Source organism: Serinus canaria, chromosome 26 (genome assembly GCF_022539315.1).
Source record: "Serinus canaria isolate serCan28SL12 chromosome 26, serCan2020, whole genome shotgun sequence".
NCBI classification, from domain to species: Eukaryota; Metazoa; Chordata; class Aves; order Passeriformes; family Fringillidae; genus Serinus; species Serinus canaria.
Window position 1 is genome coordinate 1,492,182 of NC_066339.1, and position 56,157 is coordinate 1,548,338.

A 56,157-nucleotide genomic window follows, 5' to 3' on the forward strand; every position below is an offset into this window, starting at 1 on the left:
TAATGATCTTAGAGGGATTTTTCAACCTTAATGTTTCTGTCATTTCCTGATTCTATACACCTGGCTTAGGAGCAGTCCTCCACTGCAAAATGAACAGGGGAAGCTTCTTCCCACATGAGGAGAGGAGCAAACCAACCTGATATAAAGCACTTTCACTCTGAAGATCACCTTTCCCAGGGGAACTGTTCCTGTGCCTAGGCACCTTCTTTAGTCCACAGCAGCACCAGCTCTGCATCAGAGTTAGCCCAGCCCAGTGGTGCTGGTGCTAGTGCAGCCCAGCTCTGCTGCTCTGTTGGCAAATTTGGAGGAAAGCTCAGCTTGTTTGCAGGAGATATGGCAAAGTGCCTAATTCCAGAAACCAAGCATGGTTCTATTCAGCAGGCCTAGAACCATAGAATATGCTGAGTTGGAAGGAATCCATCAGGGTTATCAAGTCCAACCCCTGGTCCTGCACAGACACCCCACAATCCCACTCTGTGTCTGACATCTTTGTGCAAATGCTCCTGGAGCTCAGACAGGTTTGGAGCTGTGACTGCTTCCCCAAGAATCCCACTCCAGTGCTCAACCATCCTTTAGGTGAAAACATTTTTCCTTTAATCATTTGAACCTCCTGTGACACAGATCCAGCTGTTTCCTCTAGTCTTTGTCACAGAGAGCAGAGACTGGAGCTGCCCCTCATGAGGATGTTGAAGAGCTCAGCAAGGTCTCCCCTGAGTCTCCTCTTCTGTGGCCTGAACAAACCGAGTGATTCAAAGAAAACAATCCAGAGTTAAGCAGGAAATCCAGGTCCTAAATTCTTCCTCTTGTTCTCCTTGAGGAGAGGGCAGAAGCCCAGCGGCAGTGCCTTGGCAAAACTAACCAGCAATTGCTTAATTGCTCCCGGCTCCAGGCAGGCACAGCAGGAGCAAACTCTGCCCAGAGCGGCACCGGCCGCGGGGGAAAGATCGCGCATCGGCCGGGATCAGCTCGGTCCCGGCGGGATGCCGGGACTCCGGGCTCGCAGGCAGCGCTGCGCTGAGCGCTGAGCTCCGCAGCCCGCCCGGAGGATGCTCCTGCCGGGGCTGTCCTTGGGAACGCGCTCCCCTGGAGGACGCTGGAACGGCGAGAAGCTGCTCTCGGGAGAAGCCATCGGCGGGGCTGCTGCCCTCGGCCGCCGGGCAGTGCCTGGCCCCAGGCCGGCGGGCGGGAGACACGGACACAGGTGAGGTGCCGAGGGCTCGCTGCCCCCCGGGCGGCGCTGCGGGATGCTCGGCATGGCTGCAGCGTCCTCTTCCTCCTCCTGTGCCCTGCCGGCAGCTGGCACAGAGCCTGCTCAGTCCCCAGGCAGCTGCTTCACCTTCAAGCCTGCGAGCGATGTTCAGGCGGAGGAGATGGGCTAATTTCCAACAGCCTGCAGGACATCCTGACTGCCAGCCGTGCCGACGGAAGCAGAACCATCCCTTCCTGAGTGCCGGACCCAGAGGTGACGGGGCCTGGTGGGACAAAGCCGTGGCAGCCCTGGGGAGTGAAAGTGTTGGGCAGTGTCTGTGTTTTGGGTGCCAGCTCTGTGCCTGCGCGGGCTGAGGTGACTTTGGGGCTGCAGTGATGTGGGGAGAGGGTGGAAAGGTGCTGGGGTGTGGATCAGGGCAGGGAGGCTGGGTGAGGGAGCCCATCCCCAGGAGGATGGGGGGCAGAAATGGGCATAAGGATTGTCTGGTCATTAGTGAGAAAACGGGTCCCAGTCTGGAGTTGGAAGGTGCTCTTGGCACAGAGGGAACTGGCTATGAAATCATGGCCAGAGGTGCAAGAAGACCCCATAGAAGAGGAGTTTTAAAATGCAAGTGAACAAACAGCAAGCACCAGTCAGGGATAAATCCAGATCTTCCTTTCCAGAGCACCAACTCCATAGCGACCCCATATCTTGCTGAGAATAAAGCCACACCTATAAGGACTCTTCAAGGCCTCTGAGACTGTGTCACAGACCTCTCTAGTCCTTACATCCCAACAGATAATCCTCATGCACAGATGTCCACGGACAGAGGACACAGGGGATTCCATGTCTGGCACATCCCTGGTTGGGCCAGGGTGAATGGCTGGTGTGGTAACAGCTGGGACTCTTCCCTCCATGTGCATCCCTCCATCAGCAACCCCCCAGCACCACTCTGGGACCCACCATCACCCCTGACACCCCACTGCCACCAAGGTCAGAGCAGAAAGGAATGCTGGGGGACAAGGGATGTTCCTGTTCTGGGGCCTCACCAGTCCCTCCCCACCAGGAGAGGGAGGCAGGAAGGCGAGGGGCACAGCAGTGACCTGCCTGGAGCCATTTCCTTCAGTGCTGCTTCCTCCCATCCCCTCCTGGGTTTTGCCCCTGGACACCGTCATATTCCTCTTCACTCACACCAGGCTGCAGTGGCTGTCCTGGTGTCCTGGTGTCCTGGTCCTGTCCTTAAAACAAACTGACCCTGGGCTGGGATCTGCCCCCAGACACTGTCTCCCCTCAAAGCCAGGTCCACCCTGGCCCCAGCAGTCTCTCCTTGTAGGATCCAGCAGCTCTGCTCCCCAGGCCAGCCTGATGCAGCTGCTGCAGAGCTGGTGATGTGACATGGGACAAGTAGGGCTGCACACGAAAGGCACAGTCCTGGCCAGAGCACCTCCCAGCTCTCTGCTCCCCACTGCTCACACCCCTCTGTGAGCCCAGCCAGGAGGTCTCTCAGGAGGAAGTCCCTCAGGAGGAGCTGGCACCATCCTGCTCCAGGCAGGGCCTCAGAGGTGGCCAGAAGTGATGTGCCCAAAGGTCCATTCCAGGGGAGGGATGGAAGGAGGGAGGGCATGTCTGGACTTCCCTGCTTGAGGTCTCTGCCCACCAGCAGGGATGGGCACTGATGAGTGCCCAGGGACACATGTGGGTGTGCACCTGCTGTGTGCCCAGCGGGCAGGAGGGGCAGAGCTCGGTACCAGGAGGGCAGCAGACATAGGTTGGTGCAGCAAGGTACAGGGGACAGCTTGCTGCCCAGTGGCACTGAGAACTGAAAAATGCCCTGGGTCAGGCAGTGTGTTCTGATTCCCTCTGCTCCTGGTCTCCCTCACATCCAGTCTCTCTCTACCAGCTCATGCCTCATTTTCCACCAGCACCTTCATTTTCCTGCTGTGGTCTCCACAGGTCTGTGTCCCCTCCCGTGCTCTCCCTTCACATGCAGCTCCTCAACATGCTGGTGCTTTCGCAGAGGGGAGGAAGAGCAGCCATGCTGGCAGGTGGGAGCACACTGGGCTCCAGTTGTGCACCATCAGAGGTGTGTAAGGGTCAGGACATCTCAGCAGTGCAAACTTCTCTGCTCCTTGGAGCCTGGGCCATGGCACATCCCCACACAACATCTCTATTGCATTCCTCCTACCCTGGGTGATTTGCCAAGGCCAGGACAGTCCCTTCAGTCTCCACTGAAGTTTTCCGCATAAAGAGCAGCCCCAGGGGCCAGGTGTAGTTTCCTGAGGCTACATCCTGGGTGTCCTGCTTAGCTGCAGCTGGCACAGGCAGGTGTGTGACTGGCAGGGCCAAGCCAGCAGCACGGGGAGCTCTGTGAGAAGCAGAGAGAAAGTGCTGCAAGGCTTTTCTGAGGACATCCCTGAGTATGAGGACCTTGGTGTTGTGATGCTTCAGAGATAGAGGATACACTGCATCCCAGCATCTCAGCTTCCCTTTTTTACCCTAAGGGGTCCTTTGTCATGACCAAATTCAAGTGGAAACAAATAAGCCATTTTGCAAAGGATGTGCATTAGCATCTTTTTGCAGCATCCAGGGGCATTTCATAACCAAGGTAGCACCTGGCAAGAGGAATGTCTTGGTCTGAAAAGCCAGGTGTCTGCTAAGGAGGGCAGGAGCCTTCCTTGAAATTGAAAATGTAAATCCCCTCCCTCTGAATTATTATAATTTTGAAATTAAGGGGCTCTCAGGCAAAGATATGGGAATAGGAATAACAGTTCTTTATTATGAAAACTAAAAATACAAATGCAATAAAACAAAGAAAAACCACTGCCAGAGTCAGAATACAACCTGACATGGTGTGGGTCAGGGTGGTGGCACAGTCCCATCCCAGGGTGGCACAGTCCCATCCCAGGGTGGCACAGTCCCATCCCAGGGTGGCACAGTCCCATCCCAGGGTGGCACAGTCCCATCCCAGGGGGGCTCAGCCCTCCTGCAGTGCCGGCTGTGGTTCTGCTGGAGCAGGGATCCTGCACAAGGGGGGAGTTTTCCTCTGCAGCTCCAGGGCTGCTGGAGATGGGCCTGCTCTCCCTCTGGGAATGCAGGGCAGCAGAAAGCTGCTCCTCTGGGAATGCAGTGGGCAAAGGCTGCTGGGCTGTTCCAGGGCAGATTGGATCCAGGTAGGAATGCTTGGCTCCTCCCCTGGGCGGAGCATCTCCCCATGGGATGGTGGAATTTGATCAGCCCTGCAGGGACACTCAGTGGCCATGGACAGCAGAGATCTCCTGGAGGGAGGATGGGCTGTGGGAGAGATGAAGAAAACTGCCCAGTGAGCAGAGAGAACTGCCCCAGCTCTGACAGATGGGGATGGAATTCACACCCCCATTTCCAACCTGAGACACTATATCCTCAGGAACCCCTTAAGCTCAAAGACACCCAGATGGGACATGTGGCCTCTACACTTAGAGGACAGACACAGTCCAAGCCTCAGGAAATGTCTGCATGTCTGGCAGCCTGTTACTCCAGCACAGATCCTTGTTTGCTTGCTCTGGTTCCTACTGGGAGCAAGTTTCTGCAGACACCTTGTTTAGTGCCACAGTGCTGGTCATCCCAGCAACTCCTGAGCTCTGTCAGGGACAGTGGGAAGGAAGGGCAGTGTGTGGTGGGGCTGCCTCCAGGCCTAACAGATGTGTTCTTTCATCCTACACAGGCCACAGAGAATTCCTCAATCTGTCCTCTGGCCACTCTAGGATCTATCTGCATGTAAGACAGGGGTGCTGCTGGTGGCTTTTTCTTCAGGATAAGGCTGTTCTGCTGCTGGCCAAGCCCAGCCCTTTGCTGTGGAGCTTGGGCCCTCTGATGTCCTAGCCCTTGGGTGGCACTGGCAGGGTCTGGCAGGGCTGCCCAGGGAAGCTGTTCTGGCACACCTGCAAACACACAGGTGTGCACAGACATGCAGCTCTCTGGTGAGGTGACAGCACTGTCACCTCAGTGAGCTGGGCTGGGGTGGCTGTGGCCAGAGCAGTCCTTGGAGCAGACACACGGAAGGGTTTGGGGTCCGTGGGTCTGTTGGGGTGCAGCAGGAGCTGCTGCAGCACAGCGGGGTGAGGGCTGAGGAGGAAGGAAGCGTGCAGAGCCCAGCATGAGCAAACAGGAAGAACAGAGGGGATGTGTCAGGAAGGATGTGCAGTGTCCCAGGGGCAGACCTGGCCTACCTGAGCCAGGCCCCAGGGACATGCGACCCCAAATCCACCCCTGCCCTTCACTGCTGGGGAGGGGGAGCGCACCTGTCCTACCCTGAGGGACCCAAAGGTGGTGGTGGGTGCAGAGGGTGTCCCCACCTGGGCAGGGGCTGGGACAGTGGGGTGGCACAAGGAGCACACGGGCAGGCACCGAGGGTGGGAGGCACTGAGTGAGCCCTGGCACATGTCAGGGGGATGGGGAACAGCCAGGGCACAGCCTGGGCAAGAGGACAGCGGGCTGGAGGATTCATTGCAGCGTGGGAGGATTGATTGCAGTGTGGGAGGATTCATCCTGGCTTCCTGAGGGGCTGTGCAATGTAGTGCCCCCAGAGCAGCCCCACTGCACCATGCCAAGCAACCCTCCTCACGCCTCCTACCCCCATGGCTGGCTCCTGCCCATCCCTCCGTGCCCCGTGGGTGGCACCAGGGCTGGCCATGGCATGTCACAGAGGCCATCGAGCTCACCCCAGCACCGTCGGAGCTGCCTGTGGAGCCCGCCGGGGCTCCGGGGAGGCCGGGCCGTGCCCGGGGCAGGCGGGCCGGGGGGAGCAGGGCCGGGCGGGCAGGGCCGAGCTGCGGAGCTGTGGCCGGTATGTGTGTGGGCGGCTGCCGGGGTGGGGGAGAAGGAGGGAGAGGAAGCAGCACAGGCAGCAGCTCCTTTGATAAGCGGCTTCCTGAACACTTTCAAACCCTGCTGTCAGGCCGAGCGCACGGTGCCGCGGGCCTGGGCCGGGACCGAGGAGCCCTCGCCACAGGGCAGCAGGTAGGCAGCCCCCAGGGCACCAGGAGGGACAGGAGAGCCCCCAGGGCAGCTCCCAGGGCACCAGGCTGGGCAGGAGAGCCCCCAGGCAGTGCCAGGCCTGTGCCAGGGGTGGTGGGCATGTGTGTGTGCATGGCAGTGCCAGGAAGGCCAGGATGATTGGCAGGCCATGGGAGCTGAGGTGCTTCCCTGGCATCTCCCAGGTGTTTCCTGGCCAGACTAGGATGGGAGCCTGGGCTGTGTCTGGTCAGCAGCTGCTCTTGTCCTGCTTGGACTGAGAACACCCTGCATGGGGCATGGGAATGTTGTGAGTGGCAGCGGTGACGTTGCCACTCCCAGAAATGCCACTGGGCAGCAGCTCCTGCCCTAGCTGTGTTCCCAACCACCATGTGGACAGCAGCTCTCCACAAGACCTCCCCAAGCAGATGAGCTGACTGGGATCCCACTCTTTGCCCACCTAGAGCTCTGACTCTGCATCATTCCCTGGCTCTGGGTCTGTCTCCTGCTCATGGAGGAAGCAGGGGATGAGGAGGAGCTCAGATCCCAGGGTGCTGCCTGCACCATGAGGAGCTGTGCCCAGGGCTGAGTCAGTATCTCCTGCATCTCCCCACCCCTGGTGATGGAGGATGTCTGGCACCTTCCCCAGCTGGGCTGCCCCACGGCCTTTTGCTCAACCACCCAGATAAAGCAGTTTCCTCTCGACAGTTGCTGTGACCTGCAGGATGGAGGAGGCTGTCCTAGGGCCGTGAGGCTGTTGAGGGTGCCTGGTCTGTGTGTCCCTGCAGCAGGAGATGGCCAGGCTCCGTGCAGTGGCTACAGCCACCTCATGTCACCTGCTGAGCATTGCTGTGCTCAGACATTCCAGCTCCCATTCCCCCACCATGGCCCCAGGATGAAGCAGGGGGATGTGATGCGGAAGGGCTGGGAACACATGGCATGTGCTTCCATGGAGGTGGAGAGCATCTGGGGCTTCCCCAAACCAGAATGTGCCTGTCACCACAGGGTGGGTGTCTTCCCCTCAGGGGAGGCAGGTGGCCCTTGGTGCCATTCCCAGGGTCACCAGTGTGGGCTGCAGTGCTGCAGGCATCCCCTGCATACAGAGGCTGGGGATCCTGCTTCCAGGACAACTGAGCACTTAAAATCCGTCCTTTGCTTGCAGACCAACTGTGGGGGCTCCATCCAGCCTTGTGGTGTCTCTCAGATCTGACTTTTCTTTTCCAGCTGCTTCTCCTCTGATGGCTCCATGCTCTCCCAGGAGCTGAGAGCCCCCTGTGTGGCCCTGCTGTTCTTCAGGACGAGGGCTCTGTGGTTGCTGCAGCATGGTCCAGGCCTGCTTGGTGTGCTCCAGAGTTCATAGGGGCAGCCTGGCAGCCCAGGCAGCTGCAGAGGACATGGACAAGGCAGACAAGCCCAGTCCCCCTGCCAAGAAGCATGTGCGACTCCAGGAGAGGTGAGTGTGCCTCAGGGTACCCATGGCACTGCTCATCCCAGGCTCCCCTGACATTCCATCCTGCCAGCAGCTGCCAGCTCTGAGTGTGGAGGCAGCTCTGGCCCCCACCCAGCCCAGGACCAAAAACACCTTCTGTCCTTCAGGGGACTTTTCTTTCCCAGCAGAAAGGCCAAATGATCAGCTAGTTCCTTGTTCCTCAATCTCCCCATCTGCTGGCATCTCCATCTGGCCTTTGCTCAGTGTGGGGTGGTTTTAACTGATGGTGCAGTGGGGTAGGCTGTCCTTCTGTCCCAGGGTGGCAGTAGGTCAGCCAGGGACCACTGTGCCTTGCAGGAGGGGCTCCAATGTGTCACTAGTGCTGGATATGAGCTCTCTAGGGAACGTGGAGCCCATCCAGCCTGTCTGCACGCCACGGGACATCACACTGAAGTTTCTGAGGACATCCAGCCACGTGCTGAGGAAACAGGAGCTCCAGCAGCACGCCCAGAGCCTGGCACAGCTCCAGGAGGAGTTTTCGGTGCGATGATGACAATTTTCCCTCTCCCTCCTCACAGGAGGGGTGCCAGGGGCTGGCAGGGGTGGGGCTGACGGGGTGAACATCAGGCTCTGAGCCCAGGTGTGCCCCACAGACCCAGTGGGAGGGCAGAGGGTGTGGGCAGACAGAGGGGAGGGGTGCCCAGGTCCCACCTGCTCCTTGGTGCACACGTGTCCTGTTGGGGTCCCTGGAAAACCCTGCCCTGCCCTGCCCTGCCCTGCCCTGCCATGCCATGCTCTTCTCCCAGCACTGCCTCTCTGGAAGGAGTCCCACCACAACTAGAGTAAAGCCAGGACTCATCCCAAAAGCTAGCATCTCTGCTGATGCCCCTGGGTCAGGGTCAGCTCTGCCCTGCTGGGCAGCCAGGTCTGCCATCACCAGGGGATACACATGGCAGCAATGCGCTTTTCCTCACCGCTGTGTTCTCCCCCTGCAGAAAATCCCACCCAACTTTGTGAGTCCAGAGGAGCTGGAAATCCCTGGGCGTGCTTTCAAGGACAGATACAAAACCATTCTCCCCAGTAGGTGCCACTGTGTCCCTTTGCCTCCCGTTTGCCTGTGTTTGCCTGTGGAGTGAGGGGTGGCTCAGAGCAGCCCTGGCACTGGGGTGGGCACCCCTGGGTGCTGTTGCTGCTCCTCCTTGCAGGGGTATGCACAGTGCTGGGGGTACATGGGGAGCTGCTCCTACCCAGGTGTGCCTCACTCGTGGGGCCTTCCTTGTCCCGAGGGCTTGGTCCTGAGAGGGTAAAGGCTGAGGGTGTTGTGGAGGAGCTCAGCTGGGCTCTAGTCACCCAGGAATGCTGGGTTTTTCTTTACAAGACCTTTTAAGCTTCTGTGGATATCCTGGGGATCACTGCAGGTGAGTTACCCCACCTGCTCACTCTGGCACTGCAGGTTTGGGCTGTGCCCTGCTGGGGGAGCCAGGCTGAAGGGGGACAAGAACAGGCCTGAGGGAGGGTGCAGACAGCTCTGGGCATGGCATGGAGCAGGAGGGCTCAGCCTCCAGCCCCTGAGGCTGAGGAGGGAGGATGGGCAGGATCAGTCCCTTGGGTGAGACCTGTGACATCTTTCAGATCCTGAGAGCCGGGTCTGCCTCAGGAGGGCTGGGAGCCAGGAGGAAGACAGCTACATAAATGCCAACTACATCACAGTGAGTGTCCTCCCAGGGCTGCAGCCCAGGGCTCCCAGGGCATCAGGCTGCAGGTGCCACACTGGGTCACTGCAGGTGCCACACATGCTGGGGCACTGTCACCTGCTCTCCTGTGGCTGCCCTGGGGCTGCAGACTTAACTTGCCACCTCTGTTGGAGCTGGAGATGTGGCTCCATCTGCAGAGGGCAGATACACTGTTCCTGTGGTGGGAGAGTCTCACAAGGGAGCTGCTCTCAGCTCCTGGGTACACTGAGCACCCCAAAAGGCTACCTTGCAGTGGCTTCTCCATCTGCTCCTCACACACTGGCCCATTGTCTGGCAAAGGCATGGGAGGCAAGCTGTGTCAGCAGGTTATGGCAGCTCAGAGATCCTCAAACCTCACTCATCCTGGGATTTCCTCTCTGCTCAGGGAGCTTGCTGCAATTTCCCAGGAAGGGAAGTAATGAAGATGGGGTGTGGCTCATGTTTGGCAGGTGGTAGGGTTCCTTTCCAGAGACTGAGAAATCCCCAGAGCCTAGGGGATTACTTAGGCAATGTGGTTTTTATTCCATCCCTGTGCAAACCCTTCTAGGCTGCAGTCTCTGCCAGAATAGGATCTCTGTGAGCCAGGTGCCAGCTTTGCCTGGTGGGCAGGGTTCTGGCTGAGCAACTGATCTCACTGCAGCATCCTGCCCTTGGGGCTGCCCAGGGCCTGGGAAGCAGAGGGGGGCTGTGGGTGCTGAGAGTGAGGCAGTGAGGGAAAGCAGGACTTGGAAAAGCAGCCCACAAAAGGTGCTGGCTGGGGTGACACACAAACCCCTGGGAGGTGGAGCTGGAGGGCAGTCAGGAGCTTTTCTTTTCTGGTGCTGCTTGTGGCTCAGACCCACAGCAGCACCCAGCAGGGAGGGTGAGAGCTCCTTGAGATGGAGCACTGTGCCCAGAGCTGCTGGGAGCTCCAGGGGCAGTTTGCCCATGAGCAGCAGAGGAGCTGTGTCTTCCTGAGGCAGTCTGGCAGCTGCACATCAGGTGACACTGCCACCCTGTCCCTACACCCCGGGGTGTGGGACACCCAGGAATGCTGGACTTTACAAGGTCTTTTAAGGCTAAACTATTTAATTAAGAAATGACACCTAAATTATTTTCACTTTTAGCTCAATAACTCAAATAATAACTCAAAGTCCACAATGTGGGTTTTTTTGTCTAATTACAAAACACTACTTAAACTTATGAAGAATAAGGACTAGTAACTGCTTTAAAACTTCTATTTTAGTTCTATATATATTATTGTATTCTAAAACTCTAAACTCTTAAATTTCTACTCAGTGATATTACACTCTTCTAACTAAACTACACTATTAATCCTAGTGCTATCCATCAATTTTGGGAGCCCTCTCTACAGCTCCAGGTCAAACACAGTGTTCCCCTGTGGGTCAGTGCCTGCCAGCACAGAAAGTGTAAAACTCTCAGCATCCAGAACTCCAACATCTCCCCCTCTTGTTGCATCCCCTCTGCCTCACCTGGCTGATGGCAATGCACAAGCACTGCCTGTCCCTGTGGCACACACACCTGCACACACCTGTGCCCATTCCCCCCTGTGTGCAGCTGCTATTTCCTGACCCCTTCCTTCCCCTTGCCTCCTCAGAGGTCTAGCAGTGCAGGAATTTGTGGGCACATCAGAAAATTGGCAACCCATCCTGCCTGGGCATGCCTGGGAGGCACAGGAATCTGGGAGGGTTCTGCAGGTGCTTGATCACATCTGCCCCACCTGGAATTGATGCTCTTCCTGCTGAGGTGCTCCATGAAATGTTTTTGAGCATGGCTGTGGGGGGAAGGTGGAATTCCCACAGTTGACACCCCCAGGTCTCCTGAATGGAAAATCACATTTCCTAGGAAAAATAAATCATTTCAAGGCATGAAAATAGGGCTCTGCAAAATGTTCCTGAAAACATTCCTGTCCCTTAGCTGGGCCTGTGCAACTTCTTGTGAGACCAAACCATTTACAGATTGCTGGCAAGGACTGGATTTTCTATACCTCTGGCAATTTTATACCAGGAGAAGTGTCTGGGGACAGAGGATGCCTGGAGCTGTGAAGCAGGGATTCCTGCTTGTCCTTGTGGAAATTGCCACAGTGAGTGCAGCTCCTTGTGTGAGCTTTGCCTTACCAAGGCATCCATCAGCTGTTTGCACACTGATAGTGACCTTGGGTGTGCAAGGCCATCTGCATGATGGGACCAGTGGGGTGGGGAGGATGCCTGGTGGCTCCTCAGCAGGTCTGTAAAAGCATTTTAAGGACAGGTTTAGTAGGAAGCAGGACGTGTAGCTCAGTCTCTAAAGCGTGGAGGTGAAAAGCGTGGTGAGGGCTGGAGTGAGCTGGGCACAGCCCCGGTGCCCTCAGGGTGCCCCGGGTCCCTGACAGGCTGTGCTCGGCAGGGCTACGCGGGGCGGCCCCGGGAGTACATCGCTACACAGGGCCCCCTGCTGAACACCGTGAGCGACTTCTGGCAGATGGTGTGGCAGGAGGAGGCTCCCATCATCGTCATGATCACCGAGCTTCAGGAGTGCAAGGAGGTACCACGGAGCCTGCCCAGCCCTGGGCACAGCGGGAGGGGGTTGCTGATGGCACTGGAGGGCTGTGTGAGGCCAAATGTGGGGCTGTGCACCCACTCACTCTGCTATTGTCTCAGAGGGTTCCCTGATGAATCACAAGTGGAGGAAGAGATCCCCAGGGCTGCAGCCTTGGCCTTGTCTGGTTTTCCTCCTCACACAGCTGTGTGCTCTGGGCATGCTTTACCAGCTGGATAATAGGATAAAGTGTTTAGGGCAGCCCCCAGGAATGGGGCAGAAGCAGTGGGCAGCAGTGCCCCTCCAGCCCCCCAGAGCTCTGAGAGCTCTCAGCCAGGGGATCCAGCCCAGGGGAGAGCTCTGGGGTGCCAGAGGGGCACTGCTGCCCACTGCTTCTGGGATGGGAGCCAACAGCACCTGCCTGGGGGAGAAGTGAGAACTGGAAACTCTTTCCTGGCCATGTCCTTGCTCCCTTCTCTCTCTCTGCCCTGGGTCCTGGTGCATCTGGAAGCTTCCTGGGCTGAGCAGGGATACACATCCCTTGGGCCTGAAAGCCAGGGCAGAGCATGGGAGAGGTTGCAGGGGTAGGGATCTATCCCTTCTTTGCTTTCTCTCTCTATCACTCTACCTCCACCTTCCCCACTCCCCTACCACCCCCAATGTAAGGAACTCTCCCAAAAGCAATGACTCAAGCACAGTTCAAACATCCTTGAGGAGGGTCCTTGGGTGCCTTGAGCATCTCTACAGCCACAAACCTGCCTTCTTCTCCAGAAATGTGTTCACTACTGGCCCGAGAAGGAGGGCACCTATGGCCCCTTCACCATCCACGTGCAGGGGGTGAGCGAGTCTGTGGAGTACGTGGTGCGGGATCTCTCCATCCAGGTGGGTCTGAGCCTCATCCTGGGGGCACAGAGGGAGCACTTGGGGCCTAGCAGTGCCCCTGACACTCCTGGCATCTCTGATGAGATGGCAATGCTCCGTGACAGGAAAGAGGAGGGTTCATGATTCTCAGGAGGGCCCTGCCAGAGGAGGGGTGTGCAGAGCCTGGGGAGGCTGGGAGGGAGCAGGAGCCAGCCCTGGGGTGCAGAGGAGATGGGGTCATCTGGGCAGAGCAGCACCAGCCTGGTGTTTTTGCACTGTGTCACTGGGCTCTGCCCCATGGGCTCTGTGTCATCCTGGGCTGACCCCAGCCTAAAGGATCTGGCTTGCTTTGCCTGGACTCTGGTGGCAGTATTGGAACACTCTGCATCTGTTCCCATCCTCTGGGATGGAGACACATCCGTCTCTTCCTCATGTGTGGCTGAGGCTCAAAGAGGGATTCAGGAGGAGAGTAGCTGAAATGGGTATGGGCTGCTTGGGCTCTACTGAGCTGAACTCCCTGTTTCATCTGGCCTGTGCCCTCACATCCCCATTTCTCTTTGTCCTCTGCTGGAAAAGCTTGGGAAGGAATGCCGCAAGGTCAAGCACATCCTCTTCCCCTCCTGGCCGGACCAGCAGACACCTGAGTCAGCCAAGCCCCTGCTGCACCTGGTGGCCAAGGTGGAGGAGGCTCTGCAGACTGCAGCCAGCCCAGGGCCCATTGTGGTGCACTGCAGGTAAGAGCTTGCACCTCACCTGAGCCCTGTCTGTGCTCCTCGTCGGGGTCAATCCCCCGTGAGTCCTCACGCACAGGTCCCACTGTGGTACAGAAATCCCAGGGCACAGCCACCCCCCAGCAGAGCTGTCAATCAGCAGCTCCTGTCCTGGCAGCATGATGGTGGCATTAGAGTGGCATATCCTGCCACACTGGGCTCCGGCAGGGTGGGAGCAGGAGGGGTCTGCATTTGAGACCCAGCTACCAGCCCCACCCTACACCCACAGCTCCAGCTCTGGAAGATCCTGCTTGAGCCGGGAGATGGAACCAGGTGACCCCATGGTTGGTCCCTTTGAACCTGACCCATTCCTGCTTCCTGTGCCACCCAGCATGGCCTATGGCTTGGATGTAGAGCCATGTTTCAGGACAGCCCTCCTGCAGGAGGTGGCCTCTGCCTATTCTCTCCTTGCTGAGTGAATGTGGGAACAGTGGAGCAGAGCACCTGTTTGTCCCTAGGGAACATGCAGCATGCACTGCTGCAGGCTGAGTGCAAACCTGGTGCTGGGGTTAGAGCCCAGCTGGGAGGGGAGGGGCTGCAGAGCCCCCTGCACTGCACAAGGATGGGCCAAGACTGGTTTTGTGCTTGCAGAGCAGCCTCAGCCAGGCTGTACCACACAGCAAGAACTCCCTGCCATGGCAGAGTGACCCCAGCCCACAGCTTTTGGTGCCTGGCTCAGAACCTTGGCCTGGCAGCTGGGGCCAGGACCCCAGCATCCCTCTAGGCAGAAATCACAATCCAGGAGTACACCAGCTCAGCAACGCACGTGCAGGCAGTGGGTGCTGTGGGTGCTCACAGCTGTGTCTGCCCTGCAGCGCGGGCATCGGCCGCACCGGCTGCTTCATTGCCACCAGGATCGGGTGCCAGCAGCTGCAGGACACGGGGGAGGTGGATATCCTTGGCATCGTGTGCCATCTGCGCATAGACAGGTGGGTACACAGGGCAGGGGGCTCCCTGCAGGGTCCTGTTGGGTGCCAGCCTGAGAGCAGGGCTGTGGGAGGGATGTGGCAGAGACATGGGGATGGGCATCCTAAGGGGCACGGGCATTATTTCTGCTGGAAACCAGAAGGGTGTCTGGGGGATGCAGGTGTGTGAATAGCAAACAATTCCCAGTGCCAGGCTGGTTCTGCAGTCAGAGCTCTTGTAGCTCTGACATGAGGGCATGAGGGAGAGGAGAGGGACTGTGAACCTGGCAGCCATCTGCTCCTCCCGTCCTGCTCAGCCACTAAATCCAGAAACACTCCACCTGGCCACTTTTCAAGAAATACAGGTGAAAATTAGCACCAAATCAGCTGCTAATCTCATTTTGAACAGCCCAGCAATGCTTCTGAACCACTCTATTCTTTGGGCTGCTCTCGTGCCTGTTTCAGAGGCATCTTGACATGGCTGGTAAAGCAGGAATGTTTGCGCCCTGGGAGCAGAGAGCTGGAGCAGGGTTCTGTGTCTGGTGAAGTGTCATTGGGCCCTGCCTTTCCCTGGCAGGGGTGGGATGATCCAGACGAGTGAGCAGTACCAGTTCCTCCATCACACGCTGGCTCTCTACGCCTCCCAGCTGCCAGAGGGGGCAGCCTACTAGTGCAGGGCTCCCACCGGGCCTGTGGCTCCCTGCTCTGACCTCTCCTGCACCATCTTGGGGACACCTTCACCAAAACCCCTCCTGATGCTGCCAGGCCACAGAGCAGCAGCATGAGTATCCCTTGGGATGAGCACAGCCCAGCCAACCCCGACTGTGGCTTTGGACCCTGGGGATGAGCAAGGTGAGGTGCTGCACTGCCTGCTCGAGGTGGCCACTGCTGCTGGCTCCAGGTAGATTTCACCCATAGAAAACAGCTTTGGCTTTTGAGAGGTGCAAGATCCTGACCAAGAAGAGCAAGCTGTGTGGAGGAACTGCAGCTGGCAGATGCTGGGAGCGTGGTTTGCCTTTCAGCTGCACACAAATGTCCACCCTGTCAGACACAGCGCTGGTGGAACAACCCTGAAATAAACAGAGCCTCTGTCCTGGCTGTGCATCCTTTGTGGGCAGGGCTGGGCTTGCTCCAAACATGCACCAGTAAATTCTTCTTGCTAAAGACACACCTTGATGGCTTGGTGCACAGTCACTAGCAGCGTTCTACAGATTGCTTTCCTTTCCACCTTCAGCCAACACCTTCTCAACAGCCTTAAAGTACAATCATAGAATTGCTAAGGTTGGAAAAGACCTCCAAGATCATCGAGTGCCACCTCTGATCAAACCCCACTGAGCCCACTAAACTGCATCATGAATTGCCATGTACATTTGTTTCTTGAACACCTCCAGGGATGGTGAGTCCACCACCTCCCTGGGCAGCCTGTGCCAGTGCCTGAGCACCCTTTCAGGGAAGAAATTTCCCCAATATTCAACCCAGACCTCCCCTCTCTCTAGCAGGGGAGATTCCCAAGTGCAGTTTGCAAGTGATGTGTTCCCAATTGCCTTTTGTTACATGAGGGTGGGGATTTTTAATTTTTTTTTTTTCTGAAATCAGAACAAAATAATATTTGGTTTTATTAGGTTGTCCTTTTAACTGATAAATCCGGGGGAAAAAATAGAAGATGGAAAAACATTTTGTCAAAAAGCATGGAGATGGAAATACTCTGGGAAGTATTTTGAAGTACTGTGAAGGTATACAAAGCTGCCCTTGCCAATGGGCATCAAACACCCACTTGGGCAGTGAGGGCTGTGAAGGAGATGGGAAATGTCCAGTCTGTGCCTACCCATGTCCTAAGCCCTGACATGACCCAGTGTGAGATCCAGGGAGAAAAGGCTCAGTCTTCCTGCTGAATGAGTCTGAGCTTGCCTGGGCTCCCTGAGCTTCCCCAGCTCAGGGCTGTGTGCATGACTACCCCTTCCCCACTCCATGGCTCCCCAAAATGCAGCTGAATTGCTGCCCAATGGTCTTCCCTGCCCACTTCCCTCCCTTGGCACCAGGAACAAATCTGCTTCCTGGCCCAGGAGCAGGAAAAGGAGATCTCAAGTGACATCCTTTCACCTGCTGCATTTCCATCCCCCTGGCAGAGAAATCCCCCTGCTCCTACTGCCAGGTCAGCCCTTTCTCATGCCCCAGCCTGCCCAGCCAGGTGATTTGGGGGAGAATTGTGTTCTCTGTGGGACTCCTGTGTGATGCTCAGGCACTTGGAGAGGCTGTGGAGCTTCTGCAAGCTCCCTGTGGGTGAATGCATGGCTCAGGCCTTTGTCCTTTCAGGTAATTTGGTGTAACACTGTTGCCTTTGTATCTCTGAGACACCCATAGAGATTTGAGTTGTGAGACAGGCTTTATTCAGCATCCCCCTCCTCAAGTCTTTCCTCATCCATGGCCATCAGGCAGGAGAAGTTGAAGACTTGCAGACTGCACCTGGACAGTTTTCCTGCACTCCTGGACAGCAGGACACACACCATTTTCCTCATGCTTTCAGTTTGCTGTCCAGAGGAGAGCTCTTAGGACAGGCTCAGGCCAAGGGCTGCCTGAGGGTCTCCCAAGTCATGCAGGAGCAGCACCAGGATCACAGCTGGGCCAGGGGTGTTGTCACCTCCTCCCAGATTCCCCATCAGGCGCTGGGAGTTTTTCCAGCTCAGCTGTCTGATGCAGATTATGATCAGTTAAGCAGGTTTCCTGCCTTTTGATCTCAGTTTCTACCAGCTCCATCTGCTCCACACTTACCTGGCCCCTGTGGGAGTTCTCTCCATGCTCTGCGCACTGACCCCCTGAACCATCCCCTGTGTTAATGCCAAACCCTCCCTGGGCTCACCCCACATCAGGGGTGCTGCAGGGTTTGTGTAGCACAGTTTGTGGTGATGGGGAGTGGGGCCGGCCCAGCCTCATCCCCAGTGGGTGCAGCTGTGAGAAGCAGGTGAGCAGCACCCACAGCAATGAGCCATGGAGTGCCCAGGTGTGATGAGCAGCCACAGAGGGAACAGAGGGCACACAGGGGCAGTGCATGAGCATGAGGGTGTAAAAGGCTGGGCTAAAGAACAAGAGCACATGCTTGAAGCCTTCTGAAGTGGTGTGGTGCTACTCTGTGTGGGTTGAAGCCTTCTGATGTTACATGGTGACACTCTGTGTATTGTGCCCATCTCAACTGTAGCATGTGCTGTGACAGGTTTGAGCTGCTCTGGCATGTCCTGAGAAACTGCCTCAGGTCCATTAAGAGCACAGGGTGCCAGCAGACAGAGGAAAGGAATCTCTCCAAAATCTTGTGCTTTCCCAAGCCCTGGGCTAGCATTAAGCCCCTGAACCTGAAAAGAGATTTCAGCACAGCTAAGATTGCTGCTGTGCAATATTCCATGGTTTTCCTGGGCCTTATATGAGTCCAAATCCAGCTAGCTCAGACTCTAGCCCACACAGACTTGCATAGATGAAAGTAAAACATGAGAAGTGCTCTTCTCCACGTGGGTACAAGTACCTTGTTTATTGGCTTGGTGCAAGACATTCTAACGGCAACAACCCAGGTAGAATAAGAGAACATGGAACCCTCACAAGGAAGTTTTATACCCTAGGGGATGGGGGCGGGGGAGAGAGGATTGCAGCCAATGGGATGTCCTTGGGGAGGGGTATGAGGGATAAAACCCATCCAAGTGACCTAACATACTTAGTAAAGAATTCCCATCACCCAGTGCAAACAACAACTAAATAAACTATTTAGTGCAATACAACACTGCTGTTCCTCAGTTCCCTACTTAAACCCCAGGTATGGGCCCAGCTGTCCTTATCCTGCTCACAGTGTTCCTGTGCTCCAGGGGAGGTACAGCCCAGCCAGGCAGGCAGAGCTGGGAGTCCTGGGTTGCAGCATCCTGAGAACCATGTCCCCAGGGCTCAGGAGAAGTCCTTCCTCCACACAAACATAAAACAGTTTGGGTTTCAAGTCCATCTAGTCCCAACCCCTTCCACTATCCCAGGTTGCTCCAAGTCCAACCTGGCCCTGGGCACTTCCAGGGATTGGGCAGCCACAGCTTCTCTGTGCCAGGGCCTTGCCTCCCTCTTTGTGAAACAGTTCTTTCTTACATCTAAGAAAATATATTAGGTATAAAGATACAAGATATAAGATCCTGTCCTATGCACATGACTGTAATTTTGGCCTGGGGTTTTCCAGGCTGGTAGTCCATTCCCCCTCCTTGGAACAACTCACTGGGATAGGAAGAACAAAACATGGTGACCACGTGGCACACATCACTGTTGTGGCACACACCAGCTTTGGTGGTGGCAAGTAGACCCAGAATGCTCCAAATTCACTTGCAGCTGGTGGAAAGCTTCAATGCCATCAAACACAGCACTGCTTCAGCAGGTCCTTGGAAAGGCAGAGCATGTGCCAAAATCCAGCACTTTGAGTAATGAGTAACAGCTTTGCTCTCAGGTGAGTGATGGTAACTACAGGCTCCAACAGCACCTGTGGACTCCAAATAATCAGTGACCAAGCCATCACCAGGAAAGGAGACATTTCAGGGCATACTTTGACATTTCCAAGCAGCACTGGGGTGCCAGGATCTCAAGAAGGCCCCATAGGAGCACCTGCAGCAGGTGGGAGCCCACAGAGGATGAGGCCCACAGCAGCACCCACTCAGAGCCAGAGGGGGGCTGGGAGCACCTGGACCACTGTGGGACATGGCAGTGACAGCTCTTGGTGCTGCTCCTTGGTAAGCCAGGGTTAAACTCAGCCAGGGGAGCACCAGGAAAAGCCTCCCCTCACCCACGTGGGCTGGCACAGCCCTGACCTCTGCTTCCTTAAGGAATTTGGTTGAGCATCCATATCAAACCCTCCTGGGAATGTCAAACATGTTATGGAGAAGTCTGGGGCTCTCAGGTCTGGAGAGGCCCTGGGGTGGTGCCAGCTCTTGCACAGGACTCTGCCCAGTCCCCAGCTCTGGCAGGGACACCACGGGGTGACACCATGGGGACAGATCTGCTGTGTGACCCCTGCAGGTGCCACCACGGACCCTCTGCAGGGAGTAGAGCTTGGGACCCTGGTTCAAACCAGTGGGAAACAGCCAAATGTCCCCAAATCTGTCAGGGCTGACTCCCCTTGATGGAAATAAGGGAAATAGGGTGGGTGGGGTGGGGATAGTGCATGAAAATGATCTTTTTTACTCATTTGTTCATGTCTCCTAGTGTGGGGGTGAGCTGTAGTGCCTGCTGTGAGGAGTGAGTTTGGTTTGGGCACTGGATGGGCAGTGTCTGTGGCAAGGACTGCAGAAACATCCAGGGGCAAACTTGAACAGCTTCAGTGCTACAGGAATGCTGAGGGGAAGCCCCAAACTGGTGTAGGGACATTCTTTGGGCTGGAATGTTTATTAAAAATCTGTTTTCCCCCTGTATTCGTGGGGCCCCACCTTGAATGGTGGGTACAGTTTTGGGCCCCTCATGAAAAGAAAGGCACCCCAAGTGCTGGAGCATGTCCAGAGAAGGGAATGGAGCTGGGGATGGGGCTGGAGCACCAGGGCTAGCTGGAAAGGGGCTCAGCCTGGAGAAAGAGAAGGCTCAGGGGGGACCTTCTGGCTCTGCACAACTCCCTGACAGGAGGGGGGAGCTGGGGGGAGTTGGGCTCTGCTCCCAGGAAACAGAGACACAGGACAAGAAGAAATGGCCTCAAGTTGCACTGGGGGCAGTTTAGATTGGATATTAGGAAAGATTTCTTCACCAAAAGGGTGGCCAGGCCCTGGCACAAGCTGCCCAGGGCAGTGGTGGAGTCACCATGGGACATGGTTCAGTGGTGACCATGGCAGTGCTGGGATCTCAGTTGGACTCAAAGGTAATAGAGGACTTTTCCTATCTGAACAATCCTCTGATTCTATTAAAAAGAAAATCTTCAAGAGAAATTACATGCACGATTTGGGGGATGATGAATTTTTCACTGGTATGAGGAATTCTGAAGGGGTGATTACAGAAAACAATGATATTTCTGCTTCCTCAGGCCTCCCTTCAGGGGCACAGGGATCCTGAGCAGGCTGCAGCAGCTTGGAGAGCAAAATGCTTTCTGTCTCCAAAACTAAAGTCAGTTTCCCCCTGTCTTATAGCACATGAGGGAAACTTCCCCACCATTAATTGTCAGGGACTGTGAGGTGAATTGAGCCCCAACCCACTTTCCCTATTTCCTGTCCCATTTGTCTCAGGCAGCCCCAGCAGTGGATTCACCACTTTGTCTCTCACAGAGCACCAGCAACCTCTACACGTGGGCTCTGCCCAGCAGCTGCTGCAATAAAGGACCTGCTGTGAGGGAACTGCACACAGCCTGGTGTGTCAGTCCTTGCTTTGGCCTGGCTCAAATCCCACGTGGATGGAACTGAGCCCTGTTGGAGTGGCACAGCCAGGCAGCCCCTGCCCTGAGTGCTCAGCACAGTGTGGGAGAGCACAGCAGAGCCAAGGCACAGCCAGCACACCCCTGGGGCAGCTCTGCACCCCCAGCCCAGCAGAGCTGAGCAGGGCCAAAGCAAGAGGGTTTTGAGGCTGCTCAACCTGATGGCTGAAGGCTACTGTGGCGGCAGGCTGGGTACAGGTCTCACAGGAACATCCTTTGAGGGAGCTGCGCCTTTGGGTTGTGTCTCATTCTCCAGGTGGGAATTGTCAGCTTCTGTGACATTGCTCGGGGCTCCTGGCACCCCCTATGGCCCCCAGCTCTCCTGCACACCCCTGCTCAGCCCACACCTGCACCCCTAGTTCTCCTGCACTGATCACACCCTGCACCCTCAAGTACCCCAGGACCTCTGCAACCCCTGCACCCTGCATCTCCCCCACCCAGCACTGCCCTCACTGTCTGCACCCCTCAAACACCTGCAGCCCCAGCACCCTCAGCATCCCTGCAGCCTGCACCTGAACTATCCCTGCAGCCTGCACCTGAACCATCACATACACATTACCTGGGGAAACTGAGGCCTGAGGCCAAGCACAGCCCCCAAAGGCCCCAAACCACTGAAGAAAACAGCAGGTGGATGAGGTCCTCTCTGTGCCCGTGGAAGTCCCATCTCAGCAGGGTGCACCTCCCGCAGGGCTGGAGCTCCAGGTTCCCCCTCACCCACTGGTGCTCCCCAAGCCTTGGGAGCCAGGGGCCCTGCTGGGGCCTCACCACCCCGGTGTTCCCTTGGCACACCCTCCTTTGGGTGCCACCAGCCCTGGGCAAGGGGCAGCCATGGCCAGGGGCAGCTCCTGCTTTGGCTGCTGGCCAGGTGCTGCCGTGGCTGTACCTATGGCAGGTGACAGCAGGGGGACAGGTGACACCGGGGGGCAGTGGAACGGGCTGCAGTGGGGCAGGAGGGCTCAGTCCTGCTGTGTGTGCCAGGGGCCCCAGCGGCACTCCCAGGTGTGTGGGGGGCTGGGGTGCAGGATTGGGGTGTGCCCCGTGGCATGGCTGGAGGTGCTGGTGCCAGCTGTGGCAGGGCACTGCCAGGGGTGCAGGGAATGGACCTGCCGGGTGCAGGGGAACAGCACGGGGGGCACTGGGGCACAGGGGGGATGGAGGTGGGGGTGCTGGGTGCAGCAGGCACCAGGTGAAGAGGTGCTGGGAGCACAGGAATGCGGGCTGGGGGCATACTGGGGCGCAGGCTGCAGGGGAGCTGGGGCACAGCTGTGTCGGGGCGCAGGGCTGGGCTCGGGGCGATGTGCCGGGCTGTGCGGTGCAGCGGTACGAGGGTGCACCGCCCTCCCTCAGGCCATACTGTGACCTGAGGAGCCCTGGGTTACCGAGGGCCGGGGATGCCGGCAGTGACCAGGGCAGGGCTCTGGGATATTCCGGTCTGTCCGAGCTGTCCGGGCTGTCCCGGGGACCCGGCCGTTCGGTACGCGGTGCAGCGGTTCCTCCGGGCCGGCAGGGGGCGCGGCAGCGGGGCGGGGGAGGCGGTGCGCGGGCCCCACCCGGTGCGGCAGCAGGGCCCGCGGCGCGCGGACAATACCGGCGGCGGCTCGGCCTCCATCGGCTCCGCTCGGCCCTGCCCGGCTCCACCCCGACTGGCCCCGCCCCGACTCGGCCTCGCTCGGCTCCACTCGGCCTCGCTCGGCCCTACCCTGCCCGGCCCCGCTCGGCCCGGCCCGGCCCGGCCCGGCTCCGCTTTGCTCGGCCCGGCCCGGCTCGGCTCCGCTCGGCTCAAATCGGCCCCGCTCAGCGCGGCCCAGGCCGGCCGGCACCATGCTGGCGCTCTTCAACAAGCTGCTGGACTGGTTCCGGGCGCTGTTCTGGAAGGAGGAGATGGAACTGACCCTGGTGGGGCTGCAGTACTCGGGCAAGACCACCTTCGTCAACGTTATCGCGGTGAGCCCGGGGACGCCCGCATCGCCCCATCCCCGAGGGGTCACGTGCCCACCCAGGGCTTCACCCTTGGACCCCCCATTGTACCCCCACTGTACCCTCATTGTACCCCCATTGCATTCCAATTGCATCTCCATTGCACCCCCGCTGCATCCCTACTGCACCTCCATTGTACCCCCATTGCATCCCATTGCACCCTCATTGCATGTCCCCATTGCTCCCCTGGGTATTTCTCTGAACGTCTCCGCCCTATCGCACCCCAGCCTGAAAATGCCTTTGGGAGAGGGTGCAGTGTGGGGTGCGGGATGGAGCAGTGGGGTGCAGTGTGGGGTACAGGGTGGGGTGCAGGCTGCAGTGTGGGGCACAGTGTGGGGTACAGGGTAGGGTGCAGGCTGCAGTGTGGGGTACAGGGTGGGGTGCAGGCTGCAGTGTGGAGCGCAGTGTTGCAGACCCGGGGCGGCCCAGGCAAACCGCAGCGTTCGCTCCCCGCATCCCCGGAGCTGAGGGGGTGCTCGGGGCGCAGCCGGAGCAGACCCCGGGGCAGGGTCCGGCTCGGCCCTGCCCTGTGGGCCGGAGCTCCGGCCGTGGTCAGCGGTCGGTGCCGGTGCCCGGGCCGGGCAGTGCCTCCGGGGCACTGCGGGAGCTCCGCTCTCGGACCCGTAGCACCGGGCGCTTTGTCATCGTCGCTGCCGCCGCCGGGACGCGCAGGTGGGGCCTCAGTACGGCTCCGCCGCGTTCGGTACCACCGGGGTTCCTTGCCCGGGGGCCGGTGTGGAGCTGTTTGCCCGCCGACCTTCCTCGGGAAGCACGAGGTGCTTCACCGCGGCAGCGTGCTGTGGGTGCCGCCGCTCCTGCAGCAGCACCCGAGCGGGGCAGGGCAGGGCAGCGACCCCGCCCCGGGCCCCTCAGCCCCGGCCTCTCCCCGGCCGCGCTGCTCATCCGCGGGGTCCCTGCATCCAGCAGAGGATCAGGAGCTGCGTGTCCTGGATCCCGGCGCCCAGGGCGTGGCTTCACCCGTGGGGATGCTCGGCAGTCTCCCCTCCAGCTTTTTGGGTTGTTCGGGCCCTCTCAGTAGTGATGGTGCAAGGCGGGAGGATCCTGGAGGGTGGATTTGGACTGTTGCCCCCCGAGGTGGATGGACATGATCATGGAGGGAGGTGGATGCAGATCTGCCGTGGTTCACCCACTGTCCCCGGTCCCTCCGAAGTCTGTCCCTGCCATGGCTACAAAGCAGAGTGAGTTATTGGTGCTTGCTCAGGGTGCTGGAAGCTGCTGGGCTGTCAGAAGGGACTTTCAGTTCATATAGAGGCTCTGTTGCATTGCTCTTTGGGAAGTGCTGAGGGACAAAAATGTCCTTCCTGAAAAGTCTAGGGGCAGAGAGAGGACACCCCAAAATGCTTTTCATCCTGGAGATGATGGCACTCCTGCTCTCTTGCTGGAAGTCACTTTTCAGTGCTCCAGCCTCCTGCTGGTTCCTCCCATAAACCAACATCAGCATCTGGGGACAGGGAACAGTCTGGCTCTGGGCAGTGACCCTGAGCACCATTCCTCTTTTTGGGGGACCTCTCCCTGCCATTTGCATGTGTAATAGTCAATTTTTGCAATCCCATGCCATGGTGGTGCTGTGTGTGAGCTGCTCCTGCTCTTGGTGTGCTGGGTGATGCTGCCTGTTAAGAGCACCCAGGCTACCTTAAAAATGGCCAAGTAATTTAGTGTTGGTTTTAATCACCCAGTTAAGCTGTGAAGGGTGATGGAGCTTTATCCCAGACCTACTGCACTGGACTTTGCCTGCAAAGGGCAACCCCAAGGGTTGGTGGTTTTTTGCTCCCTGTTCCCCATTCTCCTCTCCCAGCAACATCTGGAGCAGACAGGGCTCAGTGTGAGCTTTGTGGGGTTTGCTTCTGTGAGTAAATACTTTCTACCTGGCACTTTAACTGTGGGCAAGACCCCATTGGCAGGACCCATGTGCTGGGACTCTCTCTGCTTAGCCAGGATTGCTAGTGCAGGGAAAGGGAATTTTGAGGAATTACAGCAGCTCTTGAGGCAGCTGAAATTGGCACCATGGCCTGCTGGTGTGTCAGGTCTGTTGTGGAGCGTTTGAGACCCTCACACGGCAGCCAGGCTCAGAGTGCTGAGTTTGGCCTCTCAAGCTATTTGGAAAGTTCAAGTTTTGTGGCAGATGCACACAGAAAGAGGCACCCACGTTTGAGAAGACATCCTGGAAAGAAGGATTTGTTGGGCACAGCAAAATAGAAGCATGGCACAGGAAATGCCAGCTCGACAGGAACTGTCTGAGAAGGTCTGGAGGTGCCTGGCTTTAGGGTGTTGCAATGGGGTTATTGGAAGGGGAAATAGCTGTGATCTGGGCTTTGTGGGGGGATAAAACCTGAACTGGAGAAGTGTGGGATTTTGTAGTGTTGGAGAGATGTCACAAGAAGGGGCGAAGGTCCTTTCTGGGACTGGAGCTGCTCTGGGGGTTTGGCACCATCCTTTTCTTGCAGGATTTGTAGCTGCACCTGAGTGAGAAGTGGACTCTGGTTCCCTGGAAGGTGGGTGGCTCCCACCAACAGCCAGGCTGTGCTTGTGGCAGGCAAGGGCTTTGCTGAAGGCAGCTGTGATCAGGGTCACTCCTCCTGAGTCACCCGCCTGGGGTGGGAACTTTGATTTTCAGAACTTATTTTGTCTTTTCCTAGCTGTTGATAGGTGAGGCTTGAAGTCTTTCCTGCAAGGAGAAGTGAAAACTGTAGATACACCCCTGGTCTTGATTTAACTTGAAGCTAGTGGGCTTTTAGCTGCCTTTTCTCCAGTGTGGTGGTGCCATGGATGACTCAAGGGTGTTGAGAGCTCCTCAGCAGGTGCTGGGGCCCAAAACCTGTCAGTGCAGGCTGTGGTTAGAACAAGAGAGCATTGCTGCTTTTTAACATCTCGTGCTTTCTGCCTGTGCTAAAGCCTTCCAAGAGAGTGGAGGCACAAGTGCCAGGGTCTTGGACTTGTGGTGGAGGCTTTGGGGCACCATCCTGTGCTTCAGCCCTGCCTGGAAAGTGATTCAGACAAGTGCTTTAAGAGGAAAGATGGAGCTTCTGGAGTGAGTTCAGTGGAGGCTGTGAAGATGCTGACAGGACTGGAGCATGTCTCTTTTGAGGACAGGCTGAAGGAGCTGAGGCTGTTGAGCCAAAAGGCCAAAAAGAGGTGGCTGAGAGGGGCCTTCATCAGTGTCTGATGGGAGGGGTCAGAGGATGCACCAGGCTTTGCTCCCTTGGGCCCAGCACTGGAGCAAGAGCAATGGACAGGGACTGATGCCCACAAAGTTCCACCTGGACATTTGGAAGAACTTTCCTGTGCAGTGACTGTGCACTAAACAGGCTGCCCAGAGAGGGGGTGGAGTCCCCCTCCCTGGAGACATTCCAGAGCTGTCTGGGAATAATGCTGTGCCATGTGCTCTGGGATGATCTTGGTTGAGCAGGGAGGTTGGCTCAGGTGACCCACTGTGGTCCTTCCAGCCTTGCCCATCCTGTGAAACCACATCAGCCTTGTGTTTGGCTCCAGGTAGGATGGTGGATGGTGGGGCAGGTGCCAGCTTTCCAGCAGGGATCTCAGGGGAGGCATGGCCTGGGAGTGGCTCAGAGGACTGCAGAGCTCAGCACCTTTTGCCACCCCTCCTCAGAGGGATGCTGACCCCTTGGCCAGCCAGATGGCCCACCTGGGCAGGATGTGCCCTGGATGAGCCTGGGAGGGAATGTGCAGCTCCAGGTGTGCTCTGTGTCCAGGGTTTGCTAGGGAAGTAGAGCAGAGAGGTGCTGAGGAAGTAGCAGGGTGATGTTGTTCTGATGCATTTACAGTCTGTCCTGACACCCACCTCTCCCAGGAGCTCTGGGTGTGCCCCAAGTGGGGTCTGGCAGGGCCAGCGTGGGTGGGAGGTGGCTGTGGCTTCTCATTGTGCCTCCAGCTGCACACCTGGGCCCTCCACAGGTGTGTCTTTGCTCCTTACCTTCATAATGCAAAAGGCAGCAGGTTTTCTGGGGGGGTTTCTCCATATTCCTGGAAGAGGAGGAGAATCTGGCTGAGGCATGTTCGTGTCTTGCTGCTTCAAGCTCTGTCAACATGAGCCGAGAAAAATGGACAGTGTGGCTTTCCTGAGATAGGATCCCAGAGTTATTTGGGTCTGAAGGGACCTTTAAAGATCACCTTGTCCAAGACCCTTACCCATCCAGCCTGATCTTGAACATTCCCGGGGATGGGGCAGCCACAGCTTCTCTGGCTAACCTGTGCCAGAGCCTCACCTCTCACATCATAAAACATTTCTTTTATATATTTTTTATATATAATTTTCCCTCCTTGTTAGAGCTTGGATAGGGTTTGGCAGGGCCTCAAGTGCCACATGTCAGGAGTGCCAGGCTGGGCAGTTTTGGGCATGGTCCAGGCAGTGGTGGGAGACACCCAACCCAAGGTGCTTTGGGCTCCTGCCTGTATCCCACAGAGGCCATACTCTGGTGCAGACACAACCGCAGAGACCCAGGGCTGGGCTTCCAGCACTGCCATCTCTGCCCTCTGGGGAGCAGGGCTGCAGAACAGCCAGTGGTGTATCTAGAGCAGGTCACATCACTTCAGTGCCATCCTGTGCTAGGACAGGGTGACAGCCACCTGGCCACGGTTTGGAGCAGGGCCTGGCCACCTCAGCCCTGTGTGCTGCTCACCAGAGCAGGAGGAGGCTGAGGTGACTTCTCTGCATGTGCCAGTGAGCTGAGGTCCCAGACCCTGTCTGGGCCAGGGGTGATGGCTGAAGTGGCCATCAGGTGATGTGGTGTTCATGTGCATGTGTCAGGATGGGCTCAGCATTAGCTGACGGCACCATTTGCCCTGGCCAAAGCTGAATTCTGGCCACCTCTCCCAGTGACCCAACTGGAAAGTGCTGGGGCTGGGCAGAAAAGTCTCTTGCCTTCCAGGCAGGGCACCAACGCAGAGTGGTTTGGGCAGAGCAGTGGGTGACCCTGGCAAAGCCAGCAATGAACAGGAGTCTGTAAAGACCTGATCTGCCGTTTGTGGCCACAAAATCCATCTTGCCTCCAACAATTTTTGTGCTTCCCAGTGGAATTGGGTTGGACTAGATCTTGAAGGTCTCTTCCAACCTAGTCATTCTGTGAATTCTCTGAATTCTGTTCTTAAGCAATTGGTGTGGCTTGGCATCATCTTCAGGGTGAGTGTGGATGCTATGTCCATTACATAACCAAAATTTGGAGGAAGAATGTGTCCAGTGAAGCTTTTGTTTGTCTCCATCTGGGTGCTTCCTGCTTTCCTGGCAATGGAGCTGTGGATGGCTGGACCCTGCAGGGAGTTGAAAATATGTGTAAGGCACCAGCATCAGAGGTAGTTGGAGAGGGAAGAGGAAACTCTGTGTTTCCACCACTGAGAGCTGCTTTCAGAGAGCAGCTGATGCAGGATGAGCTGATGGAGGAGGAGCACGTGCAAGATGCTTGTGTGGATGCTGGGACAGCAGGGAGCACGGGGGAGCCATCCTGGAGCACAGTGCCTTGCATTCCCTGCTCAGCCTGTTCTGGACAGCCCAGGTAGTTTTGTTTTGGCCCTTTGGCCGTGGACAGCCTGGAGGCAGGTGCTGCAGTGGGAGAGGGGTTTGGGGCAGGGAGCAGGGCTGTGGTCACTCACACAGACATGCTCTGTCCCACCCGTGGAGGAAAGAAGAGGTGACTCCTGGCTCCTGCAGCTCACCCCTTCCTGGAAGAAGCTTCTGTCACATGGGAACATGTGACACACATGTCTAGTGTGGCTTTTGCACAGCCAGCAGATCCTATGATGTGGTCTGGAATCCCTGAGGGAAGTGCCTGCAGCTTCCAAGAGCTCTTCAGCAATTGCTCTCCATGCCACCAATCAAAGCCTGAGAATTCCTTTGTTTCACAGAGCTCAGCTGTGTGTTGAACCTCAGTCCATAGGAAATGTCCCCTGTGGATCCCTGCCTGCTTCCCCTCCTCTCCCCATGCCCTTCCTCACAGTTCTTTCTGGGTGCAGCATGGCCTGAGCACCCCTTGGCTGCTGGCTTTTGCTGCTGAATGCAAAAGGGATGTGAAAAAGGGAAGCAGGGTGTTTTGCAGAGCCTTTGGAAGAGGTCAGGAAAACCCTGGGGACTTGCTGATGTGGTGCATCTGGAGGAGCCACAGGCTCAACGGGGCACAAAAATCTGTTTATGACAAAATAGCATAAACTGACTTCCTGTTTTGAGGTTTGTGTTAACTAAGAGAAAAGCCCTCAAGAAACTGAGGATTTTAAGGCAGTAAAGACCTGCTAGGATGAGTTTGGCCATGATTGGTGGTTCCTGCAGGTTTCTGGCACTGATTGCTGAAATCCCCAAGGCTGCACTGTCCTGGTTGTCAAACATTCTGCCCTACTGGCTCCTCACCATTCCCCTGCATCTCCCAGGATGCATGTACAGGCCATAAGCATGGTTTGAGTGCCAAGGAAGCTGCTGGAGGTGAAGGGCTGTGCCAGCTCCTGTCTTCTCCTGCCCTAGAGCTGCCACATCCCTGCTGGGACTGCCTGTAATGTCCTGGGCTGCTCCACCTGGGCCCATCCTGCAGCCTTGGGATTTGAGCAGCACACTGGAACATGGGGTGGGCTTTGCCAGACTGTTAGAGATGAGTGATGAGATGGTGGCTCTCACAATGGAGGGTGAACATTGTGTGTGTGTTAGGAGAAGTCTTGTAGATGTAGAGTTGTGTTACTGTGATGTGTCCTCCCCTCATTGTTATCATGGGATGGCCTTGGTACTTGGGGCACTTGGGAGGGTTGGCTTGTTACTATGGCAACACCTGAGCACCACCCAAGGTGTAGGAAAGTGACCTGCACCCCTGGAGAGCCAGGAAGGGGTTAACTGACAGGACTTTAAGGGGGTCTACAGATATAAAAGGGGGAGCATCCATTTTGAAGATGAGCACGTGGCTGATAGTCACAGGGGCTCCCAGTGCTGTAATTTTTCCTTATTTAGTCCTTTTGTTGGATTTTTGTAAATGTTTAATAAACCTTTAAAATTTTAAAAGTGAGAGTTGTTTCTCACAAGACCCCTTGGTGTGTGCTGGGCACGGGGCTGGTGAGCCAGCATCAGCAGAGGGAAGGCTCCTGCTCACTGCTCCCACAAGCCTGACCTGTTCCACAGCAGAGCTGGGATCTCAGGCATCTGATGCATAAACTCAACAGACATTGGAGCTGCACTGGGAGCACCTCTGGGGGCAGGAGAGGGGCCCTTTGTGATCCCCGAGTCACCCAGCACAGGCAGGATGCAGAACTGGGGGAGCAGTGCAGACAGTCTCACTTGAAAGCAGAAGTCAGTCTGGTTTGAGCTGGACCATGAATGATACCAAGCACAAAACATGCTGGTGCCCCCAGGACCTGCAGCTGGGAAGGAGCTGGAGCAGGAGGTCGCTCCCTGAGTGGGGATCCCAGCCTGAAACCCCGGGGGTCCTTCCAGGGCTGCCTCACCAGAGGTCACTGCAGAGGAGCAAGGTCTCAGCCTCCTCCAGAAAGGGTTTGAGAGAGCTGGGATGGGCAATGCCCCAGCCCATGGGGACAGCAGTGAGTCCAGGGCTGAGGGTGGCAGCTGGCTGCAGGGTTGGGGTCTGCTCTGGGGCACCCAGGGCACCTGTGCCCATTGCAGCAGCCACAGCCTCATGTTTTAGGAATGGTATTCCCCAGTTTGGTGTTCCCACTCGTGTGAGGTGTTGGCTGCCTCTTGCTTCCCCTTCCCCCTCCAACTGGAAGCACAAAAGGCAGAGATGGTGGGTTGAGATAAGAACAATTTACTGGAAACAACAACAAGATAAGAAGACAGTAAGCAAAACCACTAATAACAAAAGTGTACCAAGAGAGGGTGATTTACATGCAAAATGCTCAGCCAGCCTGGGACAATGACACAATGGCTTCCCTCTGCCCGCCAGGCTTTCTCCCAGCTGGAAAAGAACAACATTCCCATGGTCCTGGTGGCACTGTGTCTCCTGGGCTCTGTTCTCCTGGCACGGACCTGCAGGAGGGTTGCACCGTGCCCAGGGCAGGGCTGGCAGAGCCCTCGGGGTTGTTCCAGGCTTTCAGCCTTGCTGCCCTGCCAGGCCAGACTGGCCCCATTCCTTCACCTCCTAATGCTGTCCCACCTTGTTCTTGCAGTCAGGACAGTTCAATGAGGACATGATCCCGACGGTGGGTTTCAACATGAGGAAGATCACCAAAGGGAATGTTACCATAAAGGTAAGATGCAGTCGTTACTGCTGGTGAGGGCTCTTGGGATGAAGGGTGAAGGTGAGGGAGGTTGGTGGCTCTTCTGCTGGAGGTGGAAGAATTCCAGGGATCCCAGCTGCAGCTCACAGAATAGAAGCATGGCAGCATTAAGGGTGGAAAGTCCTTTTAAGATCGAGTCCAACCAGTAGTGCCATGTTGACCACTAAACTGTCTGCAAGTGCCACATCCAGGTGTTTTGTTAACATTTCCAAGGATTCCACCACCTGGGAAGTGAAAGATTTGCCCTGTTAGAGTCCTGCAGGTACCCACCAGAGGAGGTGGTGGGAAGGGCTGTAGGAGATCCAGACTTGTGCAATGAGGGCCAGTCTGGGCTGCAAAGCTAGAGCTTTTCTTGTATCTCTGGCTTGCTGGTAGGAACTTATGGATGTGGTCACTTTGCTGAGGGTGGTAGTGCTGGGAAAAACAGGTCATGGCTTGCAGTGGTGGTCTCTGCCTTGGGAGCAGAGGAAGAGGAGGGTTCTACCTGGATTTTTCAAGGGCCTGGGATTGTACTGGGAAATAGGTCTTGGACAGGCTGGAAGAGCTGGCTGGGGGATCTCTGGCTGCTGCAGGACCACTTTTGAGAGTGTGCTGAATGTTCTTAAATAGGAAATGCCTCAGGGAAAAGGCAGCAGGTGTGATGGGCATGGGGAGGAGCACCCAGCTTGGGCCAGGGGTCCCTGCATGCCAGCACACACATGGGGGTTCAGCATCCTCCAGCTCCCCTTCCTGAGGTTTCTCCCTTCTTTATCAAGTCAGGAGCCTCCTCCTGAGGTTTGAGCTAGAGAAGAGAGGATGGGAGTGGGTTTGGTGCACAGCCAGAATGCCCCAGGTGGGGGAGAAAGGGTGTAGGGCAGGAGTGTGGTGTGCTGGGCATGGTGCCAGGGTAACGATGCCATCTCCTCACAGCTCTGGGATATCGGGGGACAGCCGCGGTTCCGCAGCATGTGGGAGCGATACTGCCGTGGAGTGAGTGCCATTGTGTGAGTATCCTGAGCTCTGCTGTCACCCCCTGCCATCCTATGAGTGTCCCAGAGCCCTGCTGTCACCCCCTGCCATGGTGTGAGTTTCCCAGAGCCCTGCTGTCACCCCCTGCCATGGTGTGAGTTTCCCAGAGCCCTGCTGTCACCCCCCTGCCATGGTGTGAGTGTCCCAGAGCCCTGCTGTCACCCCCTGCCATGGTGTGAGTTTCCCAGAGCCCTGCTGTCACCCCCTGCCATCCTATGAGTGTCCCAGAGCCCTGCTGTCACCCCCTGCCATGGTGTGAGTTTCCCAGAGCCCTGCTGTCACCCCCTGCCATGGTGTGAGTGTCCCAGAGCCCTGCTGTCACCCCCTGCCATGGTGTGAGTGTCCCAGAGCCCTGCTGTCACCCCCTGCCATGGTGTGAGTGTCCCAGAGCCCTGCTGTCACCCCCTGCCATGGTGTGAGTTTCCCAGAGCCCTGCTGTCACCCCCTGCCATGGTGTGAGTGTCCCAGAGCCCTGCTGTCACCCCCTGCCATGGTGTGAGTGTCCCAGAGCCCTGCTGTCACCCCCTGCCATGGTGTGAGTTTCCCAGAGCCCTGCTGTCACCCCCTGCTGCTGCTGAGCCTTTCCAGGGGCTGGGGCCCCACCCCACCCCGGGCTGCTGGGGTGCCTTTGCTGCCTGAGCTGGACACCTGTGTCAGGAGCTGGAATCACTGAATCATCATGGAGTCATGAAGGTTGGAAAAGGCCTCTAAGATCATTAAGTCCAACCATTAACCCAACACCACCATATTTATTCTCAGATGGTTTTTAAACAATGCCAGGGGCAGTGACTCTACCACTGCCCTGAGCAGCCTATGCCAGGGCCTCACCACCCTTCTAGGGAAGAAATTTTCCCTAATATCCAACCTAAACCTCTCCTGGTCCAACTTGAGGCTATTTCTTCTGGTCCTGTTGCTTGTTTCCTGGGAGGAGAGCCCAACCCCCTCCTGGCTCCACCCTCCTGTCAGGGAAATGGAGAGACAAGAAGGTCCCCCCAGAGCCTCCTTATTTCCAGATAGTTCCCCTGGGGACTGATGTCTACATGGGCTTTGAGCAAAGGACAGCCAGGTCCCTCCAGCTGTGCTAGACCCTCCTCTTCCCTTCTAGCATCCCTCAGTCCAGCTCTGTTCCTCAGAGCTCACCCTTCCAGGCTCCCATGCATCCTCTGTGCTGCTGCTCACCACAGGGGCTGAGCCCTTCCCACAGGAGAGGCTGGTTTCCAGCTCAGGATGTTTATGTGCTGCCAGATAAATCTTGTGCTGAGAGCAGGAGTCTCACCTGCTACTGAGTCAGCAAATTTGAGTGTCCCTGGGTGTCCCTTGCTTGCAAACAGTGCAGGAAAAGCAATCCCAGGGAGTCCACGCTGGGGGTGAACATGGCACTCATGAGAAGAAGTTTGCCTGTTCCAAAGGACAAATACTGATCTTGGGACACCATACTGGGGTTACCTAAACCCAGTCAGAAAATGAGATTTATGGGATCTTTCTCAAGTGACCATCCTCTGAGATTTGGAGGGCTGCTTTCTATGCTGCCCTTCCCAACTCTAAGCCTTGGCAGGTGAGGAGTGGCAGGTGGTACTGCTTGTTCTGCATGTTGGGACATGGCCTTGGACCTGCAGGAGTGTTTTTATTACACTTTTTATTACAATGAGCTTTACTGGAAATGACAAAATCTCTGTCCTTTCACTCCTTTTGCTGACTGCTTCCATAATGTCATAATTTTGGCCCATGTGGTTGTCAGGAAACAAACGACCTATCAGCATCCAGGTCACACTCCAGTCTGCCCTCATCACATCGAGCTGTGTCAGGTCCCTTTCCCTTTGCTCTCAGCTCTCCCCTGTGCCCAACATGCCAAGGGCTGGGGCAGTCCCTGGGGGTGTTTTTCCCTCTTGGCACAGCGTTCCCATTTTCCTGTGTTAAGCACTTTAGCAGTTAGTAGCTCTTTTCCTATTTTTTAATAACTCCCCAAAGCCTGATGAGCTGGTGTTTCTCACTCCTTCTCTCTCAGCTTCTTGATCTTTGAAATCAAGGCTGCTTTGATCAGTTCCTCACCTAAGTTTTGTCTTCACTGACAACATTTGCAGGATAAAAGTTGGCCTTTAAGAACAAAATCCTTTCCCAAATTTCCACTTCTGCTCAGGGAAGCATTGGTGGCCACCAGCTTCACATCCACATGCTCCGTGGCCCCTCCCAAGATACCCCATTGATGGGATGAGGAGATCCTTCCCCTTCTTAAGTCACCTCTGCATCCTCAGCTTCTCCTGCCTTCTCTGCTTGTCCTGGGTGTTTACATGGCAGCTCCAGTGCATGTTGTTGGAGACAATGTGTGTCCTGCAGCTCCTGCTTGGCCTTCCCTTGCCCAGCCAGTCACTGCTGTCAGCTGTGACAGCTGCAGAGACAAGGATGAGGTGTTCCCCCACTCCCCTGGGAGACATGAGCGGCTCTCAGCTCCACAGCCATCCTTGGGAAGAGGTGAAGAGATGGAAGGATCCTGTTATCAACCCCCTGCACGTGCTGACCCAGTTCCCAGTGAGCTGCCATGGGAGGAGGTTTGAGGGTGGCACAGACACAGCACGAGGCTGTGGAGAACTGGGCACCAGTGCTCAGGGCTGTCCCTTTCCTTGCAGGTACATGGTGGATGCTGCTGACCAGGAGAAGATAGAGGCCTCTAAGAATGAACTGCACAACCTGCTTGACAAGCCCCAGCTCCAGGGCATCCCGGTGAGCCTCAGTCATGCTGCCCAGGCTGGGCACTGCCAGGCCTTGCAGAGCAGAGTCAGGGAGGGGCTCCCCTTCTTTTGAGGCATCACTTCCCTGCTGCACTCCTGAGGGACCAGCTGGGACAGTGACACTTTCTAGGTCGGAACTGGGGCAAGCAGCACAGAGGGAACTTTGGGGCAGAGAGCACAGATCAGGCCCCCTGGGTGAAATCTCCTCTCACATGGATTTGCACCTCATCTGTGGTGTGACAGGAAGGTGCTGTCTCCTGTGAGAGGGGCTGCTCTGCTGTGACATGTGCAGGAGGTGGGACATGTCACAGGTGTGCTGTACCTGTGTGTTGCAGCCTGAATTGCTGCTAGTAAAGTCCAGGGTAAAGAAGCAAAGAGGGCCTTTGCATAATATTCACAGGTGTTAATTCAGCTGTCTAGTGGGATGTCCAGGTCCCAGCCCACACACCTGCAGAGTCCTGCTTTCTCCAGAGGCCTGGGGACTGACCCTGGTCTTGGGGCAGTACAGAGATGAAGGCCAGTCAGGGAATAGGGAAGGTGTGGCTCAGGAACATAGGAACAGACATAGGAACAGGGGAAGGAGCCAGTGGTGTCTGACAGCTTTTTGAGGGACGTTTCTTGTGTCTCCCTAGACCAGGGAATGCCCCCCAGGGTCTCCACACCTGTGGGGTGGGCTGTGCACCAGCCATCCCAAACCAGCATCCTTGGAAAGGAGCTAACTGAAGATCTTGCCATGGATCCCAAATGTCCCTGCCAGCTAAATTCAGCTCCTGACATACCAGGCTGCAGTCACAGGCCTCTGAAGGCTCTCTTCTGAGAGAGGCTCCTCACTGGAACCGGGCTGGGGGAGATGCTCATCCTGAGCTGCTGCAGAGCCCGGCCCAGCGGGCAGCTGCAGGCTCGGCACCGCCCCTGTCAGGTGACAGTCACATGGCTGCTCCGGAGGGACAAACCGGTCCTGCCGGGACACATCAGTGATGGCACAAACAGCCGATCCTGCTTTGGGCTGGCTGTCTGCACAGTGGGGTCTGCCCAGCATCCAGGACTTGCTCCTGCTGGGTGGAGTCAGTGTTAGCCATTTCACTCCACTTTTTGCTCAGAGACAGTGAGAGGCTCCTGGGAGGATGTCCTGGGTGGCACAGCAGATGCTGGTGCCCTCCAGAGAGGATGAGCTGTGGGGCCATGTCTGCACTGGGAGCATGCTGTGCATGGCTAATTAAGGCAGTTCATTGAAGTGCTCCCCCTCCTGAGTTCTGCTGAAGAGGTTTCTCTGTCTGGGACATCTTAGTGGAGCAGCCAGGGCTGTCTGGTGTCACTGCTTCTGAGTGGCAGGAGCAGGTTCCTGCCTGCTGGGTGGCAGGGTGGTGGCTGGGTGCTTCAGGTGTCCCCTGTCCTGCCCTGCAGGTCCTGGTCCTGGGGAACAAGAGGGACCTGCCCGGTGCCTTGGATGAGAAGGAGCTCATTGAGAAGATGTAAGTGTGCCAGTGTCCCCTGGGGCACAGGGGTGTGACACAGTGTGACCCCCCCTGGGCACAGGGGTGTGACACAGTGTGATCCCCCGGGCACAGGGGTGTGACACAGTGTGACCCCTCCCTGTTCTGCCATGTCCCCCCCAGCACAGTTGCCCACCTGGGGTGGCACTGTGGGCCTGGGGTGGCTGTCAGAGTCGAGTGGCTGAGGATATCTGAGGTGACACCTTGTGGAGACACAGAGGAGCTGGAGCCACCAGTGCCAGGGCTGGGTCCCACGTGCCACACGGTGGCGTGGGGGCCTGGCACAGCATGGCACTGCCTGCTGGAGCTGGTCTCCCCCAGATACCATCCTGGGCAGTGGGACTGGCCTTCTCCACAGGGGCAATCTGGGATGCTGCACTGACTCCCAGCATTTCCTCCCCTTCAGCCACCTGTCAGAGCACCTCTGGACTGTGGGCACCTGTGCAGCCCTCCTAAAGCCTCCCTTGCCCCATCTGCAGGGCTGCAGGGCTGGGGGGACATGTGGAATTTGGTGGCCAGGGTCTCTGTGGGATTAGGTCCCCCCTGCCCTGTCACATAGTCCCCCCCGAGCCACCCTGCCCCTCAGGCATGGAGCCGTGGTGCCCTCACCTGACCCCACACACAGCTCCTGGAGAGCCTGGGGAGCTGCTGCCCCTCCACTGTGCCCTGTCTCAGAGACAGAGCCCAGAGAGGCCCTTCAGGGGCTGCCCAAGATGTCTGCCATGGCCACCCCACCCAGCTCAGAGTGTGCAGCCAGACTTGCTCCCTTCCCCCAGGAACCTCTCTGCCATCCAGGACCGAGAGATCTGTTGCTATTCCATCTCCTGCAAAGAAAAGGACAACATTGGTGAGTGCTGTGGGCTGGGGGCAAGGGGGCGGCCCTGGGGATGGTGACAGCCAGAGACAGAGGCTCTAAGTGTCCCCTTGCCTCTGCAGACATCACCCTACAGTGGCTTATCCAGCACTCGAAGTCCAGGCGAAGCTGAGGTCCCGTGGGCCTGGCTCGGATGGGAAGCTGCCATTCTCCAAGCCCATGCCCCTCTCTCCTGCTCTGTCCCTCCAGCTCTCTCTCTAGATGGGTATTTTTAGGGGACCCCAGACTCTGCTGACATTGGGGCAGAGTCCTTGTTTTTATTGTAAAGAAGATATCTGACTGCCCTCCTCTCCCCTGTCCTCTCCTCCCCTCTCTTCCTCCATTTTGGCACTGTTCTGTTGTTGTCTGTGTATACAGTATATATATATGTATATATATTTTAATTTTTTAATTTAAGGGATAGTGCTGTTATTAAATTGGGCCCTGTGAGCAGTAGGAAAGCTGGGGCTCCCCAAGGCCAGCCAAGGGTCAGCGTTGGGAGGAGGAGGAGGAGGGTGGTAGCAGAAGGCAGCCTTTGGGGATGGGGCTGTGCCAGCTGCAGGCAGGTCCCCTGGGGCTCCCTTTCCCCTTCTCTGGGTGTCCTGCTGCTGCCTCCAGCAGACACCACCCTGGGGGTGTTGGGGGTGCCCACCTTGTCCTGCCTGCCTTGGGCTTGGGGTGGGGGGGACGTGCCAATGCCACCTGCAGGCTCCTCACCCCTCCAGGGAACAGAGATTAGCCACAAGCCACTGCCATCAGCCTCCCCCTGCTGCCTCCACTTCCCCAACCCCTCTTTGGGGTCCAGGGCCACTTGTCCCCCTGCCCCACTGTCCCCTGCTCTTGTGCCTGGGCCAAATCCTGCCCACTGCCCAGCCTGGCTGCTTGGGGCACTGGTACCAGTGCTGGGTGGCAAGCAGTGCCAGCAGCTCCTGGGGGAGCTAGGGCTGGCACCTGCCTCCCACCTGTCCTGGGGCTGCTTCAGCCCCTGTAACTTCCCAAGAGGGCTGTGCTGGCTCTCCACGTGCCAAGTGGCATCACCTGTGCCCGGCTGGGGCTGCTGGCTCTGCCCTGGCCTGGCACATCCTTTGGGATGCCAGAGAGGGAGGGACACGTGGAGGCACCTGGAGACACGCTCAGAACATCTGTGCACCCTCAGTGCTGCTCACCAGAGCCAGGGGTGTGCTCTGTTCCTGCTCCCCATGCCCTGCTCCCTTCTCCCCATGCCTCCCCCCATGCCCCCTCCCCACGCCACCCCTGCTCTGCTGCCCTGGCTGGTGGGCACAGGAGCTGTGGGGCAGGGCCAGCAGGGCTTGTGGGGACAGTGGTCAGGTCTGTGTGTGCACAGGGGGGACTGGAAGTCCTGTGGGGTGACAGTGGCTGTGGCTGGCTGTGCCATGGGCTGGGGCTCTGAGGGGCAGCCTGGGGTCTGGCCAGGTTATTTGGGGACAGTCTGGGGACTGGGCTGGCACTGGAGGCTGGGTGAGCAGGGGAGGCAGCTGCTGGTCCCAGTGCAGGGCTGGGGCACAGGGTGGGGATGGCTGGGGGGGGCTGCAGGGCCCCCTCAGCCCCTTCCCGCTGGGCTTCAGGGCATCAGGCTGGGAATTTACCTTCTGTTCTTGTTTTTGCAGAATTGCACAAAGAGAGGTTTCTTTTTGTTGTTGTTTTTTTTTTTTTAATTTAATGACTTGTAAAGTGTTGTCTCCCCCCCACCCTCCCTTTTTTTTTTTTTGTAAGAGATATTTTGACTCAGATTTGACCTCTGTTGGGAAATGATTCTTGTAACTGTACAATTTTTTTGCCTCCTAATAATAAATTAACAATTTTGCGTTGCGTGTGGGGTTGCTGCCACGTTACTTCCTCACCATCTCTGCCACCCATCCTTGGGGGCCCTGCCTGGGAGGGAGGTCCCTGTCCCCTGGGCAGCACTGGACACTGAGTGGCCATTGAGCAGGCACCTCTGATGGTTTCAGATCCTCGTTTCCTTGGCCTGGGTGCCAGGACCAGCTCGGGCACTCCATCCATGACCATCACTGCTGCTGGACCTTCCTCTGCCCCTGCTGTGTCCCAGAATTGCTGCAGAGCCCTGCTGGGTTTGGTGGGACTGCAGTGCTCCTGCCCCCTCTCCCTGCTACTTCCCCGGCGCTGTGCCCACTGCTGCAGGACTCCTGTGTCCTTTGGAGATGGCCTTCTCCATGTCCCCAACAGCTGGTGGCCATCGCTGCCGGGGTCCTACGGTGCCATGTCCTGGGGGTACCCCTGCCCTGCCCTGTCAGCTGCCCCAGGGTGGGAGCAGGGCTGGCCCGTGGGGTGCTGCCCCAGCCATGGTGCCAGTGCTGCCTGCACCCCCTGCCCCTCCCCACGCCTGCAGCACAAGCCTGGCTTTGTTCACCCTTGGCCCAGGCTCAGGAGGAGCGATGTGGACCAGGCACATGAGGGGTGCCCTCCCCCACCACCTCAGAGCCACCAGACCCTCCCGGGACCCCGCTCGCCCCGCGGGCACTCTGGAGGTATGGCCTGGGCTCCGAGCCCCCCTGCATCCCTGGGCCGAGACCAGACCCCTCTCCTCCCAAACTGTGGGGCCCAGCACGGGCTCGCAGGGAGGAGGATGAAAGGAAAAACCCAGTTTTGTGCTCTCAAAAGAAAACTGGGGCTTTTGTTTCCCTGGAAACGGCTCTGCGAAAGCGAAGCGCGCGCGGGGCCGGTGGGTGTTGCACACAAAGCCCGCACTGAGCCCCTGCCTTTCACTGCTCCTGGCAACCGGCTCCCTCTCCCTGGCACGCCGGGGCTGGGCGGCTGCCAGCCCTCGGGACAAGGAGCTCTAACAGCTCCGGTGGACGGGCTGTGTGGCCAGGCTGCCCTCGGGCAGATCCGTCCCGCCTGCTCCCTGACCCCCCTGCCCCTGCCGGGAACGTGTGGGCTCGGAAACCCTGGTGCCCTGAAACTCCTCGTGGGACAGTTCTGTCCCTGCAATGGGCACGTGCATGGGGGCCAGGAGCCCTCTGGGGCAGTTTGGGGGAGATGCTCTCAACCCAAGGGCTCCCCAAGGGGTGCTGGGGGTGGTGGTCTCACATCTTCCTGCCAGCACTGCAGTGCAGCACCTTGGTTGTGTATAGTGCACGTGGGGAACCAGGCAGGGGGCTACCTAAACCCTCTGCTGGGCTGGCTGGACTTTACTGAGACCAGTTCAGGTCCTACAAATTGCCCCAAATCCAACACTTCAGCAGGCACCCTATCACTCTCAGCATTACCCCACAGGGAAGGAGCAAAGGGGCTGGGGGCCTTTCCCCATCTCCCCTGGCTGCTGCCCGCTCTGGCACAGCTGCTTCCCTGCCCTCCTGCCCCCCAGCTGCCCATGCCCACCCCAGAGCCCCCCAGGTTTAGGGAAGAGCCATTCCAGGGGGCTCCCAGGGCTCAGCCCAGCAGTGCCAGCAGCTGCAAGCCACAACTTGCTCTAGGTTACTGGTTTATTGAGCTCATACAGGCTTGGATCCGTGGGATATGACCAGTTGGACCTTTTCCTCTTGTGGAGGGGCTGGCAGGAGGGGAGGGGGCAGGAAGAGGGCAGTTTGTGTTTGTTGTGTCCTCTGTGAGCCATCATGGTCAGCCTCTGCAGTTTCAGGTAAGACCTTTCCGGCACACCACCATCTCCAGAGCAGCAGCCCCAGGGAGCCCGGCCAGGCAGCTGTGACAGGAGCTGTCCTCGCTGACCTCGCTGCTGTCCTCGCTGACCTTTGGGCAGAGGCAAGAGGGTCACCAGGGTAGCCACGGGGACTAGCATTTCAAGCCCCACGTGCCCAGTGCTGGGTTTGAAGCCCACAGCGCAGCCCCCTGAGCCATCTCTTTCTCTTGTTCCACATCCAGACACGAGTACTAATGGCAGAACAAGGTTTGGTCTTGGGAGGAGGTGGTGAAACGATCGCTACGGCTCCCTGGTGGCACTTAGCATGGGGTGCCAAGGGCCAGCAGGGGCGGGGGAGTCTCCCGGGGCTTGTCAAAGAAGATGGAGGAGGACATCTCGGTTTTGAGCTTGCTGTCGGCGCTGCCCTCGCTGGAGGTGGTGTCGGGGCCGCAGCCCTCGCAGCAGCAGCAGCAGCAGTCCATGAAAGCCTGGCCCAGGGGACGACAGAGACACAGGAGCAGGACGGGCGTCACCGAGCACTTAAAGAACAGGAAGAACTGGTTGATGAGGTTGAGCAGATCCAAGGTCTGCTTGGACACGTCGGGGGACATGTAGGCCACCACGATGTTGCAGACGTTCTCGGGGGTGGTGCAGAGCCCGTAGATGATGGTCAGGGCGATGATGGTGCAGTTGAGGTGGCCCTCGCTCTGGCCCTGCTTGGCACCCCGGCTCTCGCTCTTCTTGTCGGGGCCGCGGACGCGCCGCGTCACCAGCTGGCAGCTGACGGTGAAGAGCACGGGCAGGCAGAAGTAGCAGCCGAAGTACCACCACATGCGGGCGTTCTGGTAGGTGAGCACCAGCGAGTAGATGGACTCGGGCAGGTTGGACGAGGGCTTCATGGTGCAGAACTCGGTCATCACGCCGGACACGGGCGACGTGTCCCGTGCCAGCTGCCAGAGCAGGATCTCGGGCACTGACAGTGTCATGGAGCCCACCCAGATGACGGCCAGCTTGGCGATGATGGACTGGCACTGCTCGATGGGCCGCGTGCTGGCCTGGGGGCTGGTGGCTGCGTGGAACCGGTCGATGCCCAGGGCACAGAGGCTGAAGGTGGTGACTCCCAGTGATGAGACCTGGTGAGGGAGGAGGCACAGCAGGGGCATCATGGCGGGCTTGGCTCTACCAGGCTCGGGGCAAACCCCTGGCTACCTAAGACCACCACCCCGCCTCCAAAGGCTGTAGGGAGGTGATGGCCTGTGCCTGCATCCCAGGGTTTAGAGTCACTTTTCTGTGACTCCTAAAAGGATAAAGATGCCCCCTGCCTCTGTAGTTCCTGCCCAGATCCCTTTTCTGCAGAAGGGAGAAGTTTAGCTGGATGTCTGTCTGTCCCTCCAGCCAAGGTGGAAACAGCAGGATTGTCCTTCAGGCTCTTGCTCTGTTCTGGATGGCCCTTGCAGAGGAGAAGCAGGGACCATCATACCCTCCAGCACTAGGTTCCCAGGGTTCCCAAGGCCTGTCCGGACAGGCCAAGTGAGTTGAAGGCGCTCTTGTCCCAAATCAGCTTGGGGCAATTTCCGCTGCATTGAGAATAGCAAGAAAAACATCCCCCTTGCCAGAGGAGGAGGCCAAGGGAAGGAGAGGATTCGCTGTGGCTCTGGGAGGGCTGGCCAGGACTGACCAGCATTCCCAGGCCCAGAGCTGGGAGCCAAGTCCCACAGCCCTTGGCCAAGATGATGGCAGAGTCACATGCTGGTGTCCCAGTGCTGGGGCCATTCCTGGCCTCACGAAGCCATCAAACATCAAACCCTGTGCTGAAAGACCTTCCCACCACTCAGGAAACCTCCCAGGGCTCCATGTGGTGCCCTGGGAACAGCCTGGAAGACTGTCCCCCTGACCCCCCAGCCTTTTCCTTGGCCCTGGGCTGGTCACTGCAGCAGCTGATGGCCAGAGTGAAGCCAGCACTCAGCAGCACCATCAGTTATGCACAGCAGCATCTCCCCAGACAGCCCCAGCCCCATCCTGCACTCAGCTCCACCTCCCAGCATGTCCCAGCTCCTCTGCCCAAAGCCCAGAGCCAGCCTGCCCAAAGCCCTGAGCCAGCACCAGCACACTGCACCTGTGCCCTCGCTGGCACCTTCAGCCTTTGGTGCTGCTGTGCTGCTGCCTCCTCCCCCTACACCCTTCCAAAGGCTCTTCCATCTCTCCTGGTGCCCTTGGTCCTGCGGAGCACCCATCTCCAGTGCCCTGGCAGGGATGGCACTGGTGGCATCAGTGCAGCACATCCCTGCACACAGCCTGTCCCCAGAAGCCCCTGTAACCAGCTTTGCTCCCAAAGCCTGGCTCTGTGCCTGAGCCACAGCCCCACCAGACATGAGCCCCTGGCCTCCAGAGAGGTTTCCCTCTCCCAGCTGACGCTGCTGGGATTTGGCTCTGGCCTGGCTGTGGCTCCCTGCAGCTCCCTCAGCTGAAGCCCTGGAGCCCTTTCTACCCATGCTCTGGGGGGCAGGAGGGCAGTGCAGGGCTGCTGCTGGGGGCTGAGCAGGACCCCCCACACCAGGACCTGTGACACGCTCATCCTTCTGCAGCACCAACATCCCACCAAAGTTCCTGTCCCTTCCTGACCCCTCTGGGACCAAGCTGTCCCAGGTCACCCTGGTGCTGCTGAATTCCTGAACCTGGTGGTGCCACCCCCAGGGTTCTCTCAGGGGGACAGGGAGCCCATGAGCAGCAGATCTTCCTCAGCTCCTCCTTGAAACAGGGTCTGTTTTGGGGACATCACCCCTCCCTGGGACACTGAGCCACCTTGGGCAAATTCCTGCCCCTCTCTGAGTCCCGCAGTTGGAAGCCTGAGGTGGAGGACAGGGGTGGGGCAAACACTCCAGCTAGTGAGAGGATGGGGTGGGACACCTCTGAAGGAGCAGGGGGCTGGGCAGGGGCACAGGGGAGCAGGGGGCTGCAGGGCCCCCCCAGCAAACACCCCATGTCTGTGCTGGGCTGTGCAGGTCTGGGGCTGGGCTCAGTGGGACACCCCGGGCCATCCCCCTGCACCCAGAGGAGCCAGGGGCGCAGCTGGAGCTTTAGGGCTGTGCCCAGGCAGGGACCCCAGCACAGTGCAGACCCTGGGCATGGACAGTCTCCTGTCACAGGGGACTGTCACAGGAGACTGTCACAGGGGACTGTCACAGAGACTGTCACAGGGGACTGTCACAGGGGACTGTTCTGGGGCCAGCAGGGCACAGAGCACCTGGAACAGGCCAAGTGAGGTGGGTGGATGCTCAGGGGAGGGGCAGGTTCTGAACCCTGGCTGGTCTGACCAAGCCTGAGGGGTTCTTCAGAGACCTGACCCTGTCTCTGAGCTCTTCCAGGTGTTTGCACCCTTTGACAAACATGGCATTGACCACAGAGAACAGGCAGGCTTGGTCTGTGTGTCCCACCAGGGCACAGAGGGGCACAACTGGACCCAAGGTTCCCTCGAGGATGGGAGATGAGCACACTCAGGGGTGGTTTCCAGTATCAGCCCAGATCCTGCCCTCTGGGCAGTTTTTCTCATTCTGCCATCCCCTGTCCCCGCAGTCCCTCTGGCCCCCTCAGTGCGTGCCTGGCTCTCCCTGAGGGTGGCCAACCTGTCACACCTGAGCTTTGAGGACAAACCCAGATCTTAGGCTTCCAGACCTCATTTCTGGGCTGTCCCATTCCAGTTCTGACCAGCACTGTCCACCTGCAGCCCCCTGCCTTGGGCCATCCTCAGCAGCTCACAGTGGCCAGTTTCTGGGCCAGCACACTGCAGGGCTGAGCCCCCAGCTTTGAGGTGGGACAGGAAGAGACAGATGGAGGGACTCTGCTGACAGAAGTCCCTGTGCTGGCTGATGAGGGTCTGATGGGCTTTTCCCAGCCCTGGCAGCATCAGTGCTGGCTGCAGAGCCTGAGCAATGGCCTGGGACAGAGGGAAGGTCACTCTGGGGACTGTCCCTCAACTCCTTGTGCCCCACTGGGTGTCTGTGGCTGTCCTTGTGCCAGGCCACCAGCCCCATGGACTGCCCTGGAGCAAGAGGGCAGAGAGGAGCTGAGTCCTGGGTCCCTGGGGCCCTGTGCAGCCCTTACCTCCATGAAGGGCACAATGCGACAGGACACGTCCCCCAGCAGCCTCTTCTTGGTGATCTCGTTGAAGATGACCACGGGCAGGCAGAAGAAGAGGATGAGGAAGTCCCAGAAAGCCAGGCTGGCCAGGATGGAGTTCCAGGCACTCTTCATGTAGTAGTTGTGCCACACGATGCACATCACGGACAGGTTGGCCACGATGCCCACGGTGAAGACGACGAGGGACAGGAACACGACAGCGTAGGCGCTGTAGGAGCTCTCGGTCACCGGGTACAGCGGGTTGTGCATCTGCAGCCGCCTGTCGGACACGGTGCTGAGGTTGGCTCGGGGCTCGGCCCCGTCCCGCTCCGTGGGGACCCCCGGCTGCCGCTCCGACGGGTCAGTGCTGGAAGGCAGCAGGGCCCTGGTGGGCTGCAGGCTGCCGGAGCCCAGGGGCCGCGGGAACTCCACCCGCACCCCCGGCACGTACTGCTGCACCGACTTGGAGTCCTCCTCCGTGCCCCGGCGCTGCCTCTCCCTCCCCCCCGGCACCGGGGCGCTATCCGCAGCCTGCCCATGCCCGGTGCTGCCCGGGCCAGCCCTGCCCCGCGTCCCCGCGGCCCCCGGGGCCAGCAGCAGCAGCAGCAGCAGCAGCAGCGGTGGCGGTGGCGATGCCATCGTGCCCCGCTCCGGTGCCCTCTGGGAGCGGCGCAGCCCCTGCGCTCCGGGCACGGCCGCTCGCTCCGGCTCCGGCCGCGGCTCTGGGCGCCCGGGCAGCGCTGGGCAGGATAAAGCGGCGGCGGGAGGGGAGCCGAGCCCTCTGCTGGTCACCCACCGCCCGGGAGATGGGACAGCGGCCAGACTGGGCAGGTCCACAACCCCCGACACCCTCAGTATTTGCCTCGACATCCCCAAACAGCCCCGCAGCATACCCCCGACATCACACAGCATCCCCCAAACACCCTCAAACCTCTCCCCAGCATCTCCACAGCCTCCAACACCCCCAGCATGCTCCTCAACATCCCCAAAAAGCCCCTCAACATCCTTCTGACATCACGCAGCATCCCCCAAACATCCTCAAACCTCTCCCCAGCATCCCCACAAATCCCCCAGTATCCCCAAACATTTCACAATATCCCCCAAAAATTCTCCAACATCCCCAAACATCCTTTCAGCATGCCCCCTGGAATACCCCATCCTGGAACCCCCAGTATCCCCCAACACCCCCAGCTTCCCTCAGCATCCCCAACATCCCCCAAGATTCTGCAACACTCCACAAGCATCCCCCAAGTCCCCTGAGAAGCAGCCAGGTGAGGGGTGCCCACAGCCTGGCACTGGCCATGGCCTGCCAAGCCATCCTCCAAACATCCTCAAACCTCTCCTCAGCAGTCCCAGAAATCCCCCAGTATCCCCAAACATCCCCAGTATCTCTGCTCAGCTCAGCCTTTCCCATGGCAGATACTCCACCCTCTCCCTGGAGCAGGGGGCACTCAGGGGCCCCGAGGGCCAGCACTGGGCTCCTATGGCAATGGTGGCACTGGGCATGATGTGGCACATCCCCTGCACACTCAGCCTGGGCTCAGGACACCCTCAGATGGCCAAACCACCCCATGGGGATGGGGGCTGACAGGGCTGTCCCTGGCAGGAGGAAGCACTGGTGACTCCTGGAGATGCTTCTTGCAACCATGTGGGGTCAGATCTGCTGGCCCAGCTCTCCCAAGGCTTGGTGCTGCTTTTCCTGCTGACTTCAGGACAGCAGTTTGAACAGAACCCTAACCCTAACTGAACCCTAACCAGAACTGGGCTGCCTGATCTCTGTATCTGGGACTCCTCCCCAGACCCAGACTCTCACCTGCACCCACTATTGTTCCCTGTTTCCCCCTCCTATCCCCAAATCCACCTCATCTCCTCTGTCCTGGTACTCTGCTCCCCTCCCTGTTCTCCCTCCCTGCTCTGTCACCTCTTTCTCAGCCTGTGGGACTGGGGGGCCATGGGGAGATGCCCTCTGGGGACATGCCCTGTGTCATGCAGGCAGTGTGTCCCTGTCCTGCCCAGGGCAGTGGCAAGGCCAGGACACCTCAAACCTGCAGCCAGCAAACCCCATCTTTTCCCTTCCTGGGACCCCCTGCTTATTGAGAATTTGAAACTTTCTGTGCTGACAGGCACTGACCCCCAGGAGAACACTGCACTGACCTGAGGCTGTGGAGAAGCTTCCAAAATGGAATGACAGAACTGGGATTGTGGGTGCGGAGTTTGAATAGAAATGTGTAATATCACAGAGTGGAAAAATTAGAGTTTAAGGCTTTAGAATGTAGTAATATAGGTAAAGCCAGATGGAGGTTTTAAGGCAGAGGCTGCTCCTTCTTCTTCACCTTCTTCTCCATGGGTTTGGGTGGTTTTGTGTAATTGGATATAAAAGTTCACATTGCAGGGCATGGGTGGGTGTTTATTGGGTTAAAAGTGAAAATAATTTAGGTGTCTGCACTATAGGACACAAAATAAAATTACACACATGCTGGAACCTCCAAGGTAAAACGAAGGGAAGTTTAAATTCTCACTCCAACATTTATAGATTTCCAAAAGTGAGAGTGGATTGGAGGGTGACAGTGCCACCTCTCCAATGACACTGGACAAACCAACAGCCCATCAAATTTCTCCTCCTCCAAAAAAGAATGTAAAACAATTATTTACATAAAAATGCGTGAGAAAGTTTTTTACAAGAATGTAAATGTCAGAAGGCTTAGAAGAACTTAGAAGAACAGGGCAACCGGTGTCACTTCTTAATTGGACAGTTTATCCTTAAAAGGCCTTGTAGAGAGAGAGACAGGGCTCCATTTTTAGTTTGTTAGAGTGAAGTGCTGTAGAACTCAGGGTTTGTGAGGCTGTGACAGAGATAAGAGCTAATAAACATCTGAGTCCCAACAAGAAATACCATCTCACACATTTAATCCCAGCCCTGGAAAAAAGAAGATAAAAACTCAACCCCCTGCCACATCTGTCCAGCACTGCCCACCCCTGCCTGAGCCAGAAGGGACAATGGGCTGCCATCCCAGGGCATGGGGACACGGGCCTCCTGCTGTGTCCTTGGGAGCTGGGACAGACAATGGCACTGAAGGCAGGGCAGGGAATGAGCCCTGAGGCTCCAAGGATGCTCCTTGAGGGGAGGGTGTGCCCCAGGTGGGCAGGACAGGGCTGCAAGGGGTGCCAGGGGTGGTGCACAGGGTGTTGTGACCTGGGTTTATGGTGGGATGTGGGAATGTGGGACATTGCTGACAGAGTTTTGGTGGTGGAGCCTTCTGCTCTCCTCACAGCCACACTGTGCTCAGCTGGCACTTGGTGCTGGGCCACCACAGCTGGGCTGACACAGACTCTGGGGCTGGGGGGCAGAAGGAGTGAGTGCTCCCAAACCAGTGGGCTCAGTGAAGCACAAACCCCTCATCACCCCTGCCCTGAGCTGTCCCTCAGAGTGTCACAGTGAGGGTCAGCCAGGGCCACAGAGCCTGGCTGGGCTCAGCTGTGCCTGAGGTCTCTCCCTTCTCATGATGCCTCAGGTTTTGGCTTTTCTATTTTTCACATTCTGTGCTGCTTACTGAGTGGGTCTGGGCTCACATCAGGGGATGGAGAGCTCTCTGCACAGAGTAGGGAGACAAAACAATTCCTGCTCCAGCTGGGGACCAAGGACAAATGATCCAACTCTCAGCCCAGGAGCACAAACAACGTGGGCTGAAGAGAGAAAAACAAGCAGGGTGGGACTGCATGAACTAAAGCTGGAATTGGACAACTAACTCCAAGAACTGATAAAAGTGAGAGACCCCATGAGTGGTCTTGCATTTTGTGATCATTTTGGGGTGCAGCCCTGGCTGGGCTCTTGTGCTGCCCAAGGTGGATCCACTGAGGCCTCCTAATAAATCCCTGCTTTATTCTTTAGCTCTGTCCAGTCTCTGTTCTAGGTCAGCCTTCACCAGGCATCACTCACCCTGCTTCTGCAGCCACGTGCTGCTCTCTGACTCTCAACAATGCTCTGAGTTTTGAGCACCATTTGGAAATTCCCATGAGAAAAGGAGGATTTTGGCTCCTGCTGGGCTCTAGAGGAGCAGACTGGCAATGCCCAAGGTCTGGTCTGTGTGAGGGAGGCACTGCAGCCTCAGAGGGGTCACTGGCCTGAGGAAGAACAGCTCAGCCTGAGCTCCCTGACAGGCAAGGATCTCACAGGACTCCTGTGAGTTTTAGGTGCTTGTGGATTTGACAGTCTGGTCACAGAGAAAGCCAGATAAGCTTTCCCATGAATTGGACTGGGAAGTTTTAGGGAAGCAGAGAGAAAGAATGGTAAACAAATGGTAAGCAATCTGCAGCTGGTGTTTTGAAGAAGTTGTTTTTCTTGTAAGGAGTTTACCAAAGGGTGGTTCCTTAATTAACCAACTGGGTTACAGGTGTTATTGAGAAGCAGCCAGGTTCTGGGTGAACAAAGTTGGTTATAAATATCATGAGACTGTAATAAAGATGTTTTTTTAGCCTTCTGATTGTGGATGGAGTGTGTCACTATCCTCACTCCTGACTCAAAGGCAACAGCCTGCAAGGACTCCAGGGAATCTGTAAAAGTTCACGTGACCACCTCAGTGTTCAAGATTGTTCTGGTCTTGATCCACTGCCCTATACCTGAAATGATCCAATTACCTTCCTTAGCAGAGAAAAATTGCCCCAAAGAGCTGAACTGTGTCCAGCTGGAATGGGGCACAGAGGTGTGCCTGGGGTGGGGGTGCCAGCAGAGGCAGGGCATGGGCAGCTTGGCCAGCCAAGCACAGAATGGGTTAACTGAAGGATGAATCACTTGACCTTGCTCCTCAGCAAACCCCCAGAGCTGACCCCAGCTCCCTCTGCAAAGCTCAGGCAGGAGAGATGGGGGCACCAGTGCCCACATCAGGCTCGGGGGTGATGGCGCCTTGGCAAGGCCTGGGCAGAACCCCACCCTGTGCCAGGGGCCAGGATGGGCAGCTTGGCAGCCCCCAACACCCCTGAACACCCTCCAACATCGCCCAACTTCCCCCCAAAATCTCCAGCAGCACCCTAACATCCCCCAGCACCCACCCAACATCCCCCAGCACCCAACATGCCCCAGATTGCTGAGCAGGGGATGAGCAGGGGCCAGGCAAGGCCAGGGCAGGAGAGGAGCAGGATGAGCAGGTCCCTCCCTTGCTCAGTGCCACATCAGCTCGGAGGAGGGAGCCCTTGGAGCACAGCTCCTGGCAGGTGCTGGAGCCAGGTGCTCTGAAGGAGCTGAGCTATTTTTAGTTTCATTCCGTGGCATTGCACAAGGGCCAGGCATTGTCACGGAGCTGCCTGGAGACAACAGGAGGGGTCACTGGGGCAAGGTGACACTGGCTGACCTCAGGCTGGCTCTGTAGCCCACGGAATCACTGTCCAAGCTGCCTCTTTGAGATCCTCCTCTTCCTTCCCTCCCTGTTTCCAGAAGCTCAGAGTGAGGGTCCCTGGCTGTCACCAGACTGGCCCAGACAGCAGCCCTGGACACTGCCTGGGAATGGCACATTTATCTTCTCCAGCCTGAATTCACACAGGGTGAGAGTGTTTCCTGGGAGATGAGTGTGTGTTTTGCAGATGTCTCCTGGGAGGTGCCTCACCAGAGTCCAAATATTCCACTGGGACCCAGGAGAGGTTTTTTCCTCCATCCCCCCTTCCAGGAATGTCATTCAGCCCTCTGTGTTTTGGACAAGTCTGCATAAAAATCATACATTACAGACATCCCCCCAGGTTGTGGCCCACAGGGACACCCCCAGTAGGACATTCCAAACCCAGGAACACATTCCAAACTCTCTGAGGGAAGAGGGACATGGGTCAGGAGTGTTCCTGAGCCTGCACTGCAGCACACCAACAGGCTGCCCCATCCTGGGGCTCTTCACAGCTGTTCCTCAGGGACAGGAGAGCTCTGCTGAAGCCAAGAGCAGGTGTAAAACCACCTGGGAATCTGTAAACCCATCTGGGAATCTGTAAAATCACCTGGGAATCTGTAAACCCACCTGGGAATCTGTTTCACCCCATGCCCATGCACCCCCACAGCTCCCCAGGCGCTGGGGGGGTGGAACAGGGACACACATCTGATCCATGGTGGGGAGCATAATGGGGTACAGCACCAGAACACCAGGGGCAGTGGGTGGGCACTGCTGGGACCCCCAACTCTCTGAGGAGTTTCGCAGGGTCCCTCCTTGCCCTGCAGGATGCCCCTGTGCTCTCCTGCTCCAGCATCTCCCTCCTGGAGGAGCCCAGTGGGGTGAGCTCTGCGTGGTCTCTCTGCCACTGCCCACTAAGCTGGGAGTTTCTGGGGGAAAGGAGAGTTTCTCCTGGGAATTTCTGGGGAAAAGAGAGTTTCTCCAGGCCATTTGCTCCAATCCAAGCCCAGAAGAATGGCTGAGATGGAGAGAGCTTGAAAGACTGGGCAGCAGTAAGGTAGCAGTGACTGCAAGGGTAATGCTGGTGCTGAGATGGGCAGGGGATGGGCAGAGGATGGCAGTGGGGATGGGCAGGGGATGGGCAGAGAATGGCAGTGGGGATGGGCAGTGGGGATGGGCAAGGGATGGGCAGAGGATGGGCAGTGGGGATGGGTAGGGGATGGGCAGAGGATGGCAGTGGGGATGGGCAGAGGATGGCAGTGGGGATGGGCAGTGGGGATGGGCAAGGGATGGGCAGAGGATGGGCAGTGGGGATGGGTAGGGGATGGGCAGAGGATGGCAGTGGGGATGGGCAGAGGATGGCAGTGGGGATGGGCAGTAGATGGGCAGTGGGATGGGTCCCCTGAGGGCAGATGGAGCTGCTCGAGTGCAGGATGAGGAGCATCTTTGCCAGGAGCTGACTTTTCCACTGATGCTGAGCTGCTTGCCTTAGGCTGGGAGGGCAGCAGGGACAAGCTGCCCTGTCCCCCAGGCATGCAGCACCCTGTCACCCTGTCCCTGAGGCTCTTGTCCATGACCTCAGGCTCCTCTCCATCATGTCACAGAACATCCTCACGGCGAGCTCTGGGGATGCCAGAGGTGCCCGGCCCTCTGCCCTTGGCAGAGTCCCTCATCAGCCCCTGGCAGTGAAAGCAGACCCAGCACAGCTCAGCTCTCCCAGGGCCCTGCAGGGCTCAGACTCTTCAGCCCTGCTCTGTCAATGAAAACATCTTTTATTCTTAACTCAAAATCAATGTCAGAACCCCTTCTGGAGAGCTCTGGTAAGCTGTCAGGGCTGCACGAGCCCTGTGTGACACACAGCGGCAGCAGACCTGTCCTGGTGGCCCTGCAGAGGTGGCAGAGGGGACACTGCTCTAGACCCCCCACTCCTGTGTGAGCTGTCATCTCCTGGCACCTCTCCTGCTGGAGAGAGTCAGGGCACGTGGGGCACAAAGAGCTCGTGGGAGGAGGAAAACGTTCCCCTTTGTTTCCAGCAAACAGCGGGGCTGCGGGAGCAGGGCAATAACCGCGCTGGTACACGCCTGTTTGCCCAGGAAAGGAGGGAGAGGGCAGGGAGGGGACACAGTAAACACAGACGGGTGCAGCTGGGCCAGGGCTCAGGCTGCTGCTGGAGGGCTGCAGACACCACTGAGGGTCCCTCAGGGACCACACCCCCTGTGGATTTCTGTCATTTGTCCTTCCTAGAAAGGACATTGAGGCCAGCCCAATGTCTGTGCCAGCCCTGTGTCACGAGGGCACAAAGCTGAGCCTGCCCCACCACACTGGGGGTGCCCATCAGTGTCCCCATGGCACTGATCCCACACTGGGGGTGCCCATCAGTGTCCCCATGGCACTGATCCCACACTGGGGGTGCCATCAGTTCCCAGCACTGATCCCACAGCCTGGGGTGCCCATCAGTGTCCCCATGGCACTGATCCCACAGCCTGGGGGTGCCCATCAGTGTCCCCATGGCACTGATCCCACACTGGGGGTGCCCATCAGTGTCCCCATGGCACTGATCCCACACTGGGGGTGCCCATCAGCGTCCCCATGGCACTGATCCCACAGCCTGGGGGTGCCCATCAGTGTCCCCATGGCACTGATCCCACACTGGGGGTGCCCATCAGTGTCCCCATGGCACTGATCCCACACTGGGGGTGCCCATCAGTGTCCCCATGGCACTGATCCCACACTGAGGGTGCCTACCAGTGTCCCCATGGCACTGATCCCACAGCCTGAGGGTGCCTACCAGTGTCCCCATGGCACTGATCCCACAGCCTGGGGTGTGCCCACACCCTGCCAGGGTCCTGGAACAGGAGAGCAGAACCTGGGGGCTTCCTGCAGAGGCAAGGAGGGAGTCAGAGAAGCTCATCCCCTGCAGCCCCAGGCTGTGTCACTGCTCCCTGCAATGGAGGATGGTGTGCAGTGGAAGTTGGGGCTTTAGGGAGTGAAGCACCCTCAGGGTTTACCCTGCACACCCCAGTGCCAACCAGGAGCCAGCACAGGCTCTGGATCTGCAGTTTCTCCTCCCCTGCTCCTAGAGATGATGAAAAGCTGCTCCTGTCAGACCATGGCACAGTGCACTGAGCTCACTGCTGGAGTGAACTCACAGCCCCCAGGGCCTCTGTGGGATCCCAGCCCTGCTCCATGCCTGGGTGTCCCAGGAGTCACTGCTGTAAAGCACACAGGAACACCCAAACCCAATCTACAGCAGTAAAACCCAAATGACAGTGGGATTTCCCTTCAGCCCCAGCAGGAGGTGAGTTCCCAGGGAACAGCCCAGGGACAGCCAGGCACTCCTGGGGGTGCCAGGGCTGTGCAGGGAAGTGTTCCCAGCCCTGGAGCAGGGGCTGCACAGCTGCCTGCTCCGGGGCAGCCTCGCTGTTTTCCCAGAGGAACTGAGAGCCCACAGCAAGGTCAGTTCAGGGCAGAGGCAGCATTTGCACATGGAATTGAACCAGCAATGCTCTGCAAGCAGCAAAAGGCCATTGGGAGAGGCCAGGAGCTCTCCCCTTTGGGGGACTCCCCCTCGGTGGTTCACCTTAAAGCTCCCTGTAAATGTCAGGGAGAAGTCACAAATGCAAAAAATGTGTCCTGGAGCAAAAACACTCCCAAGTTAAGAGTAGAAAATAAACCATCCTCAATTCTACTACCTTTCTTTTGGGATGAGTATTTGGTTTCTCCATTTGTGTCAATTCAGTCCCTCTGTCTCTAGCAAGAAATCCTTCGTTTTTCCCTGCTGTGGGTAAAGCTCCTGTTCCCTTCCTGCTGTGTCCCCCACTCCGGCCATCACCTCTGTGCCCAGGGGCTCCAGAGCTGTGTCAGCTGGGCTTTGGGTGACAGCTACACAGGGGGTGCTGTCCAAAGCCCTGGAGCCATCCTGGTGGAGGTGATGCACTCATTCCCCCTGTTCTAGCACCACTCTCAGGGTGCTGCAGCCTCTCTGGCTGCTCTCAGGGAGCCCCAGCACCCCTGCAGCCAGAGGGGCCCAGCCCTGCTGGCACAGGGCACACTGAGGCTCCAGAGAACCACAGGGAGGCTCTGGGGGAGCTCTGGGGGCAGAGGGTCTGTGCTGGGGCTGCAGTTCAGCTGGTGTGGGCTGGGGTGACCTGTGCTGCACCCCACCTGCACTGGCACTGGGGAAAGCAACCTGTGGAAAGCAACCTGCCCATGGAGCATGGAGCCAGCACAGCTCTGCTGCCCAGCCACGCTCTGCCCAGGTTGTTCCAGGGCTCTGAGCAAAGGTAAAGCTCATTTGTGCTTCCCAGGAACACTCATGTGGGAACACTGTCCCTTGGGAACACTGTCCCTTGGGAACACTGTCCCTTGGGATCACTGTCCCTTGGGAACACTGTCCCTTGGGAACACTGTCCCTTGGGATCACTGTCCCTTGGGAACACTGTCCCTTGGGAACACTGTCCTTAGGGATCACTGTCCTTTGTGAACACTGTCCCTTGGGATCACTGTCCCTTGGGATCACTGTCCCTTGGGATCACTGTCCCTTGGGATCACTGTCCCTTGGGATCACTGTCCTTTGTGAACACTGTCCTTTGTGAACACTGTCCCTTGGGATCACTGTCCCTTGGGAACACTGTCCTTTGTGAACACTGTCCCTTGGGATCACTGTCCTTTGAGAACACTGTCCTTTGTGAACACTGTCCCTTGGGATCACTGTCCCTTGGGATCACTGTTGTTTGTGTTTCCTAGGCTGCGAGGGGAGGTGGTGCAGGGCAGTCTGTGCTTTGTGTGCCCCTCAGGGCAGGGGACACCTCCCGAAGGCTACGGGGGCACGGCTGGCACCTGGGGCACCAGTGTCACATCCTGGGGAGGGGTCTGTGCCCAGCACGGAGCCAGGAGGGCCTGGAGCTCTGGGAGGGGCCCAGGTGCATCCAGGGGCTCGGTGAGCACCTCAGCCCTGCCTGCAGTGCCTGCCAGCTCCTCGGGTGGGGACCTCAGCTGTCCCAGCTGCAGGGCTTCTATCCAGAGACCTCCAACCCACATTCTTTGCCTTCTGACTGGCCTCTCCTGGTTGTCCCACTTCTACCCTTCAGCACACAGTTCACCCTCTCCACCCTGCCCAGATCCTGCCCATCCTCCACCCACGGGCAGCCCCTGATGCTGTGATGCACTGAGTGACCCCAGAAATGTCTGTCCCTCATGTGCCATCCCCAGAGCCTGTGCCACAGTTCAGCCCTCCCTGCAGGGCTGGGGCAGCACCAGGGGCTGGTACAGGGTGGGCAGGGGGGACTGGGGGCACTGGGCCCCACTGATGCCCAGAGGTGGCTGGGGGCCCTCCCTGGGGGAGATCTGGGGGGTCCTGCTGGTTTTGGCTGGCAGTGCCAGGGTGTGGAGGCAGGACACACTGCCCTGGCTGCCCAGCTCTGGGGGGAGCAGGGCACCACGGTGACATTTGTCAGCTGCTGTGGGCTCCCAGCCTGGCTGGGGACAAAGGTCACCATGCAGAAACTTCAGCTGCTTGCTGGTGGAAAATTCCCTGCTTTGCACACATGCAAATGAGGGTGGGGAGCTGTGCCCACGCCCCTGCCACTGCATTCCCTTCTCCAAGCCCCAGCCAGGCTGGGGGTTTCCATTATGCCCCCACTAAGGTCACCATCACATGAACTGGCCTCCCAAACCTGTCCTTGCCAGGAGGTGTCCTGGCACAGGGCATGGCTGTGTCCCCAGCCTGTCTGTGACCTGGTTGGGCTCTGCCCCTGCCCTGCCATACAGACCCTGTTCCACTGGGCCCTTGCTGAAGTCACATCCAGTCAGGGCCCAGGGGTGTCCCATGGAGCAGGTCACATCCTCACTGCTGTGCACAAGTGGGGAGAAAGGTTATGCCAGGCTCCTTGGAGGCAGGAGGCCAAGGGAGGAGACAGGCATCCATCCGTGCTCTGCCATGGCAGTTTGGCACCTGTGCCCACTGCAGGGCACT

At 57.8% G+C, this 56,157-nt stretch overlaps 3 protein-coding genes across 4 annotated transcripts; 2 read left to right on the forward strand and 1 right to left on the reverse strand.

Moving 5' to 3' along the window:
- The first annotated feature begins 6,047 nt into the window (after nucleotides 1–6,047).
- Nucleotides 6,048–15,563, forward strand: PTPN7 (protein tyrosine phosphatase non-receptor type 7). Of its 2 annotated transcripts, XM_009097327.4 has the most exons (10): nucleotides 6,048–6,184; nucleotides 7,403–7,631; nucleotides 7,965–8,148; nucleotides 8,603–8,687; nucleotides 9,240–9,316; nucleotides 11,726–11,863; nucleotides 12,629–12,739; nucleotides 13,295–13,452; nucleotides 14,304–14,417; nucleotides 14,971–15,563. In XM_009097327.4, exons 2-10 carry the CDS (start codon nucleotides 7,501–7,503, stop codon nucleotides 15,062–15,064), a joined length of 1,092 nt encoding a protein of 363 aa, XP_009095575.1. In that variant the 5' UTR covers nucleotides 6,048–6,184; nucleotides 7,403–7,500; the 3' UTR covers nucleotides 15,065–15,563. The 2 variants fall into 2 exon arrangements, with proteins under 2 accessions (XP_009095575.1, XP_050841372.1); XM_050985415.1 differs by lacking the exon at nucleotides 11,726–11,863.
- Nucleotides 15,564–22,389: 6,826 nt separating this feature from the next.
- On the forward strand, nucleotides 22,390–37,317 carry ARL8A (ADP ribosylation factor like GTPase 8A). Its single transcript, XM_009097326.4, has 7 exons — nucleotides 22,390–22,734; nucleotides 30,895–30,975; nucleotides 31,915–31,988; nucleotides 34,638–34,731; nucleotides 36,144–36,211; nucleotides 37,009–37,079; nucleotides 37,169–37,317. The coding sequence occupies exons 1-7, from the start codon at nucleotides 22,612–22,614 to the stop codon at nucleotides 37,216–37,218; spliced, it is 561 nt and encodes a 186-aa protein (XP_009095574.1). The 5' UTR covers nucleotides 22,390–22,611; the 3' UTR covers nucleotides 37,219–37,317.
- Nucleotides 37,318–40,535: 3,218 nt separating this feature from the next.
- On the reverse strand, nucleotides 40,536–45,690 carry GPR37L1 (G protein-coupled receptor 37 like 1). Its single transcript, XM_050984949.1, has 2 exons — nucleotides 44,806–45,690; nucleotides 40,536–41,837 (listed from the first exon to the last, which is right to left on the reverse strand). Exons 1-2 carry the CDS (start codon nucleotides 45,688–45,690, stop codon nucleotides 41,025–41,027), a joined length of 1,698 nt encoding a protein of 565 aa, XP_050840906.1. The 3' UTR covers nucleotides 40,536–41,024.
- Nucleotides 45,691–56,157: the final 10,467 nt, after the last annotated feature.

What these genes read in the sequence shown, in the direction of transcription:
- PTPN7 (XM_009097327.4), top strand. Translation starts at nt 7,501, where the DNA reads ATGGTCCAGGCCTGCTTGGTGTGCTCCAGAGTTCATAGGGGCAGCCTG. An exon ending in CATGTGCGACTCCAGGAGAG is followed by an intron (nt 7,632 to 7,964) that starts GTGAGTGTGCCT and finishes TGTGCCTTGCAG; the next exon opens with GAGGGGCTCCAATGTGTCAC. An exon ending in AGCTTCAGGAGTGCAAGGAG is followed by an intron (nt 11,864 to 12,628) that starts GTACCACGGAGC and finishes CTTCTTCTCCAG; the next exon opens with AAATGTGTTCACTACTGGCC.
- ARL8A (XM_009097326.4), top strand. Translation starts at nt 22,612, where the DNA reads ATGCTGGCGCTCTTCAACAAGCTGCTGGACTGGTTCCGGGCGCTGTTC. An exon ending in AAGGGAATGTTACCATAAAG is followed by an intron (nt 30,976 to 31,914) that starts GTAAGATGCAGT and finishes ATCTCCTCACAG; the next exon opens with CTCTGGGATATCGGGGGACA. An exon ending in AAGGAGCTCATTGAGAAGAT is followed by an intron (nt 36,212 to 37,008) that starts GTAAGTGTGCCA and finishes CCCTTCCCCCAG; the next exon opens with GAACCTCTCTGCCATCCAGG.
- GPR37L1 (XM_050984949.1), bottom strand. Translation starts at nt 45,690, where the DNA reads ATGTCGAGGCAAATACTGAGGGTGTCGGGGGTTGTGGACCTGCCCAGT. An exon ending in GCATTGTGCCCTTCATGGAG is followed by an intron (nt 41,838 to 44,805) that starts GTAAGGGCTGCA and finishes CTCCCTCACCAG; the next exon opens with GTCTCATCACTGGGAGTCAC.